The sequence below is a fragment of the Hydra vulgaris genome, chromosome 09, assembly GCF_038396675.1.
Source record: "Hydra vulgaris chromosome 09, alternate assembly HydraT2T_AEP".
NCBI classification, from domain to species: domain Eukaryota; kingdom Metazoa; phylum Cnidaria; class Hydrozoa; order Anthoathecata; family Hydridae; genus Hydra; species Hydra vulgaris.
Genome location: NC_088928.1, coordinates 35,504,095 through 35,565,042, shown reverse-complemented (window position 1 = coordinate 35,565,042; position 60,948 = coordinate 35,504,095). Strand labels below are relative to the sequence as shown.

The 60,948-nt window shown below is 28.1% G+C and overlaps 2 protein-coding genes and 2 non-coding genes across 5 annotated transcripts; 2 read left to right on the top strand and 2 right to left on the bottom strand.

The window, feature by feature from the left end:
- The first annotated feature begins 860 nt into the window (after positions 1–860).
- On the top strand, positions 861–32,908 carry LOC100207934 (CCR4-NOT transcription complex subunit 9). 2 transcript variants are annotated; one of them, XM_065805524.1, is made up of 10 exons: positions 861–1,002; positions 4,533–4,573; positions 12,506–12,633; positions 21,296–21,416; positions 24,282–24,369; positions 24,772–24,878; positions 29,912–30,007; positions 32,048–32,146; positions 32,289–32,380; positions 32,548–32,908. In XM_065805524.1, the coding sequence occupies exons 2-10, from the start codon at positions 4,553–4,555 to the stop codon at positions 32,720–32,722; spliced, it is 927 nt and encodes a 308-aa protein (XP_065661596.1). In that variant the 5' UTR covers positions 861–1,002; positions 4,533–4,552; the 3' UTR covers positions 32,723–32,908. The 2 variants fall into 2 exon arrangements, with proteins under 2 accessions (XP_065661596.1, XP_065661597.1); XM_065805525.1 differs by lacking the exon at positions 861–1,002 and adding an exon at positions 3,996–4,074.
- LOC136084946 (uncharacterized) lies at positions 26,437–28,867 on the bottom strand. Its single transcript, XM_065806347.1, has 2 exons — positions 28,706–28,867; positions 26,437–28,228 (listed from the first exon to the last, which is right to left on the bottom strand). The coding sequence occupies exons 1-2, from the start codon at positions 28,840–28,842 to the stop codon at positions 26,437–26,439; spliced, it is 1,929 nt and encodes a 642-aa protein (XP_065662419.1). The 5' UTR covers positions 28,843–28,867.
- Positions 32,909–41,681: 8,773 nt separating the features above from the next.
- trnak-uuu (transfer RNA lysine (anticodon UUU)) lies at positions 41,682–41,754 on the top strand. The gene has a single exon. It is a non-coding gene; the product is annotated as a tRNA-Lys (tRNA).
- A 17,346-nt stretch (positions 41,755–59,100) lies between these two features.
- Positions 59,101–59,173, bottom strand: trnak-uuu (transfer RNA lysine (anticodon UUU)). The gene has a single exon. It is a non-coding gene; the product is annotated as a tRNA-Lys (tRNA).
- Positions 59,174–60,948: the final 1,775 nt, after the last annotated feature.

Here is a 60,948-nt window from a genome sequence, read left to right as displayed (position 1 = left end):
AATACTTTTAAAAATAAGAAATTTAAATAAATACGCTCTTTGTTTTTGTATTTTGTCATTTTTATTTGTTTATATTTATTAATAGCCTAAGTTATATTTTATTATAACGATTTATGGTTCTGGCGACAAGATCATTAGATCTTCTATCAGATACCAAGTTTTTATTTAAACTTTCTTTTTGTTATTTTATTTTTTAATCTTATTGACATACAAACAATAAAAAAAAATTAAAACAAAAAAAATTTATCAGACCTGAACACATTAGTCAAAACAGCAATTTCTTAGTATCTACGTCTTTATTGATTGTCAAGAACTTGAGACGATTTAAAAGAAGAAGAAGAAGAAGAAGAAGAAGAAGAAGAAGAAGAAGAAGAAGAAGAAGAAGAAGAAGAAGAAGAAGAAGAAGAAGAAGAAGAAGAAGAAGAAGAAGAAGAAAAAGAAAAGAAGAAGAAAAAAATGAAGTGTTATTTTATTAAAACTAAAAAACGAACATTACGATGAAAAGAGAAAAGATTAATAATTTCTTAAAAAACTGAAGATTTGGATGTTTAACAACTAAAAATAATTGTGAATTTGAACAAAGTTATAACCGGATATAAAAACTCGAAAAACAAATTTCTAGATAAAGACACAAAAGTTCTGCAAGTAAACATTATCACCACAATCAAGTTATAAAGATAAAAATGTAAGCTATGTAAACTATATTATGGAAATATAATAAATGAAAACTAAAAAAAAAAAAAAAAAATATATATATATATATATATGTATATTTTCATAAGTACCGACAATGACAAAAAAAATGTTTATCGGATCTTCACCAAAAACCAAACACCGACAATATAATAATTGCCGATTTTAATATTCTGTTTTTTAAAATATTACAACGGTGTAGTAATTACTTTGGATACTTTGTCACCATCAAAATGTTCGTTTTGAGTTAAGCATCTTTAGTTAAAATGTTGGTCTTTTGAGTCAGGTCAGGGAGCATATATACAGAAGGTAAAGCAAAATGTAAAAAAATCTATGTAAACGAATATTAGGTTGTTAAATTCAATCTTCAATTATATAAATGAAGACGATTCTGCCTTTTATTATGCTTATATTTGCTTTGTTGATATTATATAAACGTACATTTCTTCTCGTTTCTTAAATTTATATTTCTTTTAACTCATTGAAAAATAGTTTCTAAACAAATTTTCTTTAAACTAGTATATTCAACAATTTATTGATATACAGTATTTAATTACAATTCCAAATAAGCTCTACAAAAGTAAAATGTAAATCTAAAAACCTTAACACAAAAAGTCAACTATTCAATAAATTTAAATTGTACAAGAATAAAATTAGCAACTTGTTAAGAATTTCCAAAATGTTGTGCTACATCTCCTTCTTTAACAAAAACCTCAACATTACAAAAAATACATGGAAAGGAATAAAAGAAATTATTGACGTCAAATTCTCTACACCAATTAAATCTTACATTCTCAAATCTAATAGTAACACTATCTCAGACAGCATGGCTGTTGCTAACATTTTTAACAACTACTTTGAAACACTATAACACCCACCCAAAAGTAAAATGATTTCTACTAAAAGTATCTGATCTGACTATTCAAGATATTCTAATTCTTTCTTTCTTAATCCAGTGACTAAAAATGAGGTGTCTTATTTAATAAAAAATTCTTTACAAGATGATAAAAGTTTAGGTCCAAATAGTATCCCCACACACCTACTTAAACTTACTTCTCATGTTGTTTGCAAGCCTCTCTGTGCCATAATGAATAAGATGTTTTTAAGATAGCCAAAGTCATCCCTATGCATAAAAAGGGTTCTCTTATGAACCACACAAATGCCATGTACAACAGACTTTTTAGCTTTCTTGACAAAACAAATGTCTCTACAAACATCAGTATGGATTTTGCAACAAACGCTCCACAACTCATGAATTTATTAAAATAACTTAAACTATTAGAAATGCTCTTGACAATAAACTTTGTGGAGTGTTTCTTGACTTAGATAAAGCCTTTGATTCTGTTGATCACTCCATCCTCTTAAGTAAATTGGAACACTGCGGTGTTCAAAGTAATACTTCCCAATGGTTTTCATATCTTTTTAATAAATCAGACTTTTTATCCATCAATGATGCCACATTTCTAATAAAATGCTCCATGGGTATACCCCAATGTTCTGTATTAGGATCATTGCTTTTTCATTATTTTTATAAATGATCTTAATATCTCTCTAAAATTTTCAAGGACTTACCAATTTGCTGCAACACCAACTTACTCATTACAAACAAATCATTAAAAAGGATTTGCAAATATTAATCATGATTTATCCAATCTTCTTCAATGGCTGCACTCTAACAAACTAAGTCTAAATACCAACAAAACTGAACTTATTATTTCCAAATCAAGTCAATCTAAAATGTATAAAAACCTAAACTTTAGACTAAGTGGCCAAAAAATCTTTCCTGTAGTTTCATTAAAATATCTTGGAATCCAAATTGACTAAAATATATCCTTTTGCTCTCATCTTAAAAACTTAGCAGTGAAATTGTGGAGATCAAATGGGATGCTAGCCAAAATTCCCCACTATGTCAATTAAGAAACTTTACTTAATATATACAATGCAGTTTTTGATTCACATCTTATATGCTTGTCAGGTTTGGGGACAAAGCAAGTCTAATGTTTTTTTAAGATTATCTAACCTACAAAACAAGGCTTTAAAAATAATATTCTTTCAACAATATCGTTGTAACTCTGACATCCTTTACTTTTTATCAAAAATACTCAAATTGTTTGATCTTGTTCATCGATTTACAAAAAAGAACAAAATAAAAAACAAATTTTACCTAATCTACTTTTTATGAAACATCTATGTTCATATGTTTAACAAATAATACAATAAAATATGTTTTACAACGCATACATCAAGCATGCAATGATAAAACAGTTATGATTACAAAATCGTTGCTGTAAATTGCCTGCTTTGCACATACCTACATTATAAGAAAACATGTAGCTAAAGCAAGCATGAAAACATAAATTTTAAGTAAATAGTAATAATTTATACAATATTTTCAAGATTTTATCGAATATGACTACTTGTGTGCATTTTGAACGGTAGTTTGTGTAATTCAAAAACATAAACTTCAAGCTTTCTTTAATTAAATTTGATCAGGTACTGATAGTCTCAGCATTGCTTCTTCTATTTTTCTTTGGATTTTTATAGATTTTTATGCAAGAAAACTTGTTTTACAAATGCATAGTGGTTTTAAATTTTAGGCATAATTTTTTAACTTTAAAGTATAACATTTATAGCTGATTATAATTTTTTACTTGTCAGAAAGAGTATTAAGTACAACTTTTTAATTGAGTTTTATATATTCTATTTAAACAAGTAAATAAAGAAATTTGCCACAATTAAATTACTTTTACATTTGTTATTGTTGTTTTTTTATATATATTACTAAATTTTAAAGTTATTTGTTCAAAATGTCTGCATTTTTATCAAATGATCATTTGACCATTTTAACTAAAAAAAGTATGACTTTTTTATATTGTTTTTAATTCCAATCTTTACAAAAATAGATTGTACAACTTCAAAAAGTGACTTTTTGTTACTTCTTTATTTGCAAGAGTAAAAAAACATATAACTTTATATCAATCATTAATTCAAAACTAAAGAGTGTCAACTTTAATTGTGTTTTTCATAAACTTTAGGCCAATTTTAAAACTGCAGTAATAAACACTTAACTTAACTTAATAATGGTTAATTGTAAACCCAACAAATGTTTAAAACTACATAAATAAGTCAGTAAGTAAAATACTATCATGTAAAAACGTGTACTTGTTTTTACACAGCATAAAGTAACTTAGTTAAGACTTTGCCAAAATTAATCCTATTGCTATGTTGGTCTTACTACCCTCCATTAATCTTTAATATATTCTTTATCTTCTGATTTTTTTGTTTGTTTGTTTTTTACAGCTTTAACTAAAACTATTTTACCTAATGACTAAATATTAAGGGAAGTAATACTTCAAATTCAAGCAAAGTACCATTTGAAGGGTTGGTTTTGAGTTTTTTAAACTTTATAATGTAGTTGTGTCTGGTTTTTAGTGATTTTTTTAATGCTTGAAATGACCTTTTCAACTTTTCTACTTCAGTTTTTTTAAATTTATTTTCATTTTATGCCCCAGAACTTCTTATGAATAAAAAATATGTAATAAAATTAAAGTTCAAGTGTTTCTAAAAGCTAGAAGTTGTAAAATTGTAAGAAGTATATTATTAGTTATTTTCTTTAATGATGATGATGATGATGATGATGATGATGATGATGATGATGATGATGATGATGATGATGATGATGATGATGATGATGATGATGATGATGATGATGATGATGATGATGATGATGATGATGATGATGATGATGATGATGATGATGATGATGATGATGATGATGATGATGATGATGATGGTGATGATGATGATATAAACTGTTATTAATTTTCTTTAATTACTAGGTATTTATGAAAGTTGTACAATGCAAGCTCTAACTCAACAGGTAAGATAGTATATATAAATAAACAATTTTTGCAATGAATAAAAAATCCATAGCGCATAATCTTAATGTAATTTGTGATGTTATTAAGATTTTTTATTTGCATTTTGTATTTATGGACTTTATTAAAAGTTATTAAAACTATAGCAATTTATTGCAAGAATCAACTCAAAAATGTAAAAATGTTATTATTTACAAATATTATGGATGTTAATTTTGCTTTTGGTTTTTAGAGATATAAAATGATTTCTTTTCTCATTATTTGATACAAGCCTTTATTGTCTGACATTAAATTCTTCGTGTATTACAGAAGAATTTCAAAAGAATGTTTTTTTTCCAAAAGTTGCTATTAATAATAATTTGTTTGCATATTTTTTACTTTGCATTAAGTATTGTGAAATTTTAGTAATATTTGAGATAATGACAAAACTCAAGCAAAGATTTTTTAAATAGTTTGAAGAAAAATTCTATAAAAAATATAATATAAAAAGATCACTTTTGAGTACCTTTATTAGATTGACCTTTAACGACGAATTATAAAATAAAACAATAGTTTAAATAATTATTTTTATAAAAACTTTTTATAAATTGACCTGTACAAGAATTTCTGTGCTTAAGCACTGGCCGAATAGTCAATTTTAGATTGGCATGCGCAATTTAAAACATTCATCTTTTTTTGCTATATAAATTAAAACAAAAACAGCAAAAAATATGTTTTGTATAATACTAGATCAAATAATTAAAAAAAAGAAAAATTAATGTTTTATTTCAATTCTAGATAAAATAATTAAAATAAAAATAGCAAAAAAATAAAAATTATATATAAATATTAAACAAATTAAAAGTAATAAAATTAAAAGGACTAACTTTTATTTAAATTCTAAATTCTAAAAAAATCCAGGCAAAATGAATGTTAAATGCTACATAAAATAATTAAATTAAATTCTACATAACTTAAATTTTAGATAAAATAATTAGGGGAAAGGCGCCTATGATGGCATAGCGCCTATGATGGCATACCGGTCATATTTCCATCAAAATTGGTTTTGGTAAAAAAATGATTAGACCTACATGACTATACTGACTTTACATTAGTTTTAGTGAAAAAAAGTCCCTTGTGCACAAATATTGTTTTTATAATCAACAAAAATCGATTTTGGGATGTGCTGTTGTAGTTTTATTTCCTTCATATATTTAAGATTGTGATTTTACTATTAACTGTGCAGAAACGAAATTTTCATGCATTTTATATTCAAGTTTTGTGTATTTAGTGGAATAGTTACTTTAATTTTATCTTTTGAACAAAGCAGACACAGCTTGTTTTAATGAAAATGATGACTTTTACCCATGATGGCATACTGACGAGTTGGGGGTGTTGAAATATTGACGAGTTGAGAAAACCTTTTTTTTTTTATAAGAAAAACTTATTTTTAAGTAAAGTTAAAAGAAAGCGATGCTCTAAATTTTTTTTTTGGTCCAAAAAATACGTAAAACGCAATATATCCTATGCGCATGCGCAAAATTTTACAATGCTGGTATGTAGCATGAAATGGTAAATTAAGATGGTTTCGAGTAATTTCTGGCTTTTCTGAGGGAAAACTCTAAGGTTAAATGAAATCATTAAGTTACCCTCGATCCTAACTAGCCCCATCCTCCCCTATGCCATCATAGGAGCAGTGGTTGCCTATGATGGCATACTTGTGCTTTTTTTTACAATAAGAATAACTTATAAAAGAAATAAAACTGATGAAAACTCCCAGAGTAATTATTGTTCTAGATGTAACAAGGAATGTTTCCATATCAAAACTTTTATTATTGGTCTTCAGGATACTGAATAATGAAGCTTCAAAGTTAAGTATGCCATCATAGGCGCCTTTCCCCTACATAAAATAATTGCATAATAATATTCTACATAAATAATTAGATTAAATTCTACATAAACTTAAATTCTACATAAAATAATTAAATTTATTTAAATTCTAAGTTTTTTTTTCAAGTTTTGTTTTGTTGTTCACCTCCCCAAGACCAAGAAGACCACTACAGTCAAAGAGGCTGAGAACGAGGAGGCTACTTTATTGTAGTAACAAACCCTTACTTAAATTCTAAATAAAATAATTAAGATAAAAACAAACGTTTTATGTTAATTTTAAATAAAATAGTTCATACATAAATGTTTTTTCACAGTTTTTTGTATTAAGTACACATTAAGCCATTTATGTTATGCCAAAACTTTTTTTGATTAGACTATTTAAACAGTCTTTGTCTTAAACAGTTTATTTGGAAAACATTAAACAGTAATTGTTGTAAATAACATTTTCACTGCAATTGTAAATCAATTTTTTAGATAAAAAATTAAATTTATTATTAAATAATAATAAATTTAAATTTGTTATTATTATATTTAGTTAAATTTTTTTTAAAAATTTAAAACTCTGTTTTACAATTTTTTTTTTTACAGCTAAAAATTTCCAAGCTATGTTAACAAAAAGAAAACTCTTTTTAATAAATTTAATTCAAGTTACTTAAAAATGTTCATTTTACATTCAACTTTTTTGTTTATTTATTTATAGTCAAATTGATAATTTTTTTTCATCCTGTTACAAAAGTGCTAATATGCAAAAGCAGCATGAAAAATAATGGCTGGTCAACGGTCAACGACTGCCAGAAATGACTAAAATTGCTATTTTGACCTCCCAAAATGAATTCTTGCCGGTTATGGTTGACCGGTTAAATTTTTTTTTTATATTTTAATAAAAAAAGAGTTTTAAAAAACAAGGTTTCACAAGTAATAAGGATGTTATTTGGAAAATACATATACTAAAGTTTCATTAAATCGTTTAAATTTTGAAAAAGCGTTTAAAATAGTTTTGTTGTTTATGATATGCTACTTGCTAGTGGTTGTTTATAGTATGCTAATTGCTAGTGGGTCATTAAAGCGAAAAGTTTAAACAGGAAAAGATTTAAAAACATATTTTTTTTTTCAATACTGCCTGGTTTTTACCATTGTTTTTATAACGTTGCATTAAATTAACTTTTTATCCATAATTTAATGATTAAGAATTAATAACTTTATATTAATCCAACTACTTAAAATATGTTTGAATATATATTTAATTTATTGTTGTTAAAATTTTTATTTAGTAATAGTTGCATGTTAATAGAAACTTTAATGTTAATAGAAAGGCTTTAACAACCCTTAACCCATTAATTCACTTTGTTAACAAATATATTATTCATGATGTAAACTATATCTATTAAGTTTTTTTGCTTCACTTGTTTAAATTACTTTCATTTTACTGATTGTGAAAATCCTTTTTTTTTATAAATGATTGAAGTTCTTAGTTTACAGTGATAAATACAGAAACTTTTTTTTGGGAAGGGGGGCCGGGGGATTTTGATACCAAAATCAGAAAGAAAGAAGAAAAAAAAAAAGCTCCTTGTATTTACAAAAAGGGCCTTTAAATTTGCGAATAAGGCCCCCTTAAATTTGTTGGACCCCTGCAGGGTTTGGGGTAGCCTAGTATATATCTGTTATATATTGTTTAAACTTACCTTTTTACCTATTTTCTCTAGTTTTTAACTTAAAACAAAAAAGTGAGCAAAAGGAAAAAAAAAAGCAATATAATGGTATCAATTTTGTATGGTTACATCAAAGTGAACAAAAAATTCATGCAATGTTAAGAACTTTTTATAAGAATATGATAAAAAGAGCGCAGATCAATAAAGTTTATTCAAGGCCTTATTGAGCTTTAAGAGTAGGGTACTGACCTGGTTTATTATTAAATGGTGTTCAACTTTGAACCTTGATATTCAAATTTGTTATAAGTTCTGAGGGGGGGGGGGGGGTCGCATACCTTTTCCCCTCCTCCCTATTCTCCCCCTGGATCTGTCAGTGTTAGCTTGTTATTTTAATAAAAATCTTAGTCAATTTGTTTTATTTTTCTTTAAATCTTTTTATTTATTTTCTCATAAGTTTGGTCACAAATTCTAAATAAATGATTGAATTATTTATAGATAAATTTTTATTTTACTAATTGTGCATTTGCGCTTCTTTTTTTATAATAGGATTATTAAAAATTTTCTTTTTTCATAGATTTTTTTTTTACTTTATTATTATTCAAAATTGTTGTATATAATTGAGAACATTATCTCAACTATAATTTGTTTTTTTTCCAATTATTTTTCTCGTATCTTTTCACACCATTTGCAAAGTCATTGCAATGAAATAAATTATTTTTAATTAAATTGAAAATTATTAATTGCTCATTTGCACTTTTTTGAAAAAATCTTTGATTTTATTTAAAATTAAAATTATTAAAATAAAATGAATTCATTATTTTTCAAGCATTAACTTTTTTTGTATTTATAAAGTTCAGTCTTAAAGAACTATTGCTAAGATAAAAATTAAAAAAAAAAAATTTTGATCATCCAAAAAAATAATTAACCGTCAATTCCTTGTGCTTGCTGGTTGCCTTAAATTTTTTATTTTCCACGCTTTATGAGTAGTATGCAAAGATTTTGTTGAAGCCAAAATGTTCAAAAATTGTTGATAGTTTTTATTCATTGTTTTTTTTTTAACTGTTAAGAAATTCAACCATTGCAAAAATATAAAATGTTTATAACGCCAATGTTAAAACTTGTTTTGACAGTTTCACCACTGTTAAAACTTGTTTTAACAATTTTTGGTGTGAATGGGGTATAAGTAGTTAAAGTTTAAATATGTATTAGTTTTTTAAAATAAGGAATTTTTTTTTTTTTCAAACAACATATTTAAATTTAATTGATAGTTTTTCTTTATAACAATCTTTAATTTAAAGATATTTTATAAATATTTTATAAGATAAAACTTAAAATGATTTTTATTGTGGTTCTAAATTTAATTATAATGTGATACTTTAAGATACACAACTAAAGTAATTTAACTTTTAACTATTTAATAGTGTTTATTGAATAAAATATATGTACTCACCTTATGCTTTTCCATTATGCAACAAAATCTCATAACACGGGGTGTATATACAGGGCGTTAGCCAGAAATAAATTTTATACCACGCTTTTGCTGTATTGGGAATTTTTATTGTTGTAGTTCTAGAAAATGTTGGGAATTTTCTTGCAAGGGTCCTAAAAAACTCAAAAAAACACTCTTAAAAAAAAAAAGGTCATTGACTTTTGGGAATTTTAAGCCCATTGGGAATTCTGCGTTATACGCGGCACCATTGGGCTAGCTAACACCCTGATATACATAATGCTTACATACATACATAAATACATACATATGTATATAGGTATATAGGTACATACATACATACATACATACATACATACATACATACATACATACATACATACATACATACATACATACATACATACATACATACATACTTCAAATAAGTAAAAAATCAATGATGAATGTCAATCAATGATGAATCCCCTAAGTTCTTTCTTATCACCATTGACATGAAAATGTTTTAGAAAAAATAAAACATCAAAAAATGAAGAGAAAAGTTATTTCTAAAGAAATTAAAGCCAATACGTTGAATATTTTATAAAATACATTCATCTATACATAACAAAAAAAAAATTAAATAGAAAAAAAAAGCTGCTATAGTGAAGTATCTACTTTTACCTTGGTCCAAGCTGTTACACTTTTAATAATAATAAAAACTCTTAGCATGTGTAGAACAAATTATTTGAAACGCATTGGTAATTGAACTTTAAATGAAAGAGTTCTTTTGCAATTTCTTCTATTTTATCAGGTCTTGTTTTCAAGCATTAAGTAGCGCACAATTTATATACACATTTAGCAATATTACATTTGCTTTAAACGATTTTGTTTAAGCAATATTTTATTATTTTTAACATTTAAATAAATGAAAAGGTATCATTTAAGTGTATGATAAAAGCAATAATTAATTTTATGAAAAAGTTTAAACGATGATTATATAAAAAGATTTCTCACAAAAGTTTGAATGACAATTACGTTAAATATAAGCGCTATTTACATATATAATAAATTTTACTATTTCTTTAAAAAAAATGGGCTTATTTTTATCAAAATTTTTTTGTTTTGTCTTCTTTTCTCCCTTTAATGTTGCTTGTCACAATAAAGTTGATGGTAAAGTAATTAACTGGAGTTTTTATTTTGGCAGTAAGTAATATTTTTTGTTTGTTATTATCTTTTTAAAAATAAAAAACCATTAATATTTCCAAAAGCCACAATTACAAGACAAAAAAAAACAACATTTATTTAATAACATTTCTGCATTTGCTAATTGAGATAATTTTTCCATTGAACTTGTTTTGCGATAATTTTTTGTATTGTGATAATTAAAAAAAGTTAATTTTCATTAAAAAAAAATAATTTCATTCATTAAAAAAAAATAATAATAAAAAGAGAATTGTATGACACTAAAATTCACATTAAAGTAATATCCATATTAAATAAATGATATTTGTAAAATTCTAAGTTGAAAATATATATGCAGGCCTTTTCGTAAGAGATATGCGGTTGCACGCCTTATATGACCATGCATATAATCTTTTTGATAGTTTTGATAATTTGCATATTTTAAAAATGCCCTTAAAAATCAAACTAAACTGAAGAGGAAATTAAAAATAAACAAACCATAAACTGAAAAAAGAAACACAATCTTAACAAATGATAAAACAAATAAAAGACAAACTAGTAAAAATTAAAGCATAAAATTATATTTTTAATTTAGAAGTTTTAATAGTTCAAACCTAAAAATTTTTATAATTTAAAACTTATTTTAAAAAATTTAGAAAAAAGTTTTTTTTTTTAATGTTTTATTTGCTTAGTAGACATTAGAACTTATCAAAATTTCAAATTTTCAAATAATTAAATTTTAAAATAAGTTAAGCTTGAATTAGATAGCTTTAAAACTTTGATCTTTTCTAAATTTTATGAAGTGAAATACTTTTAAATTGAAAATGACATAATTTTATGCTTTTATTTTTTCTGGTTTATCTTTATTTATTTTATCATTTGTTAAGTTTTTTATTTTTTTAGTTTATTATTTTCTATTCATATCTGAAATAAAAGCTTTTGTTGTTCAAGTTTGTATTTTATGCAATTTTCGCATGAATTAAAAAAATTTAACAAAAGTATTTTATAATTATTTTTTATCTAAACCAATTTTTTAGTCAAATAATATTTGAACCATCACATCAAACCCATTTCATCTTGTGTCAACTTCTGTAAAGTATTTTTTTTAATCTCTGCTAATGAAATAATCTTGGTTTACCAGCACCAGCTCAATTTTTTTTTCAGTTGAATTCTTTCTAGTTTCATTTTTTAATAACTTAAAATAATTAGATGTTATTAATGAGTAATCAAAATTTATTGCTAACTAGATAAAGTTGTTAGTTTTCAATGTTCAGTTGTTAAATGATAATTCTTGTTGATTATTTTGGCATTTTGGATTTTGCAATGCAAAGTTAATTCCAAATAGATTTTGCAATACAAAGTTGGGCTTTGTATTTTATATATAGACTGGAAAAAAATTTATTTTTCTTTAGCTGGGAAATGTTATAAAAGTTTTGTAAACAAAGTATTTGTAAGCTTTACAAAAGTAATTATTAATTTTCTTCAAGATTAAACAGTTTTTTCTTTTTCTTTGATCTCAACTTTTCACCTGTTTATCTAATAGATTTAAGTGCATATATAACAAGCGCATATATGTTGCACTTTCTTTACTTTGTATTTTAAATTAATTTCTTATAGTAAAGTCTACCTAATTAATAATAAGATTATCTTTTTCATTTTAAAAAAGCAGAGAAATTTTGATTAAAATTATGCTGTTAAAATATTTTGTTAACAAAGCTGTAGTTGTTTTCCATAGATTTTATTAGCTATTTAAATTATTTTTTTGGGGGTGGTGGTGTTTAAAATTCTTCTAGAATTTTTTTTAGAGGTTTAGTACAGCTGTGCAGCACGCAGGGACCACTCAGCTATCTACTGCAGACCGTGAACATGTTTATCAATGGATCCTTGAGTTAGCAAGTCCTGAAACAAGGGAGCACGCTCTGTTAGAATTAAGGTATGTTTGGTTTCTTAGTGTTACAAAGAAAGCTTTATAAGTTTGCAAATATGTAAACTTTGTTAAAACAATATAAAAAGCTTACACAGTTTCTCTATGCCATAAATATGTTACTCCTTTAGAAATTAGGAGGTTTTAATTTTTCTATATATACACCTTATATTTTATATATATATACATTCAGTTTATAATGAGAGTAAAAAAACCATTTAATATATTAGTACAAAAAAGAAAAATGCGTTCTATTCTCTCATTATATGAGAGAATAGAACGCATTTTTCTTTTTTGCACTAGTATATTGAATGGTTTGATGTTGTTACAGCTAATTTCTAGAGTGGAATGTTTACTATTCTAACTAAGCACACTTGAAAAAGCAATTTGAAAAGAAATTGCTTTAGTGAAATGCAAATAGAGAATTACTATAATAAATTGAAACTTCAGAATAATTAAATTTAAAATACTTCTGCTGTTTTCTGCATTGGAACATTCCAATTCCAATAAAAAGTTAGTTGTTCAAGAATGAAAATTATTTTTGATTCATGCAAGAACCAATCTTAAAGCGATGGTATGCAATGATCAGATAAAAATAATTTGGAGATCAACATTCTTATTCAAAGAGTCAAAGTTTCCTAATTTTTTAAAATTTATATTGATTATCTTGGCGATTTCTTAATCAAGCTCAAGCGTGAAATAAATTTTTAGCACAGTAACTATCATTATTTGATCAATGCTTATCCATGAATTGCGGTATGCTCAATGATAGCATTATGGTATTAGAGAACTAAGGCAGCTTGTCAAAGAAGAAATAATCCTGATTAAAAAACGATCATTTTAATAATCAAAAGTGTCAAGAAATATGAAAATATTAACCATTTTTTTATTAATTTAACATCATAGTTTTTTAAAATAAATATATCAAAACATTGAGAGCAAAAAGTTTAATCATTGATTTATTCTTCAATATTAAATCAATAAAAACTTATAAGCACATGCATTTTTGTTTTATTATGTGTTTGTTTAACTATAATTAGTTTTGAAAAAATTGCAGTTACCTAACCGTAATTTTTTCAAATAATATTAAGCACTAATATTATTTGAAAAAATTGCAGTTAGGTAACCGCAAACATTATTAGGCACTTCAACATTTTTTTTTTAAATATAAAATGAAAACAAAACAAACTCCATAAGTTAGAGCATTAACAGTAAAAAAATAACAAATTTATCGTTATATTATTATTAGACAAAAACTTATGCAACTTTTGAACCCAAAAATTTTTTTTTTGTACGACTTTTGAGGTTTTGAACGTGTTAACATTTTTAAGAATCTCATCAATCTTTCCGTTCTTTTACAAAAGTAACAATAAATAAGACCATTATTATTTAAAACTAAGAATATAATACCAATAAAAACTATAGTAAATAGAATTTTTATGACTAGGAAACAACTCACCTTTGACATAATAATTCTGTGACGGTACTTTTTTAAAAATTTTATTTGATGGTAATGCAAAAAGGGTTTTCCAAAACAATAAACTGATTTTAAAAACTAAATTTCTGTCTTGAAAATTGACAAGTTAAGTCTTGAAAATTGACAAGTGCTAATAAAAAATTTTTTCAAAGTTAACTTTTTGGTGGGAGGCAGATTTTTGTGTGTGATTAATGCTTACTATTCAAAAATATGCACACTATTAGGGTAGTGTAATGCTGTAATTGATTTTGTTATTAAATCAAAAAAACACTAGTTACTTTCAAAAATATATATAAATTTTTTTGGGGTTATAAAATTTGGGTTATAAAATGACCATTTGGGTTACAAAATGGCCTTAATTTTTGAATCAAATTATCTCTAAAAAAAAAATCTCAAAAAAATATTTTTGGTACTGTTGTTAAGCTGTGGTACTACTTTTTGAAATAAACAAATAAAAAATAATTGTATTTTAAGTCACCAGTTAAATGATGGAAGAACATACACCTCAAACTATTTTGTCAGCATAAAACCGCAGATCTTTTTTCTTTAGCCTTGTTTTATCGATTATCTATATTACGCGCTCAGATGTTGAATTGCCTAACAATATACAAGAAATTAAGGGGTAAACAGATTCTAGCTGTTGACCAGCCTCGCACTCCTTCATCTATTAGGGTGGTGCAGATGTATTTATAATACATTGTTTCCAGTTTAGGATGTTAAATGCTGGATCTTCTTGACTCAATCCATGTGTTTTGCTTGTGTCTCTGTTTTTATGACTAGGCAACTCATTCTATTAACTCCTAATGAGGGTACAGCTCTAAAACTCAGTTTTATGGTTCTGGGGCCGGTTGGTAGTTAGGTTTCCCGAACTCTGTGGTAGCTCGCAGAGAGGCTGATTCCATCAACATCTGTAAAATATCAGAGTACTAGCAGTGCCATATGGCGTATGGATGGTGTCTCTGTTCGTACTTTTGGTGTGTATTGTCAAAGCCACATTTGGAGCCCTTTGTCACGGCTTAGAGTTTATTAATAGTAATGAGCCAATTACTTTGATTATTAATAGTGATGTGCCATCGGCAAAGGCTGATTGAGGCTAATTATAGGATTTAATGTATGTATATAAAGGTAATATCTTAATATTAGAACTTGCATATATAAGGTGTCCCTATGCACCAATTTGGTTTGGCTTAATAGCCAATACCAATACATCGGCCAATGCCGATGCATCGGTATTGGCTATTAAGCCAACCGATGTCATCGGCAGATTAATCGGTCAATAGTTAAGTCGATTAATTGGTTGTTGGTTACCAATAGCATAGGCTAGTAGGTCGAATCACTTCTGATGAATAGGTACATGTTAAATATGTAATTTAAATCCTTAATATTATTATAATACCCTTAAATAAATACATTAAACCTATTATTAGTCACAACTGGCATTAGCTGATGGCACATCACTAGTTATTAAATAGTATACTGAGTACTATCTGTGCTTTGAGTCAAGTTCTTTAACAAATTTAAAAATGACTAAAGTACCAAAAACTATAAAACACAAAAAAGCCATCTTGACATTTCTAAAGCTTTTGATAAAGTTTTGGATGCTGGTCTTCTCCATGAACTTTCTTCTTATGGTGTATCAGGTAACAACTTTAAGATGATTGAATCCTTCCTTTCCAATTGTAGTATAAAAGTTGTCCTCGATCGACAGCACTCTTCTTCATATCCTGTAACTTCAAGGTTCTATATTTGGCCCTATGCTCTTTTTAATTTACATTAAACCTCTTCCAGATATTCTCACATCAAAGGTGACATTGTTCGCTGAAGATACTACCATTTATTCTTGTCTTGATAAGAAGCCAACACTCTCTGATCACTTGGAGGGGACATTTAAGCTTGAAAAGGATCTCGCTTCTGCTACAGCATGGGGCTCACAGTTGCTGGTGAACTTTAATTCAGAAAAAACTCAATTTTTTTCAGCCAATCATTACCGCAATAATTTAGATCTTCCTATATTTATGAATGGTGATGTACTAAACGAGTCATCTACCCTCCACCTTTTAGAATTAACTCTTCCGATCTTTCTTGGAAACCATATATCAAATTCATTGCAAAATTAGCATCTGCTAAGGTTGCATCTCTTTATCGTACTCAACACTTTCTTACTCCGTATTCTATTCTTTATCTCTATAAATCTCAAATCCATCCTTGTATGGAATACTGTTGCCATATCTGGGGCGGATCTTCCAATGTTGCCCTTTCTCTTTTAGACAAGGTACAAAAACGCATTGTAAACATAGTTCGACCTTTTCTTGCGCCCAACCTCCAACCATTATCAAATCAATGTAATGTTGCAATCTTCAATCAATGTTTTCTCTTCCAGTAACTTCCAACTCTAATTAGTGGTTGCTTGCAGCCTTGTTGGAAGCGAAGATGTTGAAAAAAAATTTAAGAAGTATAAAGAGCTACTTTGCTGTTGTAGTGGAATGAGTGCACTGTTGTATATATATATGGTCAACATAAAATTTTCAACACAGGTTTCATAATAACAGCATAGAAACAAGGTCGACAAGTAAATCAATGACTGCAGACAATTTTAGGTCAGCATTATCGAATGCTGACTCTTATTCCCAGGGATATATACACACCAGACCATGTAATAAACCGTTGGACAGCATTTTATGTTAATCAAAATAATCTAGCAAGCATGTGAATATTTATACGATAAATGTTAATAAAGAATTTAATTATAAATTTAATTATTTAATATTAAAAAAATAAAAAATTAAAGCAAAATAGACATTTCACAATATGAACATTTAGAAAATAACACTTCTAGATTTGTTTTTCTTAATTAGTAAACTTGTTTTGCAGTAATTTATTTCATTGCAGTAATGAAAAATGTTAATATCCTTAAATTAAAAATAATAAAGATAATTTTATGACATCAAAATCATGACAAGCTAATCTGCTAAGCCATTTTATTTAAAACAAGGCCTGAATGTCACTATGACATTATCTTGTTGAGAAGTTTTCTGTCGTTCTGACTTAGCTAATGCTTAGTAATTACTCTGTTTTCAAAAGTCTTTCAATGTATAGCCATCTTTTGATTGTGGAATGTTCAATTCTATTAAAATCTTATTTACAGCCTCAGTTTAATATTTATTATGTATTATGAGTTTTTTAGTTAATCGAATAATTTGAATTTTGAACCTAAAGTTCGGTATTCAAAGTGTTGCTGTAAAATCATATTAAAACGCTTCAAAAAGTTGCTGTATAATTACATTAAAGCATTATAATGTGTCAATTCAGAGCGTCTGAACTCAACATCTGGGAACATCATTTCCATTAAACGCTGCAGTCTTCTATCAGAGCATGTAGAAGAACTTACCTTTCTTCATAAAAATTTGTAGACTTTTAGCATTAGGATAAGTATGGTTTGTTGATGATGATATTTTTAAATGAATTGAATGTACCCTTGTTTACCATATATATATATATATATATATATATATATATATATATATATATATATATATATATATTATATATATATATATATATATATATATATATATATATATATATATATATATATATATATATATATATATATATGTATATATATATATATATATATATAAGAAGCATGTTGAAAAAATTAAGAAATTATTCTTCAGAATCTTCTGAAATTAGTTAAAAAATAAATTTTGTTTTTTTTACAAAAACCTATTTTATAACTAGGTGGCATATTTTATAACTGGGAGGTGTATCTTAATTTTTTCAACATGCTCCTTTTACACGGTGTATCCCAAAAATAACCGAACTTTTTGGATATAAAATAAAACACACATTATATCATCATTGAAAGTTATTATTTATTCAAAATAGGTTCCATCAGACTCAATACAACGTTTGGCACGATCAACCAGCGCATGCATAGATTTTTTTATGTCATTTATAGGAATGTTCTTCAGCATCTCAGTTACAGCTGCTTGAATGGCTGGGATATTATCATAAAATGCTCCTTTCATCTTGGTTTTCAGTTTTGGAAATAGAAAATAGTCACATGGTGATAGATCAGGCAAATATGGAGGGTGGTTGATGAGAGAAATCCATTTTTTCATCAAAAGTTCGTTCACTTTTTTGGTCTTGTGAGGTGGTGCATTGTCGTGCAATAAAAACAGTTGTTTTCCTGCTGGATATTCAGGTCTAACACGACAAATTCTTTTCCACAAACGATCTAAAACGCCTAAATAGTTTTTCCTCTATTAACAGTTCGACCTTCTGGAACAAATTCCTTGTGGACAATACCCTTCAAATCATAAAAAGTAATCAATATTGTCTTGATTCGAGACTTCTTGAAACGCAATTTTTTTGGTTTTAGCTCGCCTTTGGACTTCCATTCAGTAGATTGACGCTCAGTGTCATATTTAAAACACCATGACTCATCACCAGTTATGATCGAATCACGAAAGTCTGGATCGTTTTCAACAGTTTCAACAATGTCTTTGCAATGCTCCACACAAGCGATTTTTTGGTCTTCATTTAATTCATGTGGAACAAAACGCGCACATACCTTTCTTTTACACAAATCTTAAGTTAAAATTCTCCAAAAAGTGTTTTTACTTGTATTTAATTCCTCAGCCAACATTCTCGTAGTAAAATTTGCATTGATACCAATGATTTCACGGATTTTTTCCACCAATTCAGTATGATTACTAGCTTCTGGACGACCTGGCCTCAGATCGTCATTTAAATCCTCACGACCATTTTTAAATCGTGTAAACTACGTATAAACTTGAGTACGACTCATACAATCATCACCATAAACTTTTTTAATCAATTCGTATAATTTTTTTTCAAGTTTAACACAAAATTTTGTATTCGCTCTTTGTTTCATTTTCGTTTTGTAACATTAGGACGCGTTTTTCTTTTATTGAAATGACTGTAACTTTCACATCTGTCATTCGATTTACATGAATGTAGGTGCGTTTGAAAGAGGATGAATGTATCTTTTTCATGCTGCAAATTATCAATGGATGGCGCTGCATGTTATATGATTTAAATATGAAGTTCGGTTATTTTTGGGACACACCGTGTATGTAATTAATATTCAATCCAACATATATTATTTAAAAGAGTAAAAAATTTTATAGGATAATTTTTAAGGTCCCTGCCAGGCATTTAAAACACCCAACATTTTTGCCCAAAATCAAACTGGCGGGGACCCTAAAAATTATATATATATATATATATATTTTTTTACTTAAACTTATTTTCATATAAATGGTAAATTTATATATTGATTCACGAGTTTATTTCAAAAATTAATAAAATATGAAACACCCTAAGGTCTTGTTTTAAATAAAAAATGCCTAATGCATTAGCTTAACACGATAATTGACATCATAAAATTATTTTTATTTTTTTAAGACATTAACTTTTTTAAATTACTGCATTAATATGAATTACCGCAAAATGAGTTAAATGTTTTTTAACAGCTTTTTTATTATTATTATTAATATATTATTATTATTATTAATAAAGGAATGTTTATCTTTTATTTTTTTTATTTTTGATATTAAATTATTAAATTTAACATTGCATTTTTAAAAATGTTTGATATTAACAAATTTTTTTCTCTTCTCAAGATTTGCATAAATGAATAAAAATACGATAAATTTTAAAGTTTTTAAAATAATCATTTCTTAAATTTTTAATTGCGGCTTTGCAACTACAAATGATTTTTTACTAAAAAAAAATTAGAGAGTAACAAATAAAAAAAAATTATGTCAGTTTATTTACTTTATTTATTTAAAGTTTATTATTTTATTATTAAAATTATATCGCTGAATATATCATTTATTAAAAATAATTGCTGCGATTTAACTTGCATTAAAAAAAAAAAAGTTACATTTTGTGCAAACTTTTGATGCAGCCTTTTATTTAAAATTTAATTTTGAGTTAAAAAAAATTTTTCGGAAAGAAAACCGAAAAAACAATTGCAATAAAAATGAGCTTTTTTTTTTTTAAGAACAAATAAATTTTAAAAATTGAACAATATTTAATAATTATTAAATAGATTTGGCAGTTAAGTTAAACCCAAGCATTAACTTTAATTTTAAATATACTTAAAATTAACTTAAAATAAACTTAAATATAATTAAATATTTTTTAAATCAAAGTTAAATAATTGTTATTATTTTTTTTATCAAAATAAAATTATATATTTTTATTAAATTAGTTTTAAATTAAATCATATATTAAATTAAATCATATATCAGAATTAAATTATGTTTTTATGATCTTTGCTTCAAGCTTAAAAAATGCTCTTCGCTTAACACTTTAAAACAAGGTCTGATATATATTTATTTATTTAATGAGACAGGCCTTGTTATAAAATTTTGTCGCATAACAAAAAAGTGTAATACAAGTAAATGTAACTTTACTCAATATACATAACTTTTTTTTTTTATAAATTTATTTACTTTAGGTGCTTTATGACACCTAAAAAAAATAAGTCCTTACGGTTTATCACAGAGCACCACGAAAGTGCATTTGAAAGGAAGCTCATGCCTTTCTTTCTTACCAATGTTATAAAACTTTCCCATACGCGGTATTGAACCACGGGTCTCCAGATTTTGAGGCATGCGCACTAACCACTGCGCTATGGCTGCTCAATATTTCCAAACATATTTACACATTGTTAAAATTTAAATTTCATCATTTGCATTTTTTTCTAAGTAAATTTTTATAAAAATAAAAAGCATTTGGTTTTATAAAAAGCATATTGAAAATGAAAATTGTTGTCAAAAAAAAAAAAATGCTTGTAATGAAAAAATACAATTTTTTCATTTCTATTTAAAAACCATATTTATTCATTAAAATCTTATATAGTAATAATTATATCAAATTATTATTTTTGAAATTTTTCACTTTGTTTTTATAATCCAACGTGACCTACTCTTGAAAAACATTTTCTTTGATAATACTAGGGTCACAACAAATCTTCCAGGGCCGTGACCCAACAAATCTTTCATGTCATAACATGAAATAATGATGGCAAATGTCTAATGACATTTGCAATTATGATTTCATAATGTTATGACATAATGTCATGATGTCAAATGTCATTAGACATTTGAAGTCAAATTTAGTAATGAAATTTATACTTTGACTTTTGTATTAACTTAGTAAAAAGCGTGAAGTTGTTGCTGATCTTGCTCCAATGCTCTGGCATTCTTTCGGTACAATAGCAGCTCTATTGCAAGAAATCGTTAATATATACCCTATGGTCAACCCTCCTAGTCTAACAGTAAGAAAATTTTTAAATTTATGTAAAATATTTAAATTTTAAAAAATAAATTTTGTTGAAAAATTCTTATGCAAGAATAATTTTTGATCTTGGTAAAATGTTAATTTCATTATGCTTTAATTTTTTGACGTTTGATGCATATCTTGTCTAGAAATTTGTATACAAAAAAATTTGACTGGAAATGGAGCAAAATGCCATAAATCAATACTCCCAAGAGAATATTTTTCAAATAAAATAAACTAGTTTTAGAAATAGGCTTATTTGAGTCAGGTGCTCAATTACTTGTGTAACAGTTTGACATTTCAAAAATGTGACAATTTTGCTGATAAAAAGTTTTTTAAAAAAAGGCAAAAAAGCATTTCTAAACTTTATACTTTAAACTTTGTCAATTTTTTTGATTCTCAAATTATATTATTTAATAATATTATTTTCAATCTGTATTATTTTTATAAATTTTCAACAAATAAATCTTGCTCTTAAAAGTGGATCAGAAGCAAAACCTAAAATTTTTGTTTTCAGAATATCACACAGTGGATCAGAAGCAAAACCTAAAATTTTTGTTTTCAGAATATCAAACAGTGAATCAGAAACAAAAACTTTAAATTTAAGTAATGTCATTTTATTTAATGAAAAATATCAGTTAAAAATGTTTAATATATAAAATTAATTTATGCATAATTTTTGCCATCTTTTGGCTGAGCAATCATTTTATTATAATTGTCATTTAATGTGATAATTGTCAATTTATAGCCAGGCTAAACTATATTATAAATAGACCTATCTTGAAAAAAAATTAACCTGGTACAGACTTCTTACAAGTATGATTCTATACTCCTATCATTAAATCAAACTAATTATGGGCACAAAATAGTAGAATAGATTGCTTATTTTTTCATATAAGGGTCACTTACGTGTTCATCATTTTGTATTTTTACATAAGTATACCATATTATATATTGTTGAATTGACAGTTGTTTTTATTATTATTATTTTTTTCCAATTTTAGATTAATAGATATGCACCTATATAAGAAATAAACTGCAAAAAATGGATTAAATCTGTAAGCTGGTTGAATATGTGTAAAAAGTAGCACCTAACAAATTTTCATACATAAAACCAACATTATCAGCATGCATTTATCAATATAATTATCAAATACAAAAAAAATTTTTAAATAAAAAGACAAAATTTGTAAAACTCAGACTTTTTTTTGTAGATGTGAAGATGTTTTGCACATGTTTTGCACATGCATAAAAGTTTGCAAAAAAAAATCTTTTACAAAACAATCATTGGTCTAAGAAAGTTTGCTTCAGTTATATTATGTGAGTCTTTGCCAACTATATAGCAAATACTTTTTCCAAGAATCTTTTTTGAAAATTTTTTCCACTGACAATGATTAGAAAATTCATAGTTTTATTTTTGTTAATTAAAAAAATGGTTCCTCAAACAATTCTATAAACAGATTTGTAGTGTGAGTAAAATAGTGATTTTATTTAGGTTAAGTTTTTAAAGATGAGAGATAAAAATTTTTAATAAAATATTCATAATAGTATAAAATTTTACACTAGCCTAAAGTAAAAAAAAATATAGTTTTTACTTTTGAAAATGTTTTTGCTTTTATTTATTTTTAATATAAACTAAATACATCTTTTACATATTAATTTTTTATAAAAAGTTTTTCTTAATTCCATAAAAATCTAAATTTCTAATGTTTTAAATAATTGTATAATAATACAACAAACATTTTGCCAGAACACATAAATTTCAAAGTATTTTCAAGGCAAAATTTCTTTAAAAATGTTAAAAAATTATTCAAATTGCAATAAATTATTCAAACGGAGTTATTTATAGCAGCTCTTCAGATCTATATATATATATATATATATATATATATATATATATATATATATATATATATATATATATATATATATATATATATATATATATATATATGAGTAAATGTTCCAGGTAACAAAAGAAAAACTATTCAAACTAAGATGAGTAAAATATATTTATTATTTAAATTTTGACAAATATTTAAAAAAAATTTTCTCTAACACAGAAGGCCTTTGATATAAAATCTTCAGCTGAAGATTTTATATGAAAGGCCTTCTCTGATTCATCAATTAGTGGAGGTGTGATTAGTTAGAATAGGGTTTTATTTGCCAATATTGGTGTTGGAGAAAGTGTTGGTGTTGGAGAAAGTGTTGGTGTTGGAGAAAGTGTTGGTGTTGGAGAAAGTGTTGGTGTTGGAGAAAGTGTTGGTGTTGGAGAAAGTGTTGGTGTTGGAGAAAGTGTTGGTGTTGGAGAAAGTGTTGGTGTTGGAGAAAGTGTTGGTGTTGGAGAAAGGGCTAGTATAAAAAGTTGCTTTTATATTAGGCGTGAAGAAGCAAAAATATAAAAAGATAGATTACTTTAAATTTAAAAAATATATATATAAAAATATAGTTTACTTTATTATAAATGGTATTGGTAAAATCTTTGTTTTCAAAAATGAAAAGTATAAAAAAAGTAGTTACAAAAATGCAAATTGAAAATAAATAGAATAAATTAGAAAAATAGTTAATAGGAAAAAAATTTATTATAAAAAATATAAACAAACCAAAGTATATTTTTAAGTTCATTAATGAAGAAGTGCAGTGCACAAATGGCAAATGTTTCCTTGTTTTCTTATTTAAATTTGACATTATGGAGCAATTCAAAAAAATTTTTACAACAGGTTAGGCCTTCAGATATGTTTCACAGATTAAATCATTTTTTTGATTCACTTAAAACCAACAACATTATTCAAGCTTCTTATACTCAATCTTTTATTATTAAAATTTTCCATGTTCTACGAAAATTGCCTTAATTCACTTTTAGGCTCACCAATCAAACCGAGTCTGCAATGCATTGGCACTTCTTCAGTGTGTGGCATCCCATCAAGAAACCAGATCACCATTTTTGCAAGGTTTTATTCTTAAATTAACTTAAACTATGCTGAATTGTTGTTAGTAAAAGTTTTTTTTTTTTAATGTATTTAAAAAAAGTATTAGAGTAGTTCTCAAACAAGCTACAAAAACTTTATAATTATAATTAACAAAAAAAACTTTTTGTTTACCTTTGTTTTCAATATGAAAAGTGAATTTTGCTTATTTGAAAAGCACATTTTTTAAAGGGATTTTTGAGACTAAGTATATTAATATTTTGTCTTTCGAAATGAAATAGATTTTAAACACTGATTCTTATAAAAATATTGTTGTTTTTAACATGTTATTTAATAAGATTGTCTTAGTAAGTAACAATTTTTAAAAAACTCTGAGTTTTTGCAAAACTCAGCATTTTATATTCATTTTTAATTTTTCAACTCAAGCTCAAATTCCATTGTTTCTCTATCCATTCTTACACACCACAAGTAAAACAAGACCATTTGAATATTTGCGGTTGACCAGTCTAGGAGTTGTTGGAGCTCTAGTAAAGGTATTAACTTTTATTTGTTTTTGTTGTTGCTGACATAAAAAAAATCCGTATTTTGTTGACACAAAAAAAAAATTAAAATGCAAGACCGGAATTATTTTTTTAAATTGATAGACTGCCTGCCCCAACCAAACCCTCAGTCGATGTAGCAGCACTCCCTTGCGAGTCAGACTATAAGATAGTCGATATAGCAGCACTCCATTGCAAGTCAGGCTATTTGTCAGTCGATGTAGCAGCACTCCATTGCAAGTCAGGCTATTTGTCAGTCGATGTAGTAGCACTCCGTTGCGAGTCAGGCTATAAGATAGTCGACGTAGCAACACTCCGCATATAATTTACAATAAAAAAATTAAAATAAAAACATTTTATTAAAAAAAATTAAAATAAAAAAATTGTTTATAGTATTAAAAACATTCAGAATGTTTTTAAAGACATTCTGGTCAATTAAATTTCCGTTTTTGCGGTTTTTAAAAAAAATGATTAATTTGTAATTAAATTAATGATTTTAACTTTCTGACAACATGGAAATGTTGGACGAAAGTCAAAAGTAATTAAAAGCAACTTATTTGTTGGCATAAGAATCATTTTTACTCCCAAATGCGACAATTTATATATAAATGTATATATATCGTCCCCTCAGTATTATCTTGTTCTATGTCGCTAAACTATGGTTTTGAAAAAAAGGCATTTGAATTTTCAAAAGCCCTAAAAATGTTCAAAATAAACTTTGCACCAAATTTTGTTATTATAAAATTGTCAAGGTCAATATATAATACCCTTATAAACCATTTTTAGAAAATTATTGTGTATTTAGTGTTTAAAAAAATGATTTTTGACTTTTGAGGTAGAACAAATTACTGACAAACTTTACAAAATACAAAAATTGTATAATGTTCTATGTCAATTTCTTTGGGTTTTTTTAATTATAGTTTGTCCAAACATGCACAAATGTCTTATTTGGTGAATGTTTTGAATGTATTTCTTACCAAGGACGGATACAAAGATGGGAGTATCCCTCCCCCCCCTCCCCCCATCTTAAGAATTATCAATCTTCAAAATATTATTGATAGAAATTAAAAAAAAAATAAAAACACAAAATATTATTTTGCAACATTTGAATTTTTGGCAAAAAAAAGTTAGTTATATACACATTTAATATATTTATTAGTAAACTAATTTATAAGCATTTTTTACGCTCTTCGCGTGCATCTTATTTTTGTTCAATATGACTTAGATGCTGAGCCTGTTCACAATCATTTAAAGTACCTTCAGCACTTTTGATTTTAAAAAATTTACACTAATTACACCTATCTTTTTTTCTTTGCCGGAAAGAATTATTGAACTTAGTTAGAAAAATGATCAAATAAAACAGTGGTTTTAGCTGAAAAAATCGTTTTTTTTGGTCATATAACCCCCTCCCCCCTAGTACAATGACCTGGATCCACCCCTGTTTTAGACATTATTTGGTTGTGTTCAAGTAAAACATATTTTTTTTCATGAAACAATTATATTAAGACATAAAAATAGTTAAGAAAAGTACATGGGAGATGCACATGAATTACTAAACACAAAGAGTTGCCATATAATTTCTATCAATCTCAGGCATGTAGGGCATCATTTTTTTAATATCTTCATTCTTTTCTTTTGAAAGTAAGTGGCTTTTTTTGGTCTGAATTGACAATTTTGGTGCAGTTATGGGATATGCTGTAGATTTCTTTTTTCTTAATGATTGGGCACCTGCAAAAACTGAGGTGAAGCCGTCTGCATGTTTTGTTTTAAATAAAATAGTAAAAATATGATTGGAATAGTATTTTAATTGCTTTACTTGAGTAAAGGGCACTTTGGTAAAGTTATAGCTTTTAGCTCTAGCTTGAATATTTAAAAAATCAACATCTTTCATCTGCAGGATATTGAAAGGTTTCTGTCGCCTAACAGACTTTAGTATTCTGATCAGACCCAGTGGACTGTATACCTCAGTTTTTTTTAATTTTTGGTCAATGCTGCTATGAACCGCATCAACCTCTTGAACACAGCCATGTCCGCTTGCAGAAAACTTTTGAGTGATAGATTCAACATCAGGATGAGCATTTAAAAAATGCTTTATTGCCGTGCTCATAATACTGTTTCTATTTTGCGGAACGCAAGAATCTGACCATAAAATGAGGTTCTTAAGTTGTGGATGGGTGGTAAGCACAGATTCTAAAATTTGTAGGATTGCAGATGCCAAATCATTTCCGGCTCTGCCAGATTGGCTTTCAGACCAGATACAACAATAAACATCTTTATCTAAAGAAAGATGTGCTGTCATGTTATAAACAGACAGCTTCCTAAGATAAATAAAGTTGGATATCTCAGCCTTGGGAACTGTTAAAACATTTTGTAAATCAAAACAGAGAACAGGATGTCCTGACTGTCTGTCTTTTTTGCGCTCTTCGCGTGCATCTTCTTTTTGTTCAATATGACTTAGATGCTGAGCCCGTTCACAATCACTTAAAATACCTTCAGCACTTTTGATTTTAAAAATTTCACACTTATCACACCTATCTTTTTTTCTTTGCTGGAAAGAAATATTGAACTCAGTTAAAAAAATTTCAGAGTATAAGTACTTTTTAGCCGGTTGAAATCGTTTTTGCTGACAAAAGTCTTGGTAAAGCTCATACAGTCGACTAATAGACAATTCAGACTCAAAGTATTTTCTATTTGTATTAGCACGGCAATAGTGCGAGTCTATAACCGGAATACTATATGTGTGTTTCCTAACGCCATCTCTGACCGCGTCAGGAATTTTCTTTTTTGTATGTTTACCTTGTTTTCTTGGGGTAGGCGTGTTTGTATCTGTTTGGAAATGTTTATAAAAATATGAAATTCTTTGTTGGCTTATGTCAAGAGTGTTTAAAAAGAAAGGTTTGCAAACTCTGATGGGAATCCCTGCCAGGTGAAAAAAGTAGGCAAATGAGTATTGCCGCCTCGATGAAATTGCAAGTGTTCGTTTAGTTTTTTTCACAATACGTGTTGTATTTTCACTATAAAAGTGTGCTTTGAGGTCATCATTGAGTCCCCAAAATTTGTTAAATAGTAACTCCCGTTGCTCTTGCAGAAAATAAATGTGGCATTTAAATTTACAGTTAGTACAGTCCTTCTCATTATTGATCTCTCTATTTCTTCTTATCACTTTATTCCTGCTTTTATACTCGTGGCCAGCTTGACGCCTTTTTTTATTGACATTGCATTTCCAGCTATCTGGATTTCTGGTTCTTTTACGTCCAACCTTTTTTTTTGTCGAGAGTTGCTCTATTGGCACAACTATTTCTAAATCCGTATGTAGTAGCTTATTGTGGAAACTTGAATCGACACTGTAGAAATAAAAAGTAAACTTTAGCTACATTTAAAAACAACATAATATTAAAAAAAAATCAAAAATTAATGACAATTGGAATTTCATAAGCATCGTAATTAGCAGGGTAATATAAGTTATTTTTTTACAGTTAGGAAATAATATAAAGAATTTAGTCTTACTTAAAGACTTTGCACAATATATATATAGTTATTTAAAGGCACAATATATATAGTTATACATATAGTTATATATATATATAGTTATACATATAGATTTATAGTTAGTTAACTACTAGTACTGTGCATGAGAGCTAGTCTTAAGTTATTTTAACCCTTTAATGCACGATATTTATATAATAGTTGATAATGCATGATATAATAGTTGACTATTTTATCGTTAAAAGAACATAAAATGGAATCCAATTATCGGAAAAATAAAATTTTCCTTTTTATCTTCAAATTTTAAAATTACCATAGTAATAGAAACTACTTACGAGTCGGTATTAAGTAATTCAAAGTCAACTGTTTCTTTTGTAACTAAACCAATAAACTTACTTGACGACATTTTGAAAATATCAAAATAAAAAGTCACGTGACTTGCGCTACAACATTGATTTGCAGATTTGGGCATTAGAACATTATAATACTAAAATGTTTTAAAAAAGTGAAATAGAATAAGATAAAACTAACAAAATACGTAAAATTGTAATTAGAACAAAGTCAAATTGAATAAATCTTGACGAAGCAGAGAAGGTAATAATTTATTGATAAGTGGAAATAATACATTATACTTTTTTAAACAATAAAAATTGGTTTTTTCAAAAAAAAAAATTTGTAGACAGAACAAGATAATACTGAGGGGACGATATATATATATATATATATATATATATATATATATATATATATATATATATATATATATATATATATATATATATATATATATATATATATATATATTATATATATATATACACATAGAGAGAGAGAGAGAAAGAGAGAGAGAGAGAGATTGTTGCATTTAGGAGTACAGAAGGAAAAAAATGATTCTTATGCCAACAAATACATCACTTTTAATTACTTTTGACTTTCGTCCAACATTTGCATGTTGTCAGAAAGTAAAAACCATTAATTTAATTACAAATTAATCGTTTTTAAAAAACAAAAGCAAAAACGCAAATTTAATTGACCAGAATGTTTTTAAAAACATTCAGAATGTTTTTAATAAAATAAGCAATGTTTTTGTTTTTATTTTTTTTAATAAAATGTTTTTATTTTTATTTATTTTTACTGTAAATCATGCGGGGAGTGTTACTACATCGACTATCTTATAGCCTGACTCGCAACAAAGTGCTGCTACATCAACTGACAAATAGCCTGACTCGCAACAGAGTGCTGCTACATCGACTGACAAATAGCCTGACTCGCAATAGAGTGTTGCTACATTGACTATCTTATAGCCTGACTCGCAAGGGAGTGCTGCTACATCGACTGAGGGTTTGGTTTGGGCAGGCAGTCTATCAAGTAACAAAAAAAAATTCTGGTCTTGCATTTTAATTTTTACTTTTTGTCAACAAAACTTCCTGACAACCAGTTAGGAGTTATATATATATATATATATATAGATTAAATTTCAAACTTACAAATGAATTTATTAAAGCAATCACTTACAATATCTCTCAATTTATTTGCCCTAGACTGATGATCAAGAAGTTATAACTTTCCTGCTGTCTACTGAAATTATTCCGTTGTGTCTCAGAATTATGGAAGCAGGAAGTGAACTGTCAAAAACTGTATGCTTTGAATATTTTTTGTGTTTTAAATTTTATGTTTGTTATGTGTTAAGCATTGGTTTTGAATATTTAATTGATGGATTTCAACAGCAGAAATGTTTTTTTTTTTTCAAAAAGCACAAAAAACACTGTAAAATAGGTTGGTTTTGATTTCCCTTTGTGCTCATGTTTTTCATTTATATTTTATTTTTTAATAGTTATGGCTCCTAATATTTTTTTTTACAAAATGTTTTTTTTTTTTTTTTTTTTGTAACTTATATGAAATAACTCATAAGAACTTATAATAAATAAATCTTAATTTCTTCCTAAATCTTTTATTTCTAAAAATTTTGGTTAAAAAACATTTTAATAATAGTTTCTTTAAATAAAATTTTTGAAATCAAATTATTTTTTTTTTTATTACGAGTATTTTTCATTATTTTTTTTGAGTTTCCAAACATTTTCACATTTCCAAACTTTGAAGTTTGAAAATATAACATAATTTATTTCAGCTTTAAAAACAATGCAACTTTCTATGCTTTTTGTACTTTACTAATTGATTGTTGAAACAATGGGTACGAGGTGCATAAATGGTAAAGTGCAAACATTTTTGTGAATCATGTTTTTATCAGTAGTTGATAATGTAATAGATTTTTAGCGTTTGTTTAATCTGTTCTTTTAAATATAACGCAAAAAAGTAGATATTTTACCTGTTTGCTAAAAGTTGATATATTACCAGTTTGCAAAAAAGTCTGTATTTTACTGGTTTGCAAAAAATCAGGTATTTTACCGGTTTGGATTTTACCAACAACTGTGACTAATCTCTTGGACGTTTAAGCTTTAATTTTTTTATCTTAACAGGTTTTTCAGAAGCTTTTTTAGGACAATAATCTTTGTTGACCTATCAGGTTTATGTTAATTAAGCCTGGATCAAGGTAACAGGTGTTGTTATTATTTTTTTTAACAATACTTGGAAGCAATCTTTTGTTATTTTATTATTTTGTACTTCTATCACATAAGGCTTGTGAAAAAGACCAAATTCATAAATTGCCATAAAATAATATAACTATGAAAAATTGTATGAAAAAACCAATGAAATATTGCCATGAATGGAATTTTTAAGAAATGCTGTACATCATAAATAATAAAATTCACCTTGCTTTGGCTTACAGGACACTTGATGACAATTGTTTTTCCTTCATTTTACATACTGAGGACTTTGCAAAGGAGTTTCAAAGAAATCCACAACAATAATGCCATAAAACTTATACAGTTTTGCAGTCCACTATAAGAAAAGTTTTTGTTCAATTGAAACAAAAAATTTTCGGATTACTAAAGCAAATGAATCTTCAAATTACAAAAGCAAATGAATCTTCAGATTACAAAAGCAAATGAATCTTCAGATTATTGAGTTTAGTAAAAATTAGCCGAGGTAAAAAAAAAATTTATGTTGCAAACTAGAGTTATGATAAAGTTTAGACAAACGCTTTTCTGCTTTATGCTTTTCTGGTTGCTGTGTCTGGTTGTGCCTTTCTGATTAAGATTAAGCAGTTTTCAATTATCAAAAGTTAATACTTAGATACAATCGATTAGTAAACAACTAATGCCTTTTTTTAAAGAGTATCGCAGTGACAGATGATACTTATTTTAACCTGATCAGAAGATTACACTGAGCCAAAACAATCATAATTTAAAAAAAAAAAAGGTCTAGGTAAAGAACTGCTCGGCATTTTGTAATAGAATAAATGATTCCAGAAAGTTGACAAGAATCTTATAAAAGGCAAAGTGATATTGTTTTAAATTGGAAAAGTTGGAACTTATAGATTGGTAGAAAAAAAAATTTATTTGAACTAATGAAGTGATTAGAATTCTGCAAAAAAAATTTTGTATATAGCTTTAAAACCATAGATATACATTTTTACGGATCTTTATTAAACATCTGGTAATATATGCATATATATACATGTTCAATTAATGCATATATATACTACAATTAGTCAACATGTTGACTAATTGTAGTATATATATGCACTACTTTAATTGTAGATCATTTTTCAATAGGTCGCAACTTTTATTCTTCAAAAAATTTTACTTGATGAAACTGGTCTCTCTTATATTTGCCAAACATATGAAAGATTTTCACATGTGGCTATGATACTGGTGCGTATTGTTACATATATGTTGTTAACGTTTCTTTTTGTACATTTTATATATTATTATATCGTATTATTATTGCTATATGCTATAAATATTTTTACTTTAAGATTATATTTGTTGCATAATTTTTTTTCCCTATTTTCAGGGGAAAATGGTAATAGCGCTAGCCAAAGAACCTTCCACTCGTCTTTTAAAACACGTAGTTAGATGCTATTTACGACTTTCAGACAACCCCAGGTTTCTAGCTTATACTAAAATTAATTAAATGTAAATTTATTGTTTTAAGGTAACTATAACATTTAAAAACTAGTAAATTATTTTCTCGAAAACGTTATAAGTTAAGACACAATGTGTTAAGTTAAAGTCAGTAATTTATTTGGTTAAAATATTTTTTTATTTCAAAGAGCTCGTGAAGCACTTCGTCAATGTTTACCAGAGTATCTTAAAGACAACACTTTTGCAAATTGTTTGAAGGACGATACTTCTACTAAGAGATGGCTCTCGCAACTTATGAAAAATCTTCAAGATGTACCTGCTCCAACTTTAAGTGATCAACGTGGCATTCCTATGCCTCCTTAAAAACATTTTAAGTCAAAGATAATTGCGGTGAGTTGTAGTAGATATTCGCACATCTAAAGATATTGCAGTTTATTAATACTGAAATATATCATGAAAAACGTTTTTCAAAATAACATAAATTATGTTTGTCATATTTTATGAGTGTAATAACTTTGTCTAAAAAATAAACAAATTGTTTTAATACTATTACCATAATTATTTTTGAAGATTTAAAAAAGTGAATGTTTTTTTTGCAAATAACATTAGCGCTTGATTTTGGTAAAAGTGAAGATCAATGAAACAAATTACATATTTGAATTTGTAAAAAATATTTTAAATTTAAATGTAACAAAAATGGAAGTTGAAAGTTTGATATATAAAATAAATAGTAAAATTTGTTTAAAAATTTTTTTGCAGTTTTTTTTTAAAATAAGCCAGATTGCTCTATGTTCGAATAGTGTGGAATTACCTAGACAAATAAAGGACGATTAAATAAATGGTCAATATTTTTCTCGTGAATACTTTTTTAGGGAAAGACCCAGTGCGTGTTTGTAAAAGTGCATGTACGTAAAAATGCGTGTACATTGGCTGACTTTAGTCAAGAAGCAAAAGAAGAAGCACTAAGTTTAGTAAACTAAACATTTAAATGAAAGCTAAATCAAAATTGACTTTTGTTACCAATAAACTAAATGTAAAAGCTTTTAAACCACAGGCCATTTAACTCTATCGTTCAGTTTCGTAGCGCAGTCTAGAGTTCTAACCGTTTTACAAATTATCAAGCGGTATAATAAATTAATGGTTAAAATATCTCAGTTTTTAAAGTTAATACTATGTTTCGATTTCTTCATGTCAATTATTTTCTTGTCGATTTAATGTTTGTGCATTTTACATGAGACCATAAAGTGACAAACTGTAAAAAAATTTTATTTCATAAATTACACATCAACAATTTTTTTAAATTCTTTAATCAAAATGTCAGCTAAGTGCCTAAGCTCATTCTGTCTTGGTAATTTAAGTGGAATTATTGGTGTATTAAATTAGTTTACAAAAAAAGTACGCAAATCTAAGTATAAAAAAAACATTGCTGGAAAAAGGATAAATTTGCGGAGAGCTCTCTTAATTTTGTTGTTTCATTTAATTTTCTTCACTATTTCAATTTTTCACACATTTTTGTTCATTTTTATATTTATTCACCAAAAGTATATTTTCTACACTTAAAACCAACCAAAAAGGGTTTTTATCCTTTACCCTTTTGCTTCCACTCCATTTTTCTAATATTAAATAGAAAGTTACTTAAGATAATCAATAAGTTGTATATGTAATATTCAAATAAAATAACTACTAAATAAAAATCCTCTAGCCCAGCAAGATTACATGAAGTTAAGGTGTTCTGTCCATGCGTTGCAAAACATTTCATGGGAGGTTTTCAGTGTGCTTTTCTTGCAGTTTAGGCTTGCTCAACGAAAAAAAAGTAATGGGTTACAATCAAATAGCCATATGTGTATTGCTGACTGCGTAATACATTTTAATAGATACTTTAAATATATAGTTTTCTATTTCCGGATTGTAAAACCTTTAACAAAATGTATATCAATTAGGTTAAATTATCCAGTGGTCGACATTTTTTTTTCTAGTCTTATATAAATAATAATTTTTCACTCGTTTCATATATTATTAATTTCAAAGTTTTATCGTATTAAAGGATTGTTGGTCTTCACGAAACACTTAGAGTGAATGACGTCCAAATCGATCGACGTTTTTGTTTTCGAGTATTCGACATTTATTAAAATTTTAAAAAATTAGGCACTCATTTAAATACAGATGTTTAAATGATACGTAACGAGACGAAAAAGTTTTTTTTTTATAGTTGATAACATAAACTATAAAAAGTATACTTTGAAGAAAACATTTAAAAGTCTGTTTTTTATATTTACAACGTAAGATAAAAACTTACAATTTAAAAAAAATTAGGATCACAAAACCTGCTTTATTTTTGTGGTTTTCTTAGTACCATATATTAACTTTTTTTCAACACCAGCCGTACATGTTATTTTTCCGTACATGTTACTTTTTTTTGTCGGATATCCTTAACATGGTACCACTTGAGGTGTTGTCAAGACAGATGTTGCATGGAAATCTTAAGCAACTGTTCTAACTTTAGAAACAGACTTCTTTAGCGAGGAAAACTATCTAAGATGGAGGAAGGTTTTACTTGTAGCTGTTTGTTTAGAAAGCAATGTTGATGGGGTTTAGACAGAAGGAGGTAAGAAACTTTCCTCATTTGCACCTTAAAAAAAAAAGTGTTAAAAATGAAAGAAAACAATATTATATAGGAGTGCCAGGGCAAACGTTTATAGAATATATGCAACTTAAACTTTAAGTTAGAGGACTAAAACAATATTCTTATTCAATATGTATCATATTTAAAATTGTTTTTTTTTTAATAGTATCTTGTAGCAGGGGCGGATCCAGACCATCTAGTAAGAAGAGGTGATTTTCAAGTTTTTTGAATTCAGTGGATCTAGACAATCATGGAAGGAAGGGGAGGAGCGATATAAGACAAATATTTAAAAAAAAAAAAAACTTTTTCAGTTTTTTTTTTTTTTTAATTAGTCTTACACTGTTTTAAACTATGAAGCTACGTCATATATTGATATCCTTTCCGCTTTTAAACAAAATGCATGATGAGGGGGGGGGGGCAATTGCCCTAATCACCCCAATGGATCTCCCTTGTCTTGTAGCATATTTTTTTAAAAGATGTCTGAAGAGCCGTGGCGCAGTAGTTAGAGCGTTTGCTATAGAAGCAAAAGCAAAAGATCCAAGGTTTGAAGCGAGCTCTGACCTTATTTTGCGTCATTGGTAAGGAATGAGGCGTGAAGTTAATTTAGATCTTATCTCTCTTATACAAAATAATTAGAAGTGATCCTTTTTCTGCAGATTGCCAAAATGATGCTGAAATGCTTGGAAATCACTTGTTTTTCTTTCTTGGTTTCACTAGTAATTAGCAAAATGATGCAAGCAAAAGATTCAGATTAAAAATGACGGGTGAATTAAAAAAAAAGACACTAATATTCTTTGCAGATTTTTGTGATGATGGCTTCTGCAGTTGCATTACAGACGCGAAAGAGCTTACAAGTGAACTAGACATGGAATCTGTATAAACACCCATTTCTTAAGACCGCGTAAAAAGAAAGGATATTTTTTTTTAAAAAGTAATGATGTCCCCATCAAAGATCCTTGGATGAAGAACGTTATCAAATAGAATTCTTCAATGTTCTTATTAATAATGTAGTTTTGTCATTGAAGGAAAGGTTTAACCAAGTAAATGATTATGTATCGGTGCTTGGTTTTTTATTTAATGTACATTCTTTGGAAAACGTCAATTCTTCAAAACTTAAAAAAAACTACCTTGATTTACAGAATAATTTTTTGAGAAATATTTTGACATTGAAGGAAAAGAATTATTTTCCGAACTGCAAATGATTTCCATCATTTGCAGTTCGGAAAATAATTCTTTTCCTTCAAATGGCGTAGTTTCAAATACACGGTTTCGGGGCGTAGTGATAAGGCAAATATTGTCTTCTTTTAGCCCCGGTCATGTAAATTTTATTTATATAAAACGGCATTGTATTCTTTTTTTAATGGCGAAATTTAAAAAAAAAAAAATGTATGACCATTAAAATATTTGAAAAGTAACAGGTTGCTGGATGTATTTTCAAATCTCTAACCACTTTTTTTTTTCCCGTTAGTTTTTGTTTACATTTGACGTAATATATATAAATTACATATTTTTTTCAAATACAAACAAGGCTTCTAAAAGAAGATCAAATGATCTTATCGTCAGAAGCCTGTTACAAAACAGAGTACGTAAAGTATTATAAAAACGCCTTTTTACAATAAGAGAACGTAAAAAATTAACATAAAAATATTAAAATAGCACTTAGATAAATAGAAACATATTGGCAACAAAATATATAAAATGTATAAAACAAAGATTGAACATACATTTCAAAATTATTATATATCATAAGACAAATTTAAAATATTCTAAGATATTTTCAATAGAGAGAATAAGATCTTTTAATTTAATTTTAAAAACAGAATAAGTTAGCGGTAAGCCGAAGTTAGGCAAAATAATTTTGTTCCAGAGATGAGCTGCACGATAAGTGATACAGAATTGATTGAATTTTGTTCGACAGAGTGGTTCATTTAAATAGTTATTATTCCTCATGTTAAACTTGCTTAAAGGTTTCAAAATAAAAAGGTCTTTAAAAATTAAAGGAGATAAATCATACTTCCACATATAAACAAAAGATAAATTTTTATATACGTTTAGTTTATAAATATCGAGGATTTTCATTTGATTGAAAAATATTGAGGAATTTGAGAACCGATCCGCAAAATTAATTACACGGATCGCATGTTTCTGACGGCGATGGAGACATTGTAACTTGCTTTGATCAGTACTACCCCAGGCAATAATTCCATAACTTATATAACTATGAATAAAAGAATAATAAAGTTTAGTTAAATTATTTTTATATAAATGAGTACGCGCCTTATATAGAACTCCAATACTTTTTGAAACTTTCGAGCAGACAGTTAATATGATATTTCCATGTGATGTTCTCGTCAATGAAAACCCCAAAGTATTTTGTTACAGAACCTCTTTTTATTTCATTATGGTCAATAAAAATTTTTGGTAAATTTTGGGGTAGAGAACGTTTTTTGGAGAGCGGGTGGAAAAAAATCCATTTTGTTTTGTTTACATTTAATGTTAATTTGTTACTTTTAAACCATTTAGATATGTTTTGAAGTTCTTTGTTCATAACGGAGAATAGTAGGTAGACGTCACTGTTAGAGAGAAATAAGTTTGTGTCATCAGCAAACATAATACTTAGAAGATTTGATGCTTTATGCAAGTCATTGGTATATATTAAAAACAAAAGAGGGCCTAAGATGGAACTTTGCGGAACACCACAGGAAACATTTAAAAACTGTGTAAGATTAAGTTCATGACAAGAAACAAATTGTTTTCTGTTGGATAAATAACTTTTAAACCATTTACTAACTCTTTCATTTATTCCGTATTAATTAAGTTTATAAAGCAAAATATCATGATCCACAGTATCAAATGCTTTTGAAAGATCGATAAAAATTCCTAATGTAAATTGAGATTTTTCAAAAGAATTGGAAATCTCACGTACCAACTGAATAATTGCATGCTCGGTTGAATTATTCTTCTTAAAGCCAAACTGATTGTTGTATAATAAATTATTTAAACTAAAATAATTAAATACTCTATTGAACATGATTCTTTCTAGTATTTTTGAAAATATAGATAAGATAGAGATAGGCCGGTAATTACTAATGTCCGATTTGTCACCACCTTTAAATAGTGGAATAACTTTAGCAATTTTCAATTGATCAGGAAAGACTCCTTGTTCGATTGATGATTTAAAGACTTTAAAAAGAATATATTTTAATTGTTCAAAGCAATCTAAAATTATGTTACCATTGATTTCGTCCGGTCCAAGTGCTTTATTTTTTTTTAGTGTTTTAAAGGCTTTTTCGAACTCATCAAATAGTAACTCTTTAGATAGCTCATCCGAGTGAATGCAATTATCCATCGGTACTAGAAAATCTTTAAATGATGCTTCAGTGTTAAGAATTAATTTAGATAGTTTAGGCCCAATTTCAACAAAGAACTTGTTAAATTCGTGAGCTATTGTTTGAGAATTAGTTATATTATTGTTATCTACTTAGATCATGTGTGACGGGAACCTGAGCATGGCTTTGATTTACCGATAATTTCCTAATAAATTTCCCGGGAGCGTTTACAAGTATTTTTGGCTTTATTGAGAATTTTAAAATAGTAATGTTTTTTTAAGCTTTTTCGAACTTTTTCAAAGAGATTTTTGTAGTCTTTGTATATTTTCTCATCGGCGAATGATTTATTTTTTAGATATTTTATGTATAATTTCTGCTTAACTTATGATGATTTTTTTAAACCTTTGGTAATCCAGGGAGAATTAACGTTTTTTTGATTTAATGTTTTTTCATGTAAAGGAAAATTGGCATCATAAACTGAGTAAAATGTATTTAAAAAATATCAGTTGTTAGAATGTTATCAATTAGAGTAGCCGATTTAGGAGTTACTCTGGTAGGGCGATTTATTAAAGGAATGGCTCCCATTTCAAAAATAGAATCATAAAAATTTTTAATTTTAATGTCCGTAAAGTAATGGAAGCAATTCATATTGAAATCCCCTACAATAAAATTCTTTTTTTTTTCAAGAATGCCTATTTTGTATAGGTTTTCTTCAAAATACATGCTCATGTTCTCGGCCACACCATTTGGGGGCCTATAGCAACAGCTCAGTAAAATGTTTTGTGATTGATTGTTTAGAATTTGAATAGTTAAAATTTCTTTGTCGCCGTCTGAAACACTTAAACCATTCCTAATATAATGCGCAATATTTTTCTTTACATAAATAAGAACTCCTCCACCGCGTTTATTGATAAGTCTCTCTTGAGAAATTAAATCAAAGAAAGGAAGATTAAAATTTGAAGTAGTATTTAAATCTTTTTCAGTTATCCAGCTTTCGGTTAAACAAATTATAATTAAAAAAATTGTTGGTTTCTTGTAACAAATTGAGAAGATTTTCAAAATTGCGGTTTAGGCTTCTAATATTTATATGAAGAATTCTTAGTTGATCAAAATTATTGTTTTTTGTATATTTATAAAAAAATTCTTCTAATTTGTTAGGATAGTAATAAGAACAACCCGTAATAATGTCATTGAAATAATTAATATCTGGATCAAATTTTTCATCAGATGCGAAGTGTCTCATTTCTGAAAAATTACAACTAAACGATTTAAAATTATTTGTTGCAGACATTTTGATTGCGTTATAATTTAGAAGAACTTTCTTAACACTGTATGTAAAAAAAATTAAAAAAAAAAATTATTTTTTATGATCTCTACAAAAAATAGAATCGATGCGTGGCTCTACGAATTATAGAAACTATGCCAATTATTATAGTCTCAGGAGAGCAAATTTCTTCTAAACTTAAGCTGATTAAAATCTATTTAAGAACTACAATGAATCAAGATCGACTCTACGCACTATCTTTAATTTCTATTGAAAATGAGATTGCTGGTAACATTAACTTAACGCAAATAATAAAAAAGTTTGCACAAGCCAAAGCACGGAGAGTTTCTATTAATCACTAGACCCTGTATTTATAAATGTAAACTATGTAAAAGAATATTATTTTTATTACGCTTCCTCTAAAAACACACTTAATGTTTTACAAATTTGTATTTTTATGGATATTTTTTTCATTTATGTAAATTAGAGTTATTAAATACTGCTCATTAAAATTACACAACTGATTAGGGATTAAAAAATATGGAATAAAAAATTGGTCTGTAAACGTTACGATTTTTTATAGAGTCTCAATTTTTTATGGTACCGGGGCCCCCAAACGCCATGGACCGGCACTGCGTTCTTTAAAGAACCCTATGCTTATTTGCAAAAAAATGGATGAAAGTTTTAGATTTCTTCTTGATACGGAAAGGTTTTGTGTTAAAGCCGAAACAACTATTTGAAAGGGCGTTGTGAAAAATTTGGGAAATTCTACAGTTGTGATGGAAGATGGGAGCTATCAATACTTTTGGAACGGCTGCTAACAAGCCGTTCCAAAAATATTTCAAGCCCATAGCAATTACCTAATATGATAATTCAGTAGCATTGCAAACATTGCTGACAATCGCAGTTTTTATTACCAGATGCAAAAGATCATTTAGTAAACTAAAATTGATACTTCTTCATATTTAAAAGTCTCGATGGGATAAATTCGATTATTTGATCTTGCTTTGCTGAGCATAGAACGAGAAATGACCAAAGTGACTTATTTTTATAACATAATTAAACAAATAGCGTTAACTCAAGAAAAGAAAATAAATTTGTAATAAAATGATAATAGAGTTAATTTGTGTGCTTTTTAAAGTAGGGAAAAGTCGTCTAAAACTGACTCCTAAGGTGAGATGTGTCCCTATCTAATCTCTTGCTTGGACAATAACTATTACAAGTTTAACTGTAGAATATTGTTCAGCTGACCATAAACATTTAAGAAAACCATACGAAAAATAGATTTTTTTATTGTTAATTTTCGGCAAAAAGAATATTTGAAATTACAACTTTTAAAATTTTATTGAGCTAAATTTTTTTTAGTTTGACTATAATTGAAGTTATTGTCAATTTTTCTTTACTCAGAGTGTCAATTTTTAAAGTAAATAATGAAGAAAAGATTATGTATCATCTACAAATCAGTTATAGTCAATTTTTGATTAATAATACGGTTTTATTCAGAAATTAAATTAAGGGGCCTATTTTAGGCTACTTTCACGGAAAATGGGCTCCTAGTATTTCTTTGTTCAACTGTTGTTTCTTAATGTAAGGCATCTTAATGTAATTTTATGATGTTATATTATAGAAAATAGGTGATGATTATTCATCTTTAATTTTATGATGTAAATTGTAGAAAATAGGTCGAATTTCTTGAAAAAAAACTTTGTTTGTAATTTTTGGTTGGTTACAGCTAGTTGATCTATTATTTTTTGAAAAGGGTTCCGTTTTAGGTCACTCTCCCCTGGTTTTTTAGAAAACAAAACCAGGGGAAAAAAGCGTCGGAAAAAAGCGGAAGATTATTGATTACGCTATTTACCCTAGTTACGCCATAGAACTCAGTCAAAATCGAATGCCGCGGTATCAATTAAATGTAACATTGTCAAAATGTACTAATACAATATCGAAATTGAATGATACAATGTAAAAATGAGGTGGGAAACACTGTAAAGTTTATTATTTTCAACCTTATTTTATAGAAAAAAATAGAAATTTTTTATATAATGCTTTTATAATATAATGCTTAGAAAAGCATTATATTAAATGTAATAGTTAAGGAGTTTATATGCCCGGTTAGCTCAGTCGGTAGAGCATCAGACTTTTAATCTGAGGGTCGCGGGTTCGAGTCCCTCATCGGGCGAAAATTTCCTATTAATTAGTAATTAATAGGAATTTACTTTTGTGTCCAGTTCTTTGATTGGAAACAAGTTGGGTAAATAAACTAATTTAATTATTTTATCAAATAATAAATTTATTTATTAATAAAGGATAAATATGGCAGATCTGCAGTTAGGCGGCCTAAAATTTTGTTTCTTTCCTTATTGAAATAATGAAAGAAAAGATTGTTGCCCAATGCAAACCCTCAATCGATGTAGTGGCGCTCCCTTGTTGCAGCAGGCTATAAGATAGTCGATGTATGTACTGAAGCCAATAAATACTCCTTTATTTTTAAAAAGCCTTCACTGATAAGAGCGCAATAAGCAAACAAATAAATTTAAAAAATCTTTGGACGCCTCCCCTCAGACTTACCATAAATATTATTATATATTATATTAGGGAGTTTAGTCACGTGATTTTTTATCACGGAAAAAAAACTTTCGGTATGGTATTGAAAAACTTCGTCCGAAATACGAAGGAAATGATTTTATGTAGGTATCGAAGAATAAAAACCCACCCATGAAAATTAATTATATACATATATATATTGATGTATTTTTTTTTCAGAAAAGAACGTAGAACATTTATTTATGTGATGCCGACAGTTTTCTCTTGAACTGAAAAAGTTATTCTCTTTTAAATGTTTCAATTTTGTGTAAATGCCAGTAAATTAAGATAGTTCATCTGGAATCACGTGAAAATAGGTTCTGCAGCTATTTATTTGTTATGTACATAACTTTTTGATTTAAAAAAAAAACTTTATATGGGGTGGGTTTTTTGTTTTCTTTAAAGTGATTTTTAGAAATACGTTTTATTAAGCGCACTGCGCTTAACTAAGTGATAACTTTCTGCGGATTTCTAAGTTACTCTACCATTCAATCTTCCATATGGAAAAAAAGATCTGTTATTTTTATTGAACATTATTATACATACATTTTTGTGCATTAATGCTGATATTGGTATAGTATGATTTTGGTTGATATATCTTCAGTAAATATAAACTAAATATAAAATTAGAAACAAATTACTTCAGTGAAGTAATTTGCTTCTAATTTTATATTTAGGTAAAAATTTGTAGTCAGTAAATAAATAAAACTATTTATTTACTGATAAGTAGATAAAAAGTTTTAAAGTGTTGTTAATTAAATCATCTGTATATTTATCATTAAGTTTTTTATTATTTTAACTAACCTGTAAGTTTTATATATAACATTGTATATATTATTTAAAACTTACTTTCATTGTAACAATGAATCTTAACATCGTACCTAAATTGATATCAATAAATTTAATTATAAGGTTATTTATTTATCAAAACAATGATTATTTTGATAAATAAATAACCTTATAGTTCATTAAATTTTTGGATATCAATTTAGGTATGATGATTTAAATTTATATATTTTCTTGACTTGATTTATGAAAAAATAGTTTAGATAAAATGTTTAATGAAGAAATTTATAATTAGTATTTAACGTTAAAAGATACCTCTAACAATGCATTATATTGTAAATTTTGCAGTGATTTTAATGTTCAGCTCCTCTGCTATGAAAAACAATTAGCTACAAAGATAAATAGATTAGTTGATAATATCAGAAAATTAAAGAAACAACGCAAAAATAAAAAGTTGGATTTGTTATTAAGTGAAGCCTTTATTCCACCTGTGACAAATATTCCTAATAATACATCTATTAGTTCTGAAGTTTGTAAAGAAACAATCCTTATCAGTGAAAACAAAATGCTCAAAAAAGAAAATAAAAATTTAAAAAAGGAAACTTGAATCGATGATGGATTTAGAATTGGATTATTTTAAGCATATAAAGGATTTTGAAGATATGTCAAGCAATCTGCAAATACTTATTTCAAAAAACTCTTTAATTGAAAGTGAACTAAACAATGTTAAAAAACTTTATTGTGAAAAAGAAGAAAAGCTCAATATTATTGAAAACAAATTAGAACTATTAAAGTCCAAAAATAAATCATTTAATGTTAGAAATTTGAATAAAAAAATAAAATATCGTAATACTCAACTGGAAATAAAAAAAAAAATGAAATAAATTCATTAAAAAATGAAACAAAATATAAAATATCGCAATTAAAAAAAAAAAGATATTACTTCAGTTCTTGAAAATTCCGATATAAACACTTCTGAATTAAAAAACGAGAAAATAAAGCTGCAAAAAAAAGTGAGTCATTTAAAAATTATTTTGCAAAATAAAACCAACTATATTAATGATTGCAATATGAAAGATGTTATAAGTTTAGAGGATGAAGTTGTTTCATTTTGAAATAAGAAACAACATTTTAAACAAGTAGAATCAAGAACTTCAAAAATTAGTTTCTTTGTTAGATGACGAGGAAGTAATAACATTTGAAGATGGCAGATACAGCGATGACATTCGAGAAACTTCTTTTAATGAACGTGAGTATGAATAGTGTCAACAGAGTCATAAAAGTAGTATTAAACAAACTAGCAAAAAAGAACATATCTAGGCTACCATCAGCCTCTGTAAAATGTAGGTTAATGCAGGAAGCTTCAATTTTAGGTCAATTTCAAGTTGCTGAAGCAATGCTTGAAAATAATTTGACAAATAAAAACTCTAATATAGGCAATTGTTTGCATGGTGATGGTACTCAGAAATACCATAAGCATTATCAAAATTTTCAAATTACTACAACCAGTGGGAAAACTTTATCTTTTGGTTTGTCAGAAGTGGTTGGAAAAGATGCAGCAACTGTCTTGCAAAACTTTACTAATATAGTAGATGACATTTGTGACGTTGTTAGCAACTCAGCCACTGAAAAAGAAATTAATTTTGCTAAGTTAATAACATCAATTAAATCAACAATGTCTGATCTATCTTCAATTAATCCTCTTTTTAACTCACAGTTATAAACATTAAGAGAACAACTTTTGCCGATTGCAATTAATAACTGGCATTTGCTTTCTTCAGATGTCAAAGACAATATGAAGGACATGAGTAATTTTTTCTGTAATTTCATTTGTTTGCTAATTTTGCATCTGAAACTGATAAGGTTTTGAATTCTTTTGAAAATATTCTGCTTCAAAATGATTTTGAAACTGTTTTTGCTTTTAGTGGTAAAGAATCTGGTGCTGTAAGGTTAGTTCGTACCACGTGTAAGGCATTTCATTCAAGGGGTAGTGAGGAAGCTGGTGTTGCATCATGGTTTAATTCTTTTCTTTCTTCTTGTAATGATAAATCTTTTTTTGTTCCATTTATTGGAAATCGTTTTAATATTTTATATTACAATGCAGCTGCCCTATACTATCATAAGGGTGCTATAACAGAATTTCTTAATGCTTGGCCTAACCCTAATAATTTATTAAAAGCAATTAAAGAAGACATCACAAATCTTGTATTCATTGCTGAAGTTCGTGCATTAGGTATTGTTGACAAACTACTTACTGGTCCAATGTGGCAAACTATCGAATCACTTGATAGTATTTTATTTTTAAACCCCAACCTACTTCGCTTAAAAATTAGACTTTCATCACTTTGTATGAATGCATCTTCTTTATTATTTGCTAATGGAAAAATTTTTGAGGGTTCTAATGTTCTTCATCAAGATGTGGTTTACACCAAACTGTTTGAATGCACTCAAAATGATGAGTTTGATTCTTTAACTGTGTAATCGCTTGAAATAATTTTCCATGCGATTCTTGTTTTGGAACGTTAGTGTGCTGATCAGTTACCAGGTGGCAAATATTGGAATCCATCTAACTCAGTTTCTGAAGCTGCTTCTAATGTCCCTGTCACTAACAAAGCATTAGAAAGTGACTTTGCCATTTTGGATTTAATGGTTCGCACAAAACCCAATGCAAATGTTCAAACTATCCAGGCTTTGACAATGTGGTCTCAGAACCAAACATTAGAATGGCTTAATGGTAAAACAGATGAAGAAAGAAAACAATTACTTGAATATTCAAGAACTAAAGTAACATTAATGAAAAGCAAATATGATGAAAGAAAAGAAGCTCTTAAAAAAGATAAAGCTATGTACCTTCTATCAAAGCAAGAAGAAAAAAATCGAGAAGAAATTAAACTACAACATAAAAAAGTTGCAGCTTGTAATGATTTGATAAATTTAAATGTAAGGGCATGGATATCATTAGAGGAAGCAGAGGAAACAGTTTTTAATATAGAAGAGCCATTGAAATCAAAAGTACTCCTTGCTCAACTTAATTTTTATCGCATAATCTTAGATGTCAATTGTGACAAAAAACTTTTTTGTAAAACAAAGGTAGAAGGAAGCAAAAGAATAAACTTGTCTTCAGAGGAATTATATCAAAATCTTCTTATTGTTATTCAAGCAAATTTAACACCAAACAAACAATCTTTAACTAATATAAGTAATAATTTAAAGCCTCGTAAAATACGTGATGCAGCTGTTGAAAACAAAAAAAAAAGAATTAATGGAAAAAATTCAAGATGCAAGACTAAACAATAGAGCAACAAAAAAAGCACTCCTTATCAAAATTTATTAACAATCCATCTGATTTTGTAGGTTTTTCTATACAACATCGTGTTAGAGAAGAAGATACTCATGAAGTATCTTGGGAATGTGCGCAAGTGGTTCAAATTGATCAATTAAACGGTAGACAAACTACATACCTTGTTAAGTATGATAACGAAACCTGATGAAGTATGGTCATTTCCTTTATTAATTGATTTTGAAAAAGGTGATCTTATTCTTTGTAGCTAGGATTGCAAGGTAATTTTATTTAATGTAAATTTAGAATAATGTTGTAGAAAATATTAATCTTATTTATTTTATTGTTATGTTCCAATAAAGTGTTTTTACTGCATTTGAGTTTAGTGGTTTTTATATTTATAAATAGTATGAATCATATCTGATATGTTTATCTGTACCAATTTTATTTATTTGTTGTTGTTTATTTGCAGCTTAACTGCACATTATTATTAAAAAAAAAAAAAAAAAGAGCTTATGCAAAAATACTATTACTTTTACATGAACTGCCTATCAAGTAAAGGAAAGAATCTAGAAATGGAGGGCTAACCTTAGGCTAATTTACTATTACTTTTACATGAACTGCCTATCAAGTAAAGGAAAGAATCCAGAAATGGAAAGAAACCTCATCTTGGGGAGATGTTAAATGCACCCGGCTACTGTCTTGTAGAAGGCCTCCTAGGCTAAGACTTAAGGGGTAAACAGATTCTATCTGTTGACCAGCATCGCACCCCTTCTTCATCTATTAGGCTGGCGCAGATGTATTTTTAATACATTGTTTCCAGTTTATGATGTTGAATGCTGGATCTTCTTGACTCAATGCATGGATTTTGCTTGTGTCTCTGTTTTTATGACTAGGCAACTCATTCTATTATCTCCTAATAAGGGTACAGCTCTAAAACTCAGTTTTATGGTTCTGAGGCCGGCTGGTAGTCAGGTTTCCCGAACTCTGTGGTAGCTCTCAAAAGGCTGATTCCATCAACAGCTGAAAAATATCAAAGTATTAACAGTGCCATGTTGCGCATGGATGGTGTCCCTGTTTGTACTTTTGGTGTGCATTGTTGAGGCACATTTGGAGCCCTTTGTTACGGCTTAGGGTTTATTAGTAGTAATGAGGCAATTGCTTGGGCTATTAAACGGTGTTCTGAGTACTATCAATGCTTTGAGTCAAGTTTTTTAACAAATTTAAAAATGAAAAAAGTACCAAAAACTATAAAACACAAAAAACCATCATCATCACTAAGTTCTCTAAACTTATCATTCAGTAATATTTGTGGTCTTCGAAGTAACTTTTCTTCTGTTGAGTCTTATCTCTTGCAAAGTTCACCAGACCTACTTGCTCTTTGTGAGACTAATTTGAGTTCGGCTGTCTCATCTTGTGGTCTTAGTGTTTATGGTTATCTTCCTCTAATTCTTAAAGACTCCAATAGTCACATACTTGGCCTGGGAATTTACATTCGTAAGAATTCACCCATTTGTCGTGAAACTAGGTTTGAATCCACAGACTATTCTTTCATGTGCTTTCGTTTAGCACCACTTCACTCTATTGCCTTTCTCTTTGTTCTATATTGCTCTCCTTCATCTCAAGACTGCACTCTTTTTGACGTTATTTCTGATCATATTGACCAAGCCCTCTCTCTTTATCCATCAGCTAATATAGTTGTTGTCGGTGACTTTAATGCCAACCACTCTGAATGGCTTGGCTCTAATGTCAGTGACTCTGCAGGCATTAAAGCCCACAACTTTTGCCTTTCTCAATCCCTAACTCAAATAGTCAACTTTTCAACTCGCTTTCCTGACAACCCATATCATCTACCTTCTCTACTTGACTTATGTCTTGTTTCTGATCCTAGTCAGTGCTCAGTTTCTCCACATTCACCCTTAAGTGCTTCTGATCACAGTTTGATGTCTCTAAAACTAATATCTCATTCTTCTTCATCACCTAAATCCCCCTATTATCAAACCTCTTACAACTACAGTAAAGCTGACTGGGATTCTTTCCGTGATTTTCTTCGTGATGACCCTTGGGTAGAAATCTTTCGTCTTCCTGTCAACAAATGTGCTTCTTACATAACTTCATGGATTCAGGCTGGCATAGAATCTTTTATTCCCTCTCGACGATTCCAGGTCAAGCCTCACTCTCCTCCATGGTTTTCCTCACACAGTGCTGCTGCGATTGCCAATCGAAACCGTTACTTCCATATTTATCAGCAAAACAATTCTCCAGAAAACAGACGTCTGTTTATTACTGCTAGAAACAATTGTAAAAAGGTTTTGTCTAACGCCAAAACCCGCTATTCTCAGGTCATGAAATCTCGTATCTCATCTCTAAAATTAGGCTCTCGTGACTTCTGGAGAATCTTTAATAATATCAATAATAAGGGTAAATCTATAATTCCACCTCTCTTGTATGGTTCAGACTTTGTCACCTCACCTAAAGACAAAGCCGAATTGTTTGCTAAAAACTTTTTATCAATATCATCTCTTGATTCCACTAGTTGCATTCTACCTGATATAGCCGTCAAACAGGTTGATCCATTGCTTGACATTCGTATCACTCCAGCTTCTGTATCTAAATTGATTTCCTGCCTAGACTCTTCTACAGCTTGTGGCCCGGACAACATACCTGTTATAGTCTTGCAGAAGTGTTCTCTGGAGCTGTCGTCTATACTCTCAAAACTATTCAACAAGTGCTTATCAGAGTCTTGTTTTCCAGCCTGCTGGAAAGCGGCATCTGTTATCCCTATCTTCAAAAATTCTAGAGAGCGATCTGATTCGTCTAACTACCGTCCCGCAAGTCTTCTTCCTATCATAAGCAAGGATTTTGAATCTTTAATTAACAAACACTTAATTTCTCATCTTGAATCTAATAACTTACTTTCTGACCATCAGTATGGATTTCGATCTTCTCGTTCTACAGCTGATTTGCTAACAGTAATAACTGACAGGTTTTATCGTGCATTAGATGAAGGTGGAGAGGTTAAGGCCATCGCTCTTGACATTTCAAAAGCTTTTGATAAAGTTTGGCATGCTGGTCTTCTCCATAAGCTTTCTTGTTATGGTGTATCCGGCAACATCTTTAAGATCATTGAATCCTTCCTTTCCAATCGTAGCATAAAAGTTGTCCTCGATTGACAATACTCTTCTTCTTATTCTGTAACTTCAGGGGTTCCTCAAGGTTCTATCCTTGGCCCTATACTCTTTTTAATTTACATTAACGATCTTCCAGATATTCTCGCTTCTAAGGTGGCATTGTTTGCTGATGATACTACCATTTATTCTTGTCATGATAAGAAAGCAACACCCTCTGATTGCTTGGAGGGGGCATTTGAGCTTGAAAAGGATCTCACTTCTGCTACAGCATGGGGCTCACAGTGGCTGGTGAACTTTTATTCAAATAAAACTCAATTTTTTTCAGCCAATTGTTATCGCAATAATTTAGATCTTCCTATATTTATGAGCGGTGATGTACTCGATGAGTCACCTGCTCTTCATCTTCTAGGATTAACTCTTCCAATCTTTCTTGGAAACCATATATCAAATCAGTTGCAAAATTAGCATCTGCTAAGGTTGCATCTCTTTATCGAGCTTGTCACTTTCTTACTTTGGATTCTATTCTCTATCTCTATAAATCTCAAATCCGGCCTCGTATGGAATACTGTTGCCATATCTGGGGCGGATCTTCTAATGATGCCCTTTTTTCTTTTAGACAAGGTACAAAAACGCATTGTAAACATAGTTGGACCTGCTCTTGCAGCCAACCTCCAACCATTATCACATCGTCGTTATGTTGCTTCTCTTTCTCTTTTCTACAAATACTATAATGGGCACTGCTCTAAAGAGCTAGCGTCTCTTGTGCCATCTACTAAAATTCATTGTTACTCGTCATTCAATTAAGTGTCATTCTTTTTCTGTGACTGTTCCTAAGTGCTCCAAAAATGCTCATTCGTCTAGTTTTTTTCCTCGAACATCATTTCTTTGGAATTCACTTCTTTCATCTTGCTTTCCTGATTCATATAATTTGTAATCTTTTTAGTCGTCTGTCAATCGTTATCTTGCTCTACAATCTCATTTTCTCTTTCAGTAACTTCCAACTTTAATTTGCGGCTGTTTTTTGAAAGCGAAGGTGTTAAAAAAAAAAAAAAATTGAGGGCTAACCTTAGGCAACATGACAGCTCACTGATGGAGTGCAAAGTCCTATGGCTTACCTTCTCGTTGGTGCACTTCGTTAAGTAAGTTAGACAATTTTGTCTAATTTATGAACGGAATAGCCAAGGCAAATTATGTATAAAATTGCATAAATTTACAGATGTCTGCAAAGTTTTGAATGAATTTTGAAAATTGAAGTTTCTGTGTTCAAATAATTTGCAACATATAGTCAAACTTGGGTACATTAATAGTGCGATAATTTATTTCGAAGAAAAAACGATTTAAGACATCTTTAAAAAATTTAAGACAAATAGATAGATAAGATAATCCGTATAAGTATTTCCATGACTGTTAATCTATGGTATTATGACTGTTTATTTCCATGACTGTTTATCTATGTTAATTCCATATCTGTTAATCTATGTACTCTCAATTTCCTAATACAAGAGGGAGGGGGGTAATAAAAGTGTGGGTGGGGGTGGGGAGTTTAGTCAAGATTTAATAAACCGGGGGGGGGGGTCAGGATTTACACTGAAAGTTTTATTACTTATTAGTAACTAGTTTTTCATTCATTGTTTTCAAAATTTTCAAAAAAGTTAAAAGCTCTAACCCCATTAAAAAATAGAAATTTATCGTAGATCTTTTATCTACGATAAATTTATCCATAAAATATTATCGTAGGTGCTGCAAAACAATATATTAGTCGAAACAGTAGACAATAAGCGGTTAAATCTCTAAAATCTTGTTTGTGTAAAAATAAATTTTAGATTTATGTTTATTTTGTACGTATTTTGACGTTTTCGGCCTGTTTTATTTGGGTTCTCGTAGATAAAATGAGTCCTCGTAGATAAAATGACAAATAATTAAAAAACAAACAAACAAAACCAACGAATTATACAAAAATTTATGGTTTGTGAAATATAAACTTTAAGTAAAAAAAAAAAAGCAATTGTTATTCATAGCAAGTAAGTTGATATCAAAATTGGGAAAAAGGGAAAAAAGATTGCTTTCATTTAATTTAAGTTTACATCAATGACAAATAGTATCTATCACGTTGTTCAATTGATAATAGATTAAAGAAAAATAAAATTAATTTATTTTAATAAAAAAATTTAAGTTAATATTTATCATCAAAGTTTTGTTACGCTTAACGTATTATAAATTAAAACATTTGAAAATTTATTTTGTGCAAAAAAATTTAAAACATATTCAAACATACTATACTGTTAATTGACTATTTTATGGTACGTCTGCGTTAACCCTCCAAAAAATTCTACTTATGAATTGTTCAAATAATTTGGATTTACAATTTAATTTCTAATAAAATTTTATTATAAGTTAGTTTACGCAACTTTTTATGCAAGAAAAAAAAAAGATAATAACGTTTTTTTTGGGTGCCAAAAATTTAACGAGATACTTTAAGAAAATATTTCATAAAAAGTCTATGAATTGAAAATATTTAAACACGTATACCTTTGGAACTAAATAAGCTACAGAGGTGGTTGAAACCATTTTGAAAATGAAATATAATAAGGAATATAATGCATTTAATATAAAAAATATTTACATTCGCTATAAATATTGCTAAACTCCCTAATATAAGCAGTCATATTTAGGTAACTAAAAATTTATCTTTAGAAACCCCCATAGCAACAACATTTCTACTTATTTTAAGGTCAATAAATAGTCAAATATCTTCATTAGTTAAAAACTCATGTGAATATATCATGTTTTGATTATGCGCTGCTCTATCAAGTCATAAGTTGAAAAAACAGGCTGTAATTGTTCAAAAAAAGTCAAAAGTGCTTTATATTTGACTATTGACCCAACAAGGCACTTATATAATCCTGGAGGGTTTTAATAAGTTTTTTTTTTTAATTTTTATGGTTTTATTCTTTCGTTTCATGTATTTTTTATTTTTTAAGAATAAAATTTTGCTTCGATTAAAAATCTTTGAAACATGCTAACTTTGGACTCGTTTAAGCTTTTAGACTAATTTTTTTTTTTGATTTTTCACATATTTAAAAAGGATCCAGATGAGAGAAGGATATTCATAATAAACAAAGGAAAGGCTTGTTTCAAATATTGTAACTTTTTATATACCGTGAATATTAAAATATCATTCTCTTATCCCTTTGAATATACCTTAATGAATATACATACCAGTTTTCAGCTGGATATATTATTATTATTATTATTATAACTTCTATTTTGCCGATTTTTTTTTTTTTTTTTTTACATCTTCACTTCCAACTAGGCTGCAAGCAACCACAATAGAGTTGGAAATTGCTGGAAGAGAAAAGAATTAGTAGAGCAAGATAACAATTGACAGACGACTTAAAAGATTTGAAATTGTATAAATTAGGAAAACAAGATGAAGGAAGCGAATTCCAAAGAACGGATGTTCGAGAAAAAAAACTGGTCGAATAAGAGTTTTTGGAGCACTTAGGAACAGTCACACAAAAAGGATGAGACTTAATTAACACGAGAATGAATTTTAGTAGATGGCACAAGAGACGCTAGCTTTTTAGAGCAGTGCCCATTATTGTATTTGTAGAAAAGAGAAAGAGAAGCAACGTTACGAAATGAGTCTCAGTCAGCTTTAAGGTTGTTGTAAGGGGTACGAAAATAGGGGGATTCTTATGATGATGAAAAATGATATAATAGTTTTAAAGAGATCAAACCGTGATCAGAAGCACAAGGGTGAGTGTGGAGAAACTGGGCACTGACTAGAATCAGAAGCAAGAGAAATAAATTGAGTAGAGAAGGTAAATGATTTGGGTTGTCTGGAGAATGAGTTGGAAAGAAGACTATTTGAGTTAGGGATTGAGAAAGGCAAAAGTTGTAGACTTTAACAACGCCAGAGTTACTGAAACTAGAGCCAAGCCATTCAGTGTGATAGGCATTAAAGTCACTAACAACAATGATATTGGCTGATGGATAAAGAGAGAGGGCTTGGTCAATTTGATCAGAAATAACATCGAAATGAGTGCAGTCTTAAGATGAAGGAAAGCAATATAGAACAAAGAGAAAAGCAATAGATTGAAGTGGTACTAAACGAAAGCACATAAAAGAATAGTCTGTGGATTCAAATCTAGTTTCTCGACAAATGGGTGAATTCTTACGAATGTAAATGCCCAGGCTAAGCATGTGACTATTGGAGTCTTTAGGAATTTAAGGAAGATAACCATTAACAATAAGATCACAGGATGAGACAGCCAAACTCAATTAGTCTCACAAAGAGCAATTAGGTCGGGTGAACTTTGCAAGAGATAAGACTCAACAGAAAAAATGTTAATTTTAAGACCACGAGTATTAGTGAATGACAGGTTTAGAGAAATTGGTAATGACGATGGTTTTTTGTGTTTTAGTTTTTGGTACTTTCGCTATTTTAAATTTCTTAAAGAACTTGACTCAAAGCATAGATAGCACTCAGTACACTATTTAATAGTCCAAGCAATTACCTCATTACTATTTATAAACCCTAAGCCGTAATAAAGGGCTCCAAATGTGGCCTCAACAATGCACACCAAAAGTACGAACAGGGACAACATCCATACGCAACATGGCACTGTTAATACTCTGATATTTTCAGCTGTCGATGAAATCAGCCTCTCTGAGAGCTACCTCAGAGTTCGAGAAACCTGACTACCAGCCGGCCTTAGAACCATAAAACTACGTTTTAGAGCTGTACCCTTATTAGGAGGTAATAGAATGAGTTGCCTAGTCATAAAAACAGAGACACAAGCGAAACCCATGCATTGAGTTAAGAAGATACAGCGTTCAACATCCTAAAATGGAAACAGGGCATTAAAAACACATCTGTCCAAGCCTAATAGATGAAGAAGAGGAGCGAGGCTGATCAACAGATAGAATTTGTTTACCCCTTAAGTCTTTGCCTAGAAGACCTTCTACAAGATAGTAGATAGATGCGTTTAACATCTGCTCAAGATGAGTATTTTATATTGAGGCACCATCTCTAGCCTTTACTCAACCAAGAGTAAAAGCTAGAGATGGTGCCTCAATAAAAGCACCATCTCCAGTCTTTAGAGATTATGCTTTTATTGAGGTTTCTTCTAGCCTTTGCATAAAAAAGCGTATCCTACAAGGTAGCAGGAAATGAAGCAGGCTGTACTGGGTTTCATGTAACCAGTAAAACATTTTGAATTTTATAACTGCTTTTTTTTATTTTGCTAAAACTCTTTTTATACTTGCTTAAAGTAAAGATTAAATAATATTACAAGTTTTCATATAATCGAGTAAAATATAAATAACATCGTAAACATAAAAACCTTGATAAAATCATTTTTAACTTTTTTATAATATATATATATATATATATATATATATATATATATATATATATATATATATATATATATATATATATATATATATATATATATATATATAATATATATATATATATATATATATATATATATATATATATATATATATATATATATATATATATATATATATATATATATATATACTGTTATAATCAGTCAGGGACTCAAAGAAGGTAAAGGTGATGCATTTATTATCACAACCTTTTCATAGAGCCTCTTTAGTCACAAAAAAAAAAACACTTTAATATTTAAAATAAAATAAAAATTCAATAAAACAAAGCTCTTTTTTTTTTAGTGTTAAAAAAAGAAGAAAAAAAATTCAAAAATCTGAAAAAATCTGAAAACAAATACTGTAAACTATATATATATGTCAGGAATTAAGGAGATGCATTTTAGTTAAACAATGAAATGCTTTTTAGGTCTTTAATATTTTCATTTTGAAAATGGTTCCATATTGATGGACCAAGGTTTGTAATTAGGAAACTTGACTGCTGTGATTTAATATAGTATATAACAAATATATTAATTGCTAGTTTGTCACAAAAATTACTAATTTTTTTATTCATTGTTTTAAATAATTGGTTAATCAAGGCTTTTTTTTTTAAGATGATTTTTGTAAATAGTTTGTAGGACTGAACTTTTAGTGAAAAATTTAAATCAACAACCCTTTGAAATCAAAAGCTAGCCTTTACTGTCGAAGATCACCTTAAACTTCGTAACCGAAATTTTTCGAATATTCGTTGAACTTCGGTTACAAAGTTTAATTCGGTATTCGGCCATCATTTAAATTCGATCAGCGAAGTTAAACGAACTGGGGTACAGTGGATCGAGGGGCATAGCGAGTAAGAGGCATTTTCTCAAAGATTAGAATTTTGTTCATATTGATAATGTAATCATTTTATGTGCTCATAAATCAGCCATTTTTATTTATAGTTTTTACCGCATAATTTTTAACTACCGGTTTTGGTATGTAATTCTTGTTTTTAACTGACTAAAAAGTAAATCTTCTTACCTTCCTCATGTTTTTTATAGAGATTACGGTTTAAATATTTTTAAAAATTTTTTCATTCTGATTATTGGTATTTCTACTTTCTTTTATTAGCTTTTCTTTTAACAACATTCCCAAGAAGACCTAAACTTAATTTGTTATGGTGGGGCACAGTGAATCGGGGTACAGCGAAAAGGTTGATTCACTATGTCCCATTAATGATTTTAAAGATTAAATTCATGCATTTTTAACAAACAAACTACATAAAAATGAGTTTACTAGTTTTAAGTTATGAATAACATTATTTGAATAATTTTTTAATATTTTCATAAATTTTGTTAATAAAAAAATTCTTTTTTTTTTCTCGATTTTTAAAATGTCTATTTTTTCGATTTTATACTAATCTAATAAATAAAAGTATGCCAAAACTATAGTGTACAGTGTTTTTGCTCCCTCAGCCTCATAGTTATTTGGCTATGCCCATATTCACTACCATTAATTCACAGCTGTGTTTATTGATTCACTGTGCCCTAGTACTGGGGTACAGTGAATAACCTAACACAACTCACTTTAAACCTTTCTGTGAGCTGTTAAATAGTAAATATTTGGGTTTTAGTGATTTATTATCATGAAGGACATTTATCTCAATCCTTTCACCTTAAAAGAATAAAATAAATATTTTAACTTTTGCTCAATTTAAAAAATAAAGAAATCCGATCCATTGTGCCCCAACTTCCCCTACTCGTAACGTTCTCGAACCGAATTGTTAAAAAACTGCTTGTAATCGATTAAAGACCTTTTTTATATTATGTAGAGCATTGTAGATAAATATTTTCTTTGATAAGATTTTTATTTAATTAACAAATTCGATTCTAGAATATTCGGAGTATTATACTTGAAACTCGTGCAAGTAACTCACTATAATTTTTTTCATTATCCAAACATAAGTCCTAAATCATGTCTGGAAAACCATCGAGAGACAGAGATATAGGAAGAACATGGGAATCTGGTACATCAAAAAGAAAAAAAAAGACTGTAGCACATCACAAATCGCATTCATCTGCTGACGCAAATATACACTTTGTTGATCAAATTTTTATTTGAAATTAATTCTTATTGCATTAAAGCATATCCCAAAAGCTCATACTATCCTATATTTAAAGAACAAAAGTTAATTTTAAATGGAAAATTTTCAACGAGTGGTAACACTGCTACGAATATCAAACAGAAGATTTCTTTATTTTGTAGCAATATCTTTATTTGTAATTAGTTTAAATTAATGTAACTGTTTATTTTACTTCATAATTGTATAAAGATTGTAATAAAGAAAAAGAAAAAAAAAAGATCTAATTAAAAAAATGTACATACCTTGTTTTTGTCAGGTATTAAATTTAATTGATAAAGATATTTTTGTAAAATAGAATGGGCTATCAACTGAAGAAAACCATTTTAAATAAATGTAAAAAACTCCTTGGCTTATTTAAACATAGTAGTAAGCTTTCTGCTCAGTTAGTTAGTTAAATAATATGAAAATTGACAATCCGGAAGATAAATGTTCAATTAACAAACTAAAGCACGATATGCTTACTCGGTGGAATTCAACACTATGTTCCACTTAGTTTTTAAACTTAGCAAATCAATCAAAGAGGTTATTATCAAGCCGGAGAACAAATATAATAAAGATTTGTTATTAAAAAACTGGGAACTGGAAATCATAGGCGAGCTAATCGTTTAATTAGATCCAATACATGAGTTTACAAATATTTACAGCGCATCTCAATATCATATGTTCAATTATATTACCAGCCGTTTAAATACTAGCTGATTATTTTGCTAACATTAAAAGTGAATCAAATAATCATACAATTATCTAGAATTATAAGAATCTGACCATTAAATCCAAAGACAATTTTCATTGAAGATTAGAAGATTATCTCAAAATTGAAAATTTGTATGCAGCTACATATTTAGATCCTTGATTTCGTACTTTTGGATCTTTATCAAACAACTTTTTTTTCTTTACATTACTATTGTAACTTTTTTTTAATTTTGTTTGTTTATTCGATTTAAATTAACCTAGTTCATTAATGATAATCGATACACGTTCTCGTATTTAAACAATCTATTATTATAACAGTACAACAAAACAGTTTTTTGTTTACTCTCTTAAATTTTATTTTTTTTAAATAAAATTTTAAAAATATATTAGTTGATTTTGGTCGACTTAAAAAAATTTCAAAGTCATAACAATACTAGTTAAAATTTAGAAAAGAGGCGAGGTCAATCTATGATGGCGCCAGTGTAATGAACGGAAAGAAAAGTGGAATTCAATAAATATTCAGTAATTTGATAAGTGTTTGAGATTTGTGTTATACCATTGCCATACATGCATTGCTCTTCGCTTAAACTAAACTTGGTTATTAATTAAATTAAAAAAAACTAGTTGGTTAGTTAATAGAAAGAAAACCATCTTATTGGAAAAAGTCTTTTCAAATTTAACCCCGTTACCTGCTATGATGAAAAGGCCAGCTATGATCACCGTTTCAAATTGGATCCAAAAAAGTTGAAAATGTGGCTAAGTGTTCTAAAAACGATATGGCTGTTACATTGGCTTCAAAAGTATCATTAGTTTAATGATGCAGTTGAAGCTGATGAGACGCACAATGCCATTGGTCTTGAGGGAGGAGGGAAAGTCGAGGGTGTGGAAGTGGCTGTAAAAGTGTAAATGTCTTACTTCACCCCATGTAATCGAATATATATTAACTAATTAAAACTTATTATTATTATTATTATATTAATTGCTTTATATAGTTTAATTAACTTAAAATATGAGAGGCCATCCATAAAAGTTGTTAGTTAATAGAGAGGGGTGGGGTTGGGGTAGGATGGAGTGCTAAAAAGTTTGACAATAATTGACAATGGGGGAAGTTGAGACCAATAATTGACAATGAGTATGTTGAATAAGTTGAGACCAATAATTGACAATGAGGGGAAGTTGAGACCAAAAACACATTTAAAAAAAAAACTTTTTTAAAAAAAACTATTAGCATATTTAAAATAAAAATTTATAAAAAATATTACCATAAAAAAATTAATATTAAATACGCATTTCTAATTTTATTTTAGGAAAAAAAAGGGTTAACGAAAACTGACATTTTTTTGAGTTTTTAAAGGGATGGGAGGTTGACCAAAAATTCACGGTTTGACAAAGTGGGGAGGGAAAACAGGAAAAAACACCATCGTCATTAACGGACGGCCTCGAAATATGAAATAAATAATGGTATTTTTCTTTTAATTTAACAAAACTATTTGTTACTCATTATTAATTACATTAAATAAAACGTCACGCCCGATGAGGGACTCGAACCCGCGACCCTCAGATTAAAAGTCTAATGCTCTACCGACTGAGCTAACCGGGCGTTCTGAATGCAGTAGTAATTTTTTTAAATTTTTATTGTTTTTGTAGCGACTGTTTTTGACAAGATTTTATATTTATTGCTAATATTTATTTTTGGAAATCTCAAGCTTTGTTTTTGATATTTGTAGCAATGTAGTTAAACAGTTGCACAAGAATATGTTTTATATACTTATATTTTTTAATACCACTATATTTTATAATTCTTTTAAAACATTTTCTTGCGTTAGTTGCACAATTGTACATTAATTAAACACTTTTAGATCTGAAAATGATTCAAGGTTGTATTGTCATCGGAACTAAGCGTGATTAGAAAGTATCAGAATGCTTAGAAATAGTGCTAGAAAAATCGATTTAAAAAATTTTAAGACAAAAAAGCAGCGCCGTGCTGTAACTTTTGGGGGCCCTGTGCAGAAACTAAAAAAAAAAAAATTTTCTTTTAATTCGTAGTAATTTATGGTATTGGAGAAGTTTTTCTAATTTATTTAATAGGGGGCCCAGTGTGATTGCACTTGTTGCACTTGCGATAGTACGGCGCTGCTAAAAAGTAGAAAATAAAACACTTTTATAAAAATCTTTTTTTAATTTAAAAAAAGATTTTTTTAAAAGTATTTCATTTTATTTATTTTTCTTATTTCCTTTATTTACACGCTTTTATTTACATATGAAAGAAGAAAATGAAAATATATTAAAAAAAAGAAAAGATTTTTAAAAACAGGTCTTTGTGCTTCTAAGAAGAAAATAAAGATTTTCAATGATTCAAGGCGAAATCCGATAACTTATTCACTGCGTGAATGCAAAAGCGTGGGGCGCTCTTCACTACTCATTTCTCTATGTACAAGCAGGGGCGGATCCAGACCATCAAGTAAGGTGTGTGGGGGGGGGGGGGGGCGGGTGAAGGCAATTTTTCAGCAACCGCACAAATCATTTTATACAAATTTTGTTTGAATATTACTCTTTTTCTGTCATACTTATATATATTACTCTTTAATTTTTAGTTTTAATCTTTAATTCTAAACTTACTACTTTAAATAGTGTAACTATGATATGACGTCATATACTGGTATCTCAGTAGTCCGGTTTAAAATTTGCGCGACACAACTTAATTGAATCACTTTTAATAATAATAATAATAATTAGAGATTAAAGTGCCATTATTTACAACAATCACAATAGTGATGAAGTAATTCAGAAGCACTAAAACAAGTTGGCTATGAGTTTGAAAGAGCGTTTATAAAAAGTTCATATTTTAGTCTTTTTTTTAATGTTTCTAAAGAGGTTGAGTTTCGCGTGTTCATAGATAAACAATTCCAAATTCGAGGTGCAGTCATGCAAAAAGAATTTGAGCCCAGAGAAGTTTTTTGTTGACGACGTGTAATTTGACAACTGTCTAATGATCTAGTATTTTGTTTTGAAGTTCGGACTTCTAGGAGTTCAAATAAATATGCAGGAGATTTAGATAATAAAATTTTATATATGATAACTGATATCTTATAGATTATTAGTAACCAATGGAGAGATTTCAGCAATATTTCTGAATTTAAATGAATAGGAGAATGGAAAACGATTCGAGATAAGCTATTCTGAATTCGTTAGAGTTTTTTAATATTTTTTTGATAAGTACCAGATAAAAGACTGTTACAATAGTCAAGCTGAGAGTTAACAATGCCACATGCAATTGTATTTGCAGCTTCTTTAGTCAGACATGGACGAATGTGGCGAAGTGCACGAATATGGTAATTGCAGGATTTAATAGTGTTGTTTATGTGCTTGTCCATA

Coding starts and splice junctions, on each gene's coding strand:
- LOC136084946 (XM_065806347.1), bottom strand. CDS start 28,842: ATGCCCAAATCTGCAAATCAATGTTGTAGCGCAAGTCACGTGACTTTT. Junction 28,229..28,705: donor GAATTACTTAATACCGACTC/GTAAGTAGTTTC, acceptor TTATTTCTACAG/TGTCGATTCAAGTTTCCACA.
- LOC100207934 (XM_065805524.1), top strand. CDS start 4,553: ATGCAAGCTCTAACTCAACAG. Junction 24,879..29,911: donor TTGTTGGAGCTCTAGTAAAG/GTATTAACTTTT, acceptor TATTTGCCCTAG/ACTGATGATCAAGAAGTTAT. Junction 32,147..32,288: donor CACATGTGGCTATGATACTG/GTGCGTATTGTT, acceptor CCCTATTTTCAG/GGGAAAATGGTAATAGCGCT.